A 72,089-nucleotide genomic window follows, 5' to 3' on the forward strand; every position below is an offset into this window, starting at 1 on the left:
GCAAGTGGCCAAAAATTGAAGCCTTGGGGTCATATTTATAGTCCTAGATGCTAGGGTTTTAGTCTAAACCCTAATGGCTAACTTAGCCACCAAGCAGCCCAAGGAATCTTATGGAATAAGGCCCTTGGGCAAAAATATGATGATCCTTCATCATGCTTTCATTCCCCCTTAGTCCATTAGGTTTCCTTAGCCCAAAACTCAACTATCATACATTTGACTGTTTATACCCCTTTATTTAATTAATCTCTTTTAGTCACCAAATTAATTCCTAATTAATTTATGACCAATACTAATTAAATAAACATGATTTCTCTTTTAATATATTAATCTTATGATATATTAATAAACCATAATATCCTCTCTCTTTCCTTAAATTACCTTGTCAAGTTGCTTCGGTGAAGTCAACCCAAAAGGACCATGCACAACCGGGTCAAGTACATACCAAATATAGTTACGGACTTAAACACTAATCCAACAGTCTCCCACTTGGATAAGTCTAGTAAGTATATCTCATATATGACTTCAGGATCCGATTAGCAATCGTAGCTCTTATACACTTCTGTCAACTCTGATCAAAAATAGCCCTTCAGATAAGGGATCGTACAATCCTCTGTTCTAGATATCATGCTGTCAATACTAGTTGTCCAACATTTGTTTCTCGATCTCTGATTTGTTTGGCATAGAATTTTAGTTGAACACATCAACCTTATTCTGACCGGGCCCGACACATAAGTCAAACCAATTCATCGAGTGGCCAGATATCGCTCTTATCCTCTTAGGATAAAAGGAACAGAAAAACTTCGACTTATATGCTTTTATCATTCACTAGCTAAGCCACACACAATAATGTGTTTTATAACATCAAGTTACTGATGCGTTTTCACATTATCAATGTACGATCAACTAGCAAACAATAACCATATCTCTAGGTTCAAAGATCGTATGATATTATCATCTTATGATCACTCATCAAAAATAGTGATACCAGCAAGCGCGGGTTTATACCAATGCTCAAATCATATTCATAAGCACTCATGAACTTTGCAGCAAACCTTTGTTATGCCCAAAACCTTTTAGACAGTCTACAAACAATTCATGACAGTCTTCATTCACATCTACTTCCAAAATATGAGCGATTGTGGACTGTTCGAGCAATCTTATTATTCAGGAAGTCAAAACATGCAAAATTAAAACAACATATAAATAACCAACACAATATAGTAGCTTTACTCATAAATAACACAACTTTATTTATTCATCAAATGTCAAGTACAAAATATCTATTACACGTTTCTTATCTATCTAATCCAAACTTATATCATCCTTTAGCCCAATGCTCCTAGCGTGCTGCAAGTGTTTGACCCTACTAAGTCCCTTCGTAAGGGGATCTGCTGGGTTTCCTTTTGACGATACCCTCTTCACAACGAGGAGTCCCTCTTCTACCTGATGTCTGATAAAATGGTATTTCCTGTCGATATGTCGAGATCTGCCATGATCTCTTGGTTCCTTGGTTAAGGCAACCACTCCTTCATTATCATAGAAAATTTCCATTGGCTCCTTTATGGATGGCATAACTCCAAGTTCTCCAATGAACTTCTTCAACCATATAGCCTCCTTTGATGCTTCGCTCGCCGCAATGTACTCTGATTCGCACGTTGAATCAGCTACGGTCTCCTGCTTGGAACTTTTCCAAGTTACTGCTCCTCCATTTAGGGTAAAGACCCAGCCCGACTGCGATCGTTAACTATCCCGATCCGTCTGAAAACTAGCATCACTATACCCTCGTACCCTTAAGTTATAACTCCCACCAAGGAATAGAAACCATTCCTTGGTCCTTCGTAGGTACTTAAGAATATTCTTAACTGAAATCCAATGACCTCTACCAGGATTCCCTTGATATCTATTGACCATGATCAAAGCGAAGGCAACATCAGGGCGAGTACAAGTCATAGCGTACATGATAGAGCTGATGGGTTTTGAGCATTCTAACACTTCCTAAGTGTACATGCAACCCTAATAACCTTGGATCTATGTTTGTCTAATTATCATGCAAAGTTGAATTCCAAGGTTATATTCCTATCTAGCATACATGGGGAACAATTTTAACTTAAAGTATAGATAGAATAACTTACCTTGTTGTTGTTTGTGTTCCTTGAAACCTTGTGAGCCTAGCACCCCAAGTGTGATGCCTCAAATGCTTCACACAACACCAAATGCTCTTGGAAGAACTTATGAGAGAACACACACTTCTCAAAATCGGCCAAGCCCTCTTGTTTCTTAGTGTAGGGCCGATTTTAGGTGGAGAACATGTTTCTTATATAGTGTTGACACATCTAGGGTTAAACCCTAATGTGTCATGACTCTTCATTTCCATGACCCATGGGTTTGTAACTCCCATGGAGCATCCTATGGGTGGAACCCAACTTGATAGTCCATGGAGCCTTTTAGCCCACTATACAAGATATGGATGATTTACATAATCAACCCATATATTTAATTAGTTATCTTTTGATCACATAATTAATTCTAAATTAATTCTTGACCAAACTAATCAAATAATATTATTAATATATTAGAACTTATAATATATTAATAATCTCCAAGTGTTATTTCTCTCATTTAGTCTATCCAATTGCATGGTGCCATGCAACCCAAATGGACCATGCCGGGTCGGGTCAAGTACATACCAGAAATAGTTATGGACTTAGACACCTTATCCAACAAGAGCCTACTGTGGAAGCGTAAGGTACTCGGCTTATATCAGCTATCTCTTCCTCTGTACACGGGCTTTGAGTCTTACTCAGCTTGGTATTGCTTTGGATTGGAAACTCCCCTTTCTTGGAATTTTCCATACTAAAATGCTTTAGTACCTTATCCAAGTATGTATCCTGACTGTGTCCTATCAGTCTCTTTTCCCTATTTCTCACTATCCTTATTCCCATAATATAAGCAGCCTCTTTGAGGTCCTTCATAACGAAACATTTCCCAAGCCAGGACTTGACCTCCTGCAAGGTTGGGACATCGTTTCCTATGAGTAGTATGTCATCAACATACAATACGAGGAAGCTTACTATACTCCCACTGGCTTTGACATATACACAAGATTCATCTTCGCTTCGCATAATGCCCAACTCTTTAACTTTCTCGTTAAACAAAGATTCCATCTACGAGACTCTTGTTTCAATCCATAAATGGATTTCTCAAGCTTGCACACTCTATTTGGATGTTTCGCATCGACAAAACCCTTTGGCTGATTCATGTAAACATCCTCAGCCAACTTTCAATTAAGGAAAGCGGTTTTCACATCCATCTGCCATATTTCATAATCATGAAACACAGCTATTGCGAGCATTACCCTAATAGACTTTATCTTCCCAACTGGTGAGAAGGTCTCATCATAGTCAACTCCGGGAGTTTATGTAACGCCCTTCGCAACCAATCGCACTTTATAAGTGTGCACTTTCTCATCCATTTCCATCTTCTTCTTGAAGATCCACTTGCACCCGACTGTCTTACGACCCGGTACATTATCAACCAAATTCCAAACTTGGTTGTCGTACATGGACTGAATCTCGCTGTCCATCGCCTCTTTACATTTAGCAGACTCCGGGCCTATCATGGCTTCCTTGTAGTTGCTAGGTTCATCCAAATTCATTAGTGTTTCATCACTAATAAACGCATCCCCTTCAGTAATAATATGAAAACCATAAAACTGGGTTTGAACGCTAACCGTACTAGAACGTCTAAGAGGTAAGGATTTGTCAACAGGCTCAACAGGAGTTTCCTCCTCGGGTTGAGTGCCAGTGTTAGAGGTTCCTTCATCGCTTTGCTCTTAAATCTCTTCAATATCAATTTGCCTCCCACTGTCCTCTTGGCTTATCAATTCCCTTTCTCAGAAAACTCCTCTTCTAGCAATGAAGACAACATTGTCACTCGGTCTATAAAAAAGATAGCCAAAAGACTTATGTGGGTAGCCGATGAAATAACACTTCTCACTACAAGGTTCATGCCTGTCATGAGTTTCTCGTCTTATGAAAGCCTTGCAACCCCAAACCTTAATATGTTCCAATGAGGGAGCTTTCCCTGTCCACATCTCGTGAGGAGTCTTGGAAACCTTCTTGGTGGAAACTAAGTTAAGGATATGGGCGGCAGTTTCTAAGGCATACCCCTAGAAAGCTATTGGTAATGAAGCCCGACTCATCATAGAACGAACCATGTCTAATAAGGTCCGATTACGTCTCTCAGATTCAATTGTGGCATTCTCGGAGGCGTCAATTACGAAACAATTCCGCATTCTTTTAGATAGTCGTGAAACTCAAGACTTAGGTACTCTCCTCCTCAGTCTGACCGAAGCATCTTGATTTTCATGTCCAGTTGATTCTCCACTTCATTCTTAAACTCTTTAAACTTTTCAAAGGTGTCTGACTTTTGCTTGATTAAGTAGATATATCCATATCTGCTATAAGCATCCGTAAAAGTCACGTAGAAGCGGCAAGCATCCCTTGCGGTGGATCTAAAGGGCCGACACACATCGGTGTGTATGAGATCCAATAGACCTTCACCCCTTTCACAAATGCCAGTAAAGGGTGACTTGGTCATCTTCCTAAGTAAACAAGATTCACACATGTCATCGTCCCTAAGGTTGAATGACTCTAACACTCTATCCTTTTGGAGTTGGGCTATGCGTTTCTTGTTGACATGGCCAAGGCGGCAATTCCACAAGAATGCATTGTCTAGGCTAGTAGACGAATCAATATTCAATACATAATTCCTAAATTGTCAACAACCATCACAGATTCATAAATCCCATTACAAGGTAATACATTGAAATAAAAGAGATCATTCAAATAAACATTAATAGAACCATTACTATTATCAAAAGAATATCTGAAACCTTGTCTAAAGAATCCATGAAATGAAATAATGTTTCTTGCCATATCTGGCGAATAACAGCAATTATCTAAATCTAATCCTAACCCATTACTCAGCACTAAAGAATAAATTCCGACTCTGGTCACAGGAGACGATCTTCTGTTTCCCATAATCAAGTTTATCTTCCCATGTTCCATCTCCCTACTTATTCTTAGGCCCTACAAATCAGAACAAATGTCGTAACCACACCCTGTATCAAGAACCCATGAAGTAGCAAATGATGACTTGTTAGATTTAAGAGAATACATACCTGCGAAGGTGGGCTTAAACTTCCCATCCTTTATGTCTTGCAGATACTTAGGGCAGCTTTGTTTCCAGTGGCCCTTCTAGTGGCACTGTGGCAGTAATAACACTCTAATTCTTTGGGGTCAGAAGAGGGTTTGACCGAACCAGCTTTGGTTCCACCAGAAGAGGAACCATCTTGGGGCTTACCCTTATGATGGATCTTACATGAAGCCTTCCTCTTCTTATCGTTTACTTGGATAATTGCCAATACAGGAGCAGCCACAGTATGGGATGGTGCAACAGATTTAACTTTGAGGTTTCTCTTAGCAGTCATTGGAGCTTGCTCAAGGAGACCTCTTCCTTATTCATGTGGTAGGTCATTCTGAACTGGTTATAGCATGAAGGCAAGGAGTGGAGGATTATGTCGATAGCCAAATCCTCATCAAACTTAACATTAAGTGTAACATCCATAAATTTTACACCAAATTTAAACTTTTTCGATCATAAATAAAATAAAATAGCATTGTTTACAAAAATGTTTTCAAATCAATATCCATCAGAGTGTTCCAAAATCATAACATAAGGATGAGGAGCGGTATGGTCATGCCTTCGCCTTGTCATCATCTCCTGAAGTACCTGAAACTGTAAGCCCGAGGGCTTAGTGAGCTACCCCTAAAATATCAATACCACACTGACAATGCCATATCAGTAACAATCAATCAATCAACATGGATACTGGCAATCGGCCTGAATGGATCGCCCTACTAGGCCTACAGTCTATCTAAATCTGTCCCGAGCCTTCGACATGACATGTCCGCCTTGTAGGCCTGCAGTCTCCCCTGACCGCTCATAGGGTATGTTGGCCTTCAGCACAAAGCAGGACCGCCTCAACCCAACCAACAAGCAAATGACCATGTACGCATAACTATCATATACTGACATATACAAACATCAAACATATCTATCACACTGATCATCAATCATAGAATTCTCTCGTAACTAGAGTACCGACGTAGCAGGGCACTAATATACCAATCCTTACGGATCATAAGAGCATAACATAGTGTCTACCCTGATTCCGATCTAACAGATCATAACAACATGTAGCACACCGTAACATTAACAACTAAAGGGTCAGCCTTAGTGTCGTAGACCCTATCGATATAGTGAGGATAACTCACCTTGCAAATGTTGACTCGGAAGATAAACTCCAACTCTCGGATCACTTGACATAGGCTCCACCACCTATGATCATAGTACAATATACTCATAAGTCCTTAACCTTATAAGGTACTCCATAATATACTCATAAGTCCTTCACCTTATAAGGTACTCCATAACCCACCAGTCAACCCCTGGTCAAAGTCAACATCCTCAGTCAAGGTCAACAGTCCATGTTGACCCCAACGCGCCGAGTACCCTCGGCTACTCGTCGAGTTCCTTGAAGTACAATCCAACTCGCCGAGTCATCGGGGTGACTCATTGAGTTCCTTCGATTCTCGTTCAAACTTTAAGACCACCCGTCGAGTTCCCTCCTTGCAACTCAACGGATACACACACATACATATTCTAGGGAAAACTCATCCGACTTGCCGAGTTGTTCTTCAATTCCTCGAGTCTTATGGTAATCTTCATCGGACTCGCCGAGTTGTTCATCCAACTCGTCATGTTCACGACCATCTTCATGTGACTCGCCGAGTCCATTTAGTCCTCTCTCCATACAGACTTGTTTTGAGCCATGCAGCGGCTCCAAATCACAGATCCAAGCTTCTAGGGCATGCTTATCACGTAAATTTGCAAACTTTACGTGCATGCATGGCTATAAAAGTTGTAAATGCCTATTTTAAGTTCTTAATGGAACTTCATGCTCAAGAGGGACCTTAATCATGACCAAAACTGAAGCTTTATGCTTCTAGAATCCAAGGTGGGTCCAGATATGAAGTTACTGTTGGGTTATGAGCATTCTAACACTCCTAAGTGTACATGCAACCCTAAATACCTTGGATCTATGTTTTCTCTATTATACATGCAAATATGAACATCCAAGGTATTATCCTAATCTAGCATACAATATATCAATATAACAAGATAGAATACATACCTTGTTGTTGCTTGTGTTCCTTGAAACCTTGTGAGCCTAGCACCTCAAGTGGTGATGCCTCAAATGGTTCACACAACACCAAATACACTTGGAATAACTTGAGAGAAACTAGAACACTTCATGAAATCGGTTAGCCCTCTCTAGAATAATCTAGTCATCATCATAGTCACGATTTCTTGAGCCATGGGTTTCTTTTATATGGTGGCTATTAGGGTTACACCATGTAACTCATGACTTTACCCATTCCTTATGCTCCATGGATTTTAACCTCCATGGAGTATCCATGGGTCACCCCATGGACTTAGTCCAACATAAGGAATCTTGGATCACAAGCCCACATATATAAGAATGAATGATTTACACAATCAACCCATATATTTAATTAGTCTTCTTTTGATCACTTAATTAATACTAGATTAATTCTTCATCAATACTAATTAAATAATCTCATTATTCTTATTATTAATATACTAGAACTTATAATATATTAATAACCGTAAGTGTCTTATTTCTCTCATTATAGTCTATCCAAGTGCATGATGCCATGCAACCCAAATGGACCATGCCGGGTCGGGTCAAGTCTTACCAATTATAGTTATGGACTTAGACATTAATCCAACAGTCTCCCACTTGGATAAGTCTAAAACTATTATTGCGTATGACTTCAGGAACCAACTAGCAATCGTAGCTCTCAAAAGCTTCTGTCGAACTCTGACCTTGTAGATGAACTCTGATCTTTGTCAACGACTTGTCCATTAGATAAGGGATCATATATTCCTCCATTCTAGATATCATATGGACTGAGACATGGATTATAATCATTCTCTCTGTCCATTTCTTGTTTCCCGATTTCCGATTTATGATGACTGACTAATTGAACAAATCAAATCAGTCCTGGCCCGGCCGAGCACTTCCATTTATCATCATCAAATCATCGAGGGGCCCACAGATATCGCTTTCATCCCGAAGGTAAAAGGAATGGATAAACTTCGACTCATATGGCTTGTTCTACTACTTGTTGAATCATACATAAAGACACGTTTTATAACATCGAGTTACCAATGCATTTTCGTGCAATCAATGTACTATCAACTCATAGTAACAACTCATATCTCTAGGTTTGAAGAATATAAGATATTATCGTCTCATGATCACTCGTGATAAAATCCATGAAGTGATTCCAATGAGCGCGGGTTGAATCCAATACTCAGAACTTATGAGCACTCATGAGTGTTGTAGCCCTTTGTCCAACAACTTAGACCTCTACAAGCCAACCCATGACAGTCTTAATTCATATCTACTTCCAACATATGACCGACTGTGGATGGTTTGAATAACTTAGTCATTCCGGAAGAATAACCTAGTTTATTCGGGAAGTCAAAACATGCAAAGTGAAACACAATAATAATTGAATCCAATATGGTCTCAGAACTTATGAATATAAATAAAACTCCTTTTATTTATCACCATATGATTACACATTATTCATTGTATATTGTTTCAGCTATCAACATTATTCTTGAATTTAAAACAATAGTTGTCCCATGCTCCAAGCATGCACACTATGTTTTTCTAAACAATAGTCATGCCATACACCAAGTATGCATAATATGTTTGTCTATGATCTTTATTTTGTGAACTAGATCAAATGAACATAACTTCAATGATTCTCTTTTCACACTCCCAAATCCTTACTGCAAATGCAAGAATTCCAAATTCATGTCATTTACTGAAATCTGTTAGATTCTAAACTTATATGCATCGATCCTCTTGTAATGATTATGCACAAAGTCAGAAAGACTTTGCAACAATCATTACAGAGTATTCCAAAGGAGATCAAGTCCTTGGAACCATCCTTCTTGCATTAAGTTTCCTTAATCTTACACAGATTGAAAATTCTAACTTTGAAACATTTCCAGATTCCATTTCGACTATCACTTTTGAACAAGAGTTGCCTCCTTACAGATTATGTCAATATGGTCCTTCCAGAATTATCACTATACTTCCAACTATCCTTGAGCAACCAATCTTTGGTAAACCTTAGATTGTCCTCGACAATTGTTTAATCCTTTTTAGTCATATCCAGTTCTAAACCTTTTCCCTTCTTAATGCCCTAGGCATTTGGAAATTTTTAGAAAGGATGAATATAGCACATGTAATCGATCCTATATCCGAAGCATATGGGACACGATTCATGATGTCTCACATAAAGACTAAACCAGTCTTTTGCTATAACATTTCCATTTCAATTCGCCAAGTTCTCATAATTCAGATTATGAAAAGGGATGTCGTAATCATAATCGAATTTAAGAACGCAAATAATGGACCCATATACAGAATTTCCTTATGTTGAGCCATTCCAACATGAAATTCATATATATCCTTGACTAAATGATTAAAACCTCACGATCTAAGCTTATAGATTTGAGATGAAGTATAATTTCCTCTCCCTTAATTATAGCAAAACAACTTTTTCCCAATTGAAACCTTTTGTTTTCTATAATTAACATTGCTAGCTTGCAATACTTATTGTAATTATCATGCTCCCACTAACATGATGCTTATTAGCATAACACTTATGCTCCCACTAGCTTTGACATATACTCAGAAAGCTCAACTTCTAGAAATCAATACTTTATTGACTTTCTTACCAAAGTTCAGATTTCTGATACTAGATTGTTTTGATAAGACTTTATCAAAAAAAAACATACACCTTCCCTTAGATAGCTCATGGGTGTGTCAAAACAATTTTAAGAACTATGAAAAGGGATGCCGTAATCATAGTCTTGATCGTTTTGACCTTTGCCATTTCTCACAAGTCCAAGTTAGTGTGCCGGTAAACCACACATGCTCCACTAACGACTTTGAGAATGCAAATATCCCAATTGCTATCTAGGTAAAATCTACTTAGTGGAAGTGTTTCCTCACCATCATTTTCATGAATCGGAGAGAAACCTTATGACACTTAGATTTATTGGTGTATGAGTTCCTATCCATGTGAATTTGTCATAACCATAGTCACAAGACAAGGATAATGACAAATCCAAACTCATATGGACTGAACTCAATCTTAATTTCTTGCCACCTGGCAGCTCAAGGGCCTACCATTGCTTCCAAGTTGTTGTGCAACACATTGAGAACTCTAAGAACTCATATGCAAAGCCAACTTTAACTAGAATGGGCACAGAATATGTCAACACGATAGGTTATAAACCTCAAGTCGTGTGCTAGTGAAGAACTTCAGGTTTTATTCTTGATTAGTTCTTGAGACTTTCAAGACCTTTAAGACTCCCACTGTCCTCTTGACCTATAGACTTCCTTGTCAAACATCCAAGAGATAGTGTGGATTCTAATCAAGACAAACACTTCACACAATTGGCCTAAGTTGGTCTTTGTTTTATCCAAAACATCACAACTTACCAATTTCAAATGTACAAGAGTAGAAAACTTTTACTCTTACATTTGATAAGTGTTTTAAACCTTCTTTAAGACATGTCACTCAAATTACAATCTTGGAGTATGACTCTAAGACTTGTATTGGAACGAAGTATGACTCATCTTCTTGATTTAACCATTTCAACAATTCAAGATCCCTTCTTCTTAGTCATAAGAATGCACTAAGACTTCCTTAGAGAACTAACTTTGATATGGTTTCTTAATCATTGAGATGATCACAAACTTGATACTAAAGTACTCTCCCATCTTTTCAGATTTGAGAGACTTTTATCCTTCTGCCTAATTTGATTCTTCTTATCCGCTCTGTTATGCATTGAAACCTTTTCCAATGTATCAGAGTTACACTTAAGCTTGTAAGTATAATCATATTTACTGAGCTTTAGTAAACTATGACGAATAGCCTTATATCTTTTGTGGTGGACTTAATCAGTGCACATGACTATGTGCTCGATCCCTTAGTCCATTACTTGACTCACACATCCATGTGAACAAGTAATTAGTCTTAATTTTCCAATACTTGAAAGTTCTCATTCATCATGTTATACAACTTGCATGATTCCAAGTTCCGGTCCAACTGAAACTTGGGTGATGAGAATCTTTCCTTTATTTGATAAATTTAGACATTACCACAAATGAAAGAATCAATTTCATATTTCCACTCTTGCTATTAATGGAATCATATAAGCAACAATTTTTCCTCAAATGCCATTGTAAGGATATTTTTAAAATAAATAAAATCAAAATTTTCCTTTTATTTTAAAACTATGCGGAAAAACTTATCCTTACAACCCATATGAAAAACTTGTTGTTATCTATTCCTTAGCAATATCTCATAACTCCTAAGAATTAGCTCAAGAATCCGATTTTTCAAACTTCGCGATAGAAATCCATCTATGCGATCAGATTCAGCATATTCTTTCTTTAAGTTCCTTTACTTTTCTTTGATTCTTAAAACATTACCATGTGACCCAGTCACATCGTGTATTAGGAATCTCAGAATAGAAACTTAACAGAGTTAGATAGTGGACTTTACCTGAAGTAGAGTCAAACTAATTGACTTTAACATCCTTAGGTAAATTTGGCAGCTTAGCAACTAATGACCCTTACTTTGGCAATATAAACATATGGACCCTTTGATAATGGTACACGAGACTATCACAGACTTAGACTTTTCTCTTTACCATTTGGTCAACCGAGTTGACTATGGCCGATCCCTTTCCATTGGGAAGAGAATGTTTTTTTTCTGTATTTCCAGTGTCACCATTGTCAATGTCCATAAAGTTTCAGGAAGTTGATCTTAACAATAGATAAGATCATTAAGGGTCTTGTCATAGTCTATTTCATAGGTGTCCCAAAGGAACTCACTATGTGACTTAGAAAGTGATTGAACCACCAACTTTCTCAAGACATTGACACCCAACTCTCCCGGCTTGTCAATATGTGACTACATCTCCAAGATGTGATCACACCTAGACCTTGCCTTGCCATTAGGGCTTGAGTGATCTTAAACTTTTAAAGGACTTGTGGGTTAGGGAGAATAATTGGAGGAGGAGAGAGAAGTATGATATCCATGGGACATCATCTTCATTTAGGAAAGCTTGTTTCAAGAGATTTGGGAAGATCATAAATGTCTAATCCAGACATGTTATGGGAGATATTCAAGATAGTTGATCTTTGAGTCCTTAATATGACACCCAATATGAAAATATTAAGGCTAGGACCCAACAAACTATTTTATAACTTAGAAGAGGTATGCCGTAATCCAAGCTATAAAACAATTTGAAGGTAGGTGAATGACGATTCACCAATTTCCACCAAGATAAACGAAATGTATTATTAGGTTTTAATTGGTTTTGAAACTCCTAGATCTTTTGAGATTCATTGAACTGTTCAATGGCATGTTTCAATCTCGAGTGTGCCCTTCAGGTTTTGTGACTGGGATGCCGAGGATCACAAAACAAGGTGTGAAGTAACCATGCAAATTACTTGGTACCCTTAAGTGTTTACCCCTCAATCGATGTGCCGGTTAACCACACACGCTCCATCGATACTATGATAAATATTAAGTTACCCTTTGCCTACCTTGTTAAATACGAGTTAGTGTGCCGGTTAACCACACACGCTCCACTAACCGATTTAAACAAAGTGCAAAGTGTAATTTCATGGATTAGCACCTTCTTCACATTTTCCTAAGTAACTAAGATTGGGAATTATTAAGAGTTTAGTTACTTAGTATTTATCATTAATACTTTTAATGAAGGGAGAATTATAGTCATGTCAAACCCGTTCGGCTAACGACCCTCCACCAGTCAAGCAAGCGGTGGGTGAGAGTGGACACCCATTAAGTTGCCATTTTATAGGCAACAACCTTATACCCACCTTATAGACCGGCTTCGTGAATGAGGCGTACTAGCGGTAAGACCGACTTTACTCTTATACATATAAATATTATTAACTTATAATATTATAAAGTATAAGGGTTGAATTTTAACTTTTAAAATTCTAAGGGCTAACTTGGAATTAAAGTATTCATAAGAGAAAACTTTACAAATTCCAAAACTTGAGGGCAAGTTTTGAAACTATTCAAAACTAATTAATTCCATAACTTATGTATTTAAAGTAGTTTTAATCCAAAAACTCTTCATGTTCCATAACTTGTGGACAAATTATGGAAGACTTTAAACTAATAAAGAATTAATCTTTTCTTTATTTTATAACTTATGGAATTAATTAAGGTTACATATTTTATTTATTTATTTATTAATGAAGTGACTCTTGAACCTCCATAACTTAAGGACAAGACTCTTCATCTTTTTTGTAACCTTTGCCAACTTTATGAGTTTTATGAGTCTTTAATGTGACTCTTCATGTAACTTAAGGATAAGTTACACAAACACATTTTATACTCAACTCTTAGATTAAAATGGATTGAAAACATATTATCACATAATTTTCTATTAATCTAAATCAACTCATAAGATCAAAATAATTCAAAAAAAAACTTTTGGATCCCATAACTTATGGAGTTTAATGTTTGTTTAATGATGAAACTTTTCATGTTCCATAACTTAAGAACAAATTATGGAATTCTTTAAAACATTAACACCAATTTTGTAACTCCATAAAAAAACTTTGAATCAATTTTTTTTTTAAACCTTTTGATATCCATAACTTATGGAGGTTTCAAAAAACTCTTTAGATCAAACTTTTAAAACTAATAAAATAATCATATCATTTTATCTTTTACTAAATTTGAACTAATTTAACTCATATAGAAAATGATTCAAATTTTACAAATAATTAGTTTTTCACAAAAACAAGTAATTATCTAAAAATTTGACAAACGTCAATTTTTTTTTCATTTTTCTTTTTTTCTTTAACTTGGAAAAAAAAACATTTGCATCAAATATAATAGAAAACAACCTGTCTCTGATACCACTGTTGGGTTATGAGCATTCTAACACTCCTAAGTGTACATGCAACCCTAAATACCTTGGATCTATGTTTTCTCTATTATACATGCAAATATGAACATCCAAGGTATTATCCTAATCTAGCATACAATATATCAATATAACAAGATAGAATACATACCTTGTTGTTGCTTGTGTTCCTTGAAACCTTGTGAGCCTAGCACCTCAAGTGGTGATGCCTCAAATGGTTCACACAACACCAAATACACTTGGAATAACTTGAGAGAAACTAGAACACTTCATGAAATCGGTTAGCCCTCTCTAGAATAATCTAGTCATCATCATAGTCACGATTTCTTGAGCCATGGGTTTCTTTTATATGGTGGCTATTAGGGTTACACCATGTAACTCATGACTTTACCCATTCCTTATTCTCCATGGATTTTAACCTCCATGGAGTATCCATGGGTCACCCCATGGACTTAGTCCAACATAAGGAATCTTGGATCACAAGCCCACATATATAAGAATGAATGATTTACACAATCAACCCATATATTTAATTAGTCTTCTTTTGATCACTTAATTAATACTAGATTAATTCTTGATCAATACTAATTAAATAATCTCATTATTCTTATTATTAATATACTAGAACTTATAATATATTAATAACCGTAAGTGTCTTATTTCTCTCATTATAGTCTATCCAAGTGCATGATGCCATGCAACCCAAATGGACCATGCCGGGTCGGGTCAAGTCTTACCAATTATAGTTATGGACTTAGACATTAATCCAACAGTTACAACCTCATATCTAGCCCATAGCTCATCTTTCCAACTTATTATCTCACAAAAACCCTAAAACTCAACCAATATAAGAGATTTACAAGGAAAAAGGCAATGTGGTTACCTCTAGAAGATGATAACTAAGATAAGAGTTGATTCCCACACTCTACTTGCTCCAATCTCTTTCTCCTCCAAGCCTTCTCCCTCAAAAGATCCTCTTTTCAAGCTTCAAACACATAATGGGCGCACACACACACACGCATATTAGGGTTTTAATGGGCTCTCAAAGTGTAACATCCCAAAAATTAAGACCAAAAATTTCGTTTTTAAATATGTTAATATAAAACCATATGTAATAAAACCGTCAATAATAATGTCTCATGTCAAAACCAAAGTGTCAATTATAAAACATAATATCATAAAACCATATCAGAGTGTAACCCCAAGGATCTTATGTGCGGAAATCATAGTGTGATGCGCTGCGATCAAGCCAGCTCCTTTCCTTTAAAAAAAAGCACCTGAAACTACAACTGTAAACCGTAAGCACGAATCTTAGTGAGTTCCCCAATCACACCATAAACCACATAATACCATCAGTATCTTTCAACCGGTATCTGAGGACTATTTCACCCCTACCACTATCACATAATAATATATCATAAACATACTGATCACATACTAACATATCATAAACAGATAGATAAGCGTTGCATGGGTTCTGTATACCCCTTCGGTATCTTTCAACCGATAACTGCCATCGGTATCTTTCAACCGGTAACTGTCATCAGTATCTTTCAACCGGTATCCACCATCGGTATCTTTCAACCGGTAACTGGGGAATATTTCACCCCTACCACTATCATACAATGACAGGATATAATCATACTTAGCCATATCTGGGGTACGGACCTACCCTTCTGTTGGATTAATGTCTAAGTCCATAACTATAATTGGTAAGACTTGACCCGACCCTGCATGGTCCATATGGGTTGCATACCATCATGCACTTGGATAGACTAAATGAGAGAAATAAAACACTTATGGTTATTAATATATTATAAGTTCTAGTATATTAATAATAAGAATAATGAGATTATTTAATTAGTATTGATCAAGAATTAATCTAGGATTATTTGAGTGATCAAAAGAAGACTAATTAAATATATGGGTTGATTGTGTAAATCATCCATACTTGTATAGTGGGCTAATGCTCCATGGATTATCTAGTTGGGCCAAAACCCATATGATGCTCCATGGATGCTCCATGGTGTATTTGAACCCATGGATCCAAGGAAATGGAAAGACATGACAATTAGGGTTTACCCTAATTGTATAACTATATAAGCATCTTATTCTTGAGGAAAATCGGCCACTAGTGAGAGTAAGAAAGGGCTAGCTGATTTCATGAAGTGTAGAATTCTCTCTAAGTTATTCTAAGTGTTTTGATGATTGTGAACCATTTGAGGTGTCACACTTAGGGCACTAGGCACTCAAGCTTCATGAATACATTCTACATCAAAGAGGTATGTATTCTATCTTGTTATATTGATAGTTTTGTATGCTAGATTAGGATAATACCTTGGATATTCATATTTGCATGTATAATAGAGAAAACATAGATCCAAGGTATTTAGGGTTGCATGTACACTTAGGAGTGTTAGAATGCTCATAACCCATCACCTTCGGTCCTAACAACCGAGTCAGGGGAAAACTATTCCCTGCTACTACCACTAATGCACATATCATATCACATAGGCATATCACATAAGCATATCTCATAAGCATATCACATAAGCATATCTCATGAGCATATCACATAAGAATATCTCATAAGCATATCACATAAGCACATCTCATGAGCATATCACATAAACATACCAAGATAATTATCACAAAGACAATTATCCACTAACTACCCCTATTGGTGGGCCGGCATTGTGGCCTTAGACCCACTCCTACTGGAAGATAACTCACCTCACACTGCTGAAGTCCCTTAGACACAATCCCACACTATTGTAGTCCCGTAGACTCAACCCCAACTGCTAGATGACAGGTTCCCGAACTGTCAATACCACAATAACACCCAATTAATAATTGAATCCCAACACATAACCATAATATATACTTGGATAATTACTACATTACCCCAAGCTTGGCTTATTAAAGCCCAAGGCCCAAACCATAGGCCCAAAGTCCAACTAGGAATCAAGGCCCAACATATGGCCCGATTTTCCAAGTTGGGCCCAAAACCCTTACATGGGCCTTACCCCAAAGCCCATTAATTATTCTAGTCCATTTGATTGATCTTGGATGGCCCATTTAATAACCCAATCATCAGGCCCAATTGAAAGGCCCAATAATAAACCCAAGTGAAATTAGGGTTTCACATAAAATGACGATTAGGGTTAAGTGCTCCTACTTAACCCCTTAAGGATTTAATCCATTAAGTCCAATGTTGACTTAGGTTGATTGCAAATGATTATTAATTAATATTCTAAGTTCATTAATTAATCCCGATGTGATCCCGATAAATCCCAAATTAGGGTTTCATGGCATTAGGGTTTCCAACCCATCTTAGCCCAACAGGCCCATTAGCTAAGTCCTTGGATCCATTAGGGTCCATTAAGCCCATTAGACACATGTTTGGGCTTTTATGTCCATTAAGCCTCATTGGGCCCATTAGGGTTTCAAGGCCCATTAGGGTTTTAGTCCCTTGACCAAACATCCCCGAACTAGCAATCCCAACACAACTAAGCACACCGCCACCCGACACAGCGGCCGGTGGTGGCAGGAGGCGGCATCTACCACCTCACGGTGGTGGTTATCAGTTTTCTTTTTATTATTTCTTTAACAAATACAACATACAACATCAAATTCCAGTTAAACCCACACACACACACTAATTAAACACACACATAGCCACCCTTGTGGTGGTCGGTGGTGGTAGATGGTAGCAGTGGCCTTTTCTCAATTTTTCGAGCAAGCATATCACACAAGACACCCACTAACAGAAATACATTCCTTTGCTCGAGAAAACGGACCCAAATCTTCCACCTGCGGTGGGCAGTGACGGCAGCAACCACCATGGCCGGCTGCCATGGTGGTTCTTCACAACTTCACTCGACAGAGAGCCCATACGCATGCTAATCCACATCGAAATCACTAAGAAGCACGAGTGTCTCCAACGGCTTACGACCTACGCATAATGACCCAATTCCATCTCTGATTCGGCAACTCGCCGGCTGCCCACGACGTCTCTAGCAGCAGCGTTGCATTCGATGGAGGAGTAGCGGCTTGGCTACCTGGTCTGATCGGAAAACGAACGAGGAAAATGGTGGGGCTGGAAGTGAAGGAAGCGATCGATCGTGGTTGGCTTTGGTGGTCGCTGTGGCGTTTGGATGGCAAGGCAGCGACAGCAGGAGGCTAGACTCACCGGATCGGAACACGAATGAAAGGCGTGAGCTGGAGGTTGATGAACGGTGGTAGGAAGGTCCGGAGATGGCGACGCCGGTGAGGGAGGTATAAGGGTGGCAGAGGTGGCGGCTGTAGATAGCTTCCTTAGGGTTAGGGTATGGACGGGGGTGACGGGTTATATACCCCGATCCCCCCACAAACTTATTTCCATAATGCCACAAAGGGCCCCTCCCCTTGACATTTCTTTCAAATAAAGGCCAACATTTACCATTTAAACCCTTAGCATTAAATCCTTTACAACTCAGGTCTGGTTTTTACTAAAACAGCCCCTCCTCTATGAATTCTTTTCAAATGAAGTCCCAATAATTACCAAGTAATCCCTTCCCTCATAATTCTTTACAGAACCCATTCGAAACTTACACTTTTAACCCCCGACTTCTAAATTGAGACAATTAGCTCCTCGAGACCATCCTTTGATATGTAATTATTTATTTTAGGGCTACCATTTGTTCATTAATTTATTTATTTATCTAATAAATAAACAGGGTGTTACACAAAGACTGCAAAGAGGCCAAAGGAGGTTGAGGCTCCTTTAAATAGAGGTGCAAACCTCGGGATTTAGGATTTCATCTGCCAGATCCTACTCGTCGAGTCCCAATATGGACTCATCGAGTAGGTCACTAAACACGCGATCCCGCCCCGCTGCTACTCGAAGAGTAGGTCAACCAACTCGTCGAGTAGAGCTTAACCCAATAAATCTTATTTAAACAATACTTGAGAATCGGGGCGTTACATTAAGTTTGAGAAGATGATCAACACATATCTGCATTTTTTGTAAATGAGGTTAGGGATTCTCCACTCCTCATCTTAGCGGTGATCATGTTAATAATGATCTCATAGCACTCTTGCCTCGTGCTTTAGTGGTACCTGTCCAAAAAATCTTGATGCATTTCATACGGATACATGTCCTCATAGGACTTTTGGAGTTTGAGGTTCATGGTGGCCAACATGATGCAATGAACTTTCATAGCATCACGCTCGTGGGCCTCAAAGGCGGCCAACTCTTCAGGAGTAGCAACATCTGGGATGATCTTTTCAAGCTTTTCATCGAGGACATATTCTTTGTCATCGCTTCCAGTGATCATGCGAATGTACCTCATCCACTCATTGAAATTTGACCCATCAAATGTCACCTTTTGTCATAGGTTCATCAGCAAGAATGACCCAGAAGCGTTGTTGTTGTTGTTGTTAACAGACATCTGAAAAAGAAAGGAACAAAGTTTGATTAGAAATGAGTTTCCTAATTAAACACCCAAATGAGAAATTAGGACTAGGACCCAACAACATTATTTACAACTTATAAAGGGATGTCGTACTCTAAAAAGTAAATAATTTGAAGGTAAGTGAATGACGATTCACTAATTCTCACCATGAAAAACGAAAAAGAGATTTAAGTTTTAAATGTATTTGAAAAATCCTACATCTTTGAGATTCATTGAACTTTTCAATAACATGTTTAAATCTCGATATGCACTTCAAATTTGCGACTGGGATGTTAAAGATCGCAAACAAGTTGTGAATTACCATGAGAATCAACATGGTGCACTCAATGTCTCTATCACCGAATCAATGTGTCGGTTAACCACGCACATTCCATTGATCTATGACAAACATCGAGCCACCCCTTTCCACCAATGTCAATCCCAAATTAGTGTGCCGGTTAACCATGCATGCTCCACTAACGTTTGACAAGGGTACAAAGTGTAATTCCATGGGATAGCATCATTTTCATATTTTTCCCTAAAGTAACTAAGATTGGGAATTTGTAAAACCATGTTAGTTACTTTGAAATATTCATCATACTAATAATTAGGTATTAAGTTCCCTATCCTATCCGTTCAGCTAACGAACCACCACCAATAAAGCAAGCGGTGGGTGTGAGTGTACACCCATTCAGCGCCATTTTATAGGCAACAACCTTATACCCACCTTATAAATCGGTTTCGTGAATGAGGCCTACTAACGATAAGACTAGATTTATTCTTATACATACATATATATATATATATATATACATACATACATACATACACATATATATATATATATATATATGTATATGTCTTGTAATAATATAATAGTATAGGGTTGAATTTTAAACTTGTAAAACTCTAAGGTTTGAAATTTAAATTACTCAAAATTAAACGTTTAATCATAAAATTTAAATTTCAAAATTTCAGGACAAGTTTTGAACTTTTCAAAACGAAAGGGATCAAATAACAAATAATTTAAATTAAACAATTAATTTCATAATTATCTATATTTGACTTAATCTAATTTTAGTTACAAGATAATTACCAAATAATATAAATAATCCATATTTATCATATAAACAAACTATTATTCAAAAGATTTGAAATTATCTATTGTTTTGGCAGGGATAATCATTCAATTACAATAAAATTCGGATTTTATCTTCAAAAAACGATTTAGGCATTAATCCCATGACAAAACAACAACAAAATCCCGAAATATCCTCTGTCTGACAGCTAAACTCGTCGAGTCCACAATGGAACTCGTCGAGTTCATCAAACAGTTAGTAGAAAAAACGATTTTTCAGCAATCAAACAGTTAAAGCATTGCATACAATAGAAACCAATCAAGGCTCGGATACCATTGATGGGTTTTATGCATAAGAACAATCCTATGTGTTCATACAAACCCTAATGCTTGTATCTAGGTTTCTCTATTGTACATGCATTGAATCCAAGACTTGCAAACCCTAATCTAGCATACATAATTCAAAAATTAACTTAATACATTAAATCTAAAAGTTTACCTCTTCAAAAATCGGCTTAGATCCTCTTCTCTTCTTTTCTTGAGCTTAGAGTCACAATTATAACTCCTCTAATGGATCACAAACACCTCAAGGAAGAAGGCAACTTTGAGAGAGGAGGGAGGATGCTAATTTTTGGCCCTAGGGTTTTCCTTGGAAGCAAGTGGCCAAAAATTGAAGCCTTGGGGTCATATTTATAGTCCTAGCTGCTAGGGTTTCAGTCTAAACCCTAATGGATAACTTAGCCACCAAGCAACCCAAGGAACCTTCTGGAATAAGGCCCTTGGATGAAAATATGATGATACTTCATCATAATTTCATTCGCCCTTAGCCCATTAGGTTTCCTTAGCCCAAAACTCAACTATCATACATTAGACACTTTATACCCCTTTATTTAAATAATCTCTTTTAGTCACCAAATTAATTCCTAATTAAATTATGACCAATACTAATTAAATAAACATGATTTATCTTTTAATATATTAATCTTATAATATATTAATAAACCATAATATCCTCTCTCTTTCCTCAAATTACCTTGTCAAGTTGCTTCGGTGAATGCAACCCAAAAGGACCATGCACAACCGGGTCAAGTACATACCAAATATAGTTACAAACTTAGACACTAATCCAACATTTTTAGAGTACACCGGTGAACACATCGTTCAAAACACCTACAGGTTGCGAGCCTGCTAGTGTTCCACTAGACTATATAGAATAGTCTGTGGCTGTCATCCATACTCTGCTAGATGACAGGGCCAACATTTGGGAACAAGGCTTCTCACATCGTCCACCTCTCACCCTTACCTCATGGTCTATATCATTTCTCAACTCATCATCCAACTCATATTTCATCTACCCATGTTTTACCCAACATATTATGTAGATATAAATACATATACAGTTTAAATCATATAAAACTTGTATAAAATCATTTATCCAACATAAATAGCAAGTATACAGATAATATGCACACATAACATGTAATTTATATAAAATACTTCATATTTATGTGTATGATGAAAGGGACCATGCACTCACTTGAAAAGGTGGTGATTCTGAACTTAGACAACGCTTCACTTCTTAAAAATAATTTCCTTCGACGAAACCTAGTATTATTACCACTAGAGTTTAGTCTATTATTCGTCGAGACTAATTAATAGTCTAACTATTATTACTATTATATAAGCGTTAAACAATACTTATATAACCCATAATAATAGCCCAAAAAATTATTATAAGTTCCTAATAACGTTACTATAATTAAATAAAAGTTATATTAAAAATAGCGTAGGCGTAGCTCACTTACAGCGGGTTTTATTGAAAACTTGGCTTTGCTTGGAGTAGCGTTCCCGAGCCGAAAATATATTCTTCTCGGAGCCGTCGAGCACTACAGGGCTTCCGCCTCGTGCTAGGGAGGTTCCCTAGGCTTTTCGGGGGGTTTTGGGGCTATAGAGAGGTTCTAGAGAGAGAGAGAGAGTAAAGAGAACAAAGAATGAGAAGGGTGTGAAGAAAATGAGGGTGGGAGAGGTTCTATTTATAGGGTGAAATATGGATGAATTTGGTGCTACATGTCACCATCTGGTGGAAAGACTTGGGGAGAAAGCAATGGCTAAGATTGTGCCACGTCACCCATTTCGCACAACACGCTTCCGACTTCTAAAATCCGTAACTTTCACATACGAGCTCCGTTTTTGATGTTATTTATATCCAAGCGTAGGTAAAAATAAGATCCACAACTTTCATTTTGACCCCCTCGGCTAATTTTCGATCGATCTTAAATTTAACACTACGAGGAGATTATACTGTTAAATGTCCGCGTAAAATTCATAACTTTTATATACAAACTCTGTTTTCTTCTGTTTTTTTACCGTTGAGTTCTTATTAATGAGATTTTCAATTCTCATTTAGGTTATGTAGGCCAAAAACTGCTCGATCTAAAATTCAAGTTTTGGGTTATGCACTGCTAAGCCAAATCTTAGAAAACTCATAACTGTCTCATACGAAGTCAGATTTGGGCATGTTTTTTATATGTTCTCGTTTAATGTATACTACAACTTTTGTTTAGATTTCTATGGCTAAAATGTCCTCCATCTTAAATTCACTATTTACGTCTCCCGGTGTCGTGTCGGTTTTGCCATAAAACTGCGACGAACCATAACTTCTTCGTTATAACTCGGATTTCGGCGTTCTTTATATGTACGGAACCCTTGAGACATATTCTACAATTTGGTTAAGATTATTTATTCTAAATAATCTTTCTCAAAAAGTTGTTTTCGACCCCTATTATCTCTAAATTGACTAGCCCGGATCTACAAGCGTTACATAGTACAACCTCAACCCAACCTAATATGTTGACATATGTAACAAATAAACATAAACACAGAACCAACTAAACACAGATAATCATACAGATCTGCTAATCAGCCACACACTAGCATAACACTATCCTAAATAGGATAAATAATCTAGTGGGTCGGCATTGGTGCCTTTGACCCACGGGTATAGTTGAGAAAGACTTACCTCACAGTGTGAATGTAGTTTGAATAAATCCCTACTTCGATAACCGACTCAACCCGACTCCTAAATATCAATACATTTCTAATTAAATTAATAATATTTGTCCCAAAATACCCTTGGTCAAAACTGGTCAAAATCAACAAGTCAACTCAAGGATGTACGCGGGGCATACTCCGAATGTACACGGGGCGTACTAGCGGTATAAGACATTGGGGCCAAATCTACATACACGTAGTGTACTATATGGTACACCCAACGTACATAGCAGTCTTCCCTCTTAATCTATTAAGAATTTATTACTTCGACTGAATACGTCTAAATGCAAATCCAAGGCTAAAATACCACTAAGAGTCATAAAGTTTCCAGCTTTATGACTTTGCATGCTTAATAAGTGCTTAATACACAAAATCCCAACTTCTTAATACCTTAATATATTCTAGAGCATGCATGGGAAAAAAAGTAAGCATCAAGACCACATTTTTATGACTCAAGACTCCTCATTAGGTCTGAAAGGACGACTTATTCGATAAAAAGCATGGCATGCTCAAAAATCACCATATTTGGGACCAAAAATGTCCTAAATGAAGAAATGGCTAGATCTACAAGATAAGATGATCAAGCAAGGAGCTTTTTACTTCCTGGAGGTTGCTAGCAAGTAGAGAATCCCATATCCAAGCTTCTCCTAAGTCCTTGTACCAACTTATTCTTCTTCAAGAACACCACCAAAGCACCCAAATGAGCTCAAAATGCACTCTTCTCACTTAGGGTTTTCTAGAGGGACGTTTTCTCAGATTGAGGCTGATAAGGGAATGGGAAATGACGTGATAATGATGCTTATATATGGACCAAACCCTAAAAAATAGGGTTTGAGGTTTCTTCCTGTACGTCTTGCGTATGCGGTGTACGCTTAGCGTACTAAGGTCCGCCCTAGTATGCCCAATATACTAGACCTTTGGCCGAAATCACCAAAACTTTATGGGTTTCTGGTCCCGATTTTGGATATACAGCAAGTGTTTGTTGAAAGGGACCAAGATTAATATATGCTCGCCTAATAGTATCTCGTTGATTAACCGGATAATCAAAAATTTGCTTACGCAAACCAGGATCTCTTTCTAATGTATTAAGATCAATTTCATTAATTTCAAGATGAGATTTTTTGAAACGATTATCAATATTATGAACATCGGGTGTGGGGGCATCTTCATCCAAAACAATCTCCGGCGGGTTTTCGGAATCTTGAGCAGAACTTGAGTGTTTTCTTTTTAAAAACCCATCAATAGTTCGTTGTTTTTTCATGTTGATATCTACCATACAACCAAATTTATTAACAATCAACAAAATATCAATATAAAATACCGATAAACATTTAAAGCTTTTATTTTAAAAATATAATATAAACTACATATGATATAAATTACTTTCATATATACACGACAATTCATCAAAAATTGTATGCAAATTCAACTATTAAGTATAATAAGTATAAAGTAATATATATGTATATATATACTTTTGTATATCTTAATTCATAAGCTATGTACGAATATATGCAAACAAGTCGATAGTTACTTTAGAATTAATAATAAACTAACAAATATAAAGTAGTGTATATAATATATATACTTTTGGAAGAGTGAAGAATTTATTCCAGTTGCTGCACTTCCACACATGACTCATGTTGTCCATATAACATAGATCCAATTCATCGAGGTTGGGAAATATAGAATGTTGGTTATGGTGAGTTGTTACCAATTCTCTACTTGTTGGACTCTCTATCTCAAACACTACCTCCACTCCTTCGTAACTCCACAATCTAAGCCTATGGAGGTTATGAAAAGAGTGCATGAGACAGGGTGGGAATACAACATTAGAAATACTACCAGTGGCTTCTTGTAATGTCTCTTCCTCTAACAGAATATCAGCCTGCAAAGCAAGAAATGTAATTAGCAACCTGTGTACTGAATTGTGTTAATGATATATGATTCCATGTCCATTAACAATTCTCTCTTATAATTTTGGATTTGAAAATTGTTATTTTGATTCTAGGTTTTTTTTTTCAAGAAACAGTTGCAAATGATGGAAAATGCCAACAGATTAAAAATAGTTGGATCTTTCACCTTCAAATAAATTATTAAAAGATGCTAAGGATCCTATGCAACAAGATAATACAAAAATAAAGATGCAACTTATTTTCAAACAAGAGTCCGAATTTAGCTTGAAATTGAGTTAGTAAGAAAAAGGTAACTACTAGAAAACAAAGGGTTTTGCCACAGAAAAATAACTACGGAAAATTTCCGTAGGTAATTACCTACATAATACCAATGGAATTCCTACAGAATGGGATGCCCTAAATTAGTAACGGAATAGTTACAAAATAGCTACGGAATAACAATAGAAACACATTTATAGGTATTTCGTTGGTAATTACCTAAATAATAACTACAGAATAACGACGGAAGTATGCTTGTAGGTATTACGTAGGTAATTAGCTATAGAATAGCTACATAATACCCACATAAGAAAATAGCTACAGAATAACTATGAAATACCAACGACTTTAAATTATTATTATTATTATTATTATTATTATTATTATTATTATTATTATTATTCAATAATCAAGTCTTAAATTTTTTTTTGATCCTTTTGCTTTGAATATTTAAAAAAAAATTAAAAATCAAAATACTAGTAATAATAATAATAATAATAATTATAAACATAATGATAACATATAATATTCATAACGAATGTGTTTAACACACAAACAAATGAACAAACGAAAAAAAAAAACAAATTATACATTCAAAAACAGAAAAAAAAAAAAAATGTAGGTAATCCGTAGGTAGATACCTACAGGTTACCTACGGATAGCCTTTATCCGTAGGTATTTACCTAAGGATTACCTACAGTTTTTTTTTTTTTTTTTTTTTTCTATTTTTCAAGGGTTTAATGTCATTTTTATCGTTACATTTTTTTTCACAACATCATTATACTTTGATTGTTTTGTTTTCACCAACTTATACATAATATAAACTTACATATACGGGTATGGATCGTTAGAACCCACTACTCATTTACAAATTTATTATTCTTTTTTTATATAATATAAATAAAAGTTATTTTCTATACAAAAATGCAAATAAATACACACATTTACATACAAACGATATGTACGTATTATGTTCAATATATCACATATTTGTTTAATGAGGTTAATTGTGACTCAAGAACAAACATAAATTCTAATGATTCACATTTTTTTACATACGTTTATATGATGTATAACTTTGTGAAAACAAAGCAATCAAAGTATAACGATGTTTTGAAAAAAAACGAAACGAAAAAAACGATATTTGACCTTTGAAAATTGAAAAATAAAAAAAAATCCCATAGGTAATCCGTAGGTATTTACCTACAGATTACCTACGCTCTTTTTTTATTTTTCTATTTTTCAAGGATCAAATGTCGTTTTTTTCGTTTTATTTTTTTCACAACTTAATTATACTTTGATTGCTTTGTTTTGACTGAGTTATACATAACATAAACTTACATACAAACGTATGCACCATTAGAAACCATTAATCAGTTAGAAGGTTTTTTTTTTAATCAAAGTTAATATCTAAACATAAATAGAAATAAATACACACATTTACATACACACCATATGTATGTATTATGTTTAATATGTCATGTATTTGTTTAGTAATGTTAATTGTGGCTTAAAGATAAATACAGATAGTTTTTTGTTTATTCTATATATAGTAATGGTTTCTAATGATACATACGTTTGTTTGTAAGTTTATGTTATGTATAAAATGGTTAAAACAAAACAATCAATGTATAATTAAGTTGTGAAAAAAACGAAACGAAAAAAAACGATATTTGACCTTTGAAAATTGAAAAATAAAAAAATACCGTAGGTAATCTGTAGGTAAAATACCTACGGATTACCTTTATCTGTAGGCAATCCGTAGGTATTTACCTACAGATTACCTACGGTCTTTTTTTATTTTTCTATTTTTCAAGGATCAAATGTCGTTTTTTTTGTTTTATTTTTTTCACAACTTAATTATACTTTGATTGCTTTTTTTTGACTGAGTTATACATAACATAAACTTACATAGAAACGTATGCACCATTAGAAACCATTAATCATTTAGAAGGTTTTTTTTTTTTTTTTTTTTTTTTTTTTTTTTAAATCAATGTTATTTTCTAAACATAAATAGAAATAAATACACATCATATGTATGTATTATGTTTAATATATCATGTATTTGTTTAATGATGTTAATTGTGGCTTAAGGACAAATATAGATAGCTTTTTGTTTATTCTATATATAGTAATGGTTTCTAATGATGCATACGTTTGTTTGTAAGTTTATGTTATATATAAATTGGTTAAAACAAAACAATCATAGTATAATTAAGTCATGAAAAAAAAAGAAACGAAAAAAACGATATTTGACATTTGAAAATTGAAAAATAAAAAAGTATCGTAGGTAATCTGTAGGTAAAATACCTACAGATTACCTTTATCTATAGGCAATTTGTAGGAATTTACCTACAGATTATCTACGGTCTTTTTTTATTTTTCTATTTTTCAAGGATCAAATGTCGTTTTTTTCGTTTTATTTTTTTCACAACTTAATTATACTTTGATTGCTTTGTTTTGACTGAGTTACACATAACATAAACTTACATACAAATGTATGCACCATTAGAAACCATTAATCATTTAGAAGTTTTTTTTTTTTTTTTTTTTTTTTTTTTTTTTTTTTTAAATCAAAGTTATTTTCTAAACATAAATAGAAATAAATACACACATTTACATATACACTATATGTATGTATTATGTTTAATATATCATGTATTTGTTTAATGATGTTAATTGTGGCTTAAGGACAAATATAGATAGCTTTTTGTTTATTCTATATATAGTAATGGTTTCTAATGATGCATACGCTTGTTTGTAAGTTTATGTTATGTCTAGATTGGTTAAAACAAAACAATCAAAGTATAATTAAGTTGTGAAAATAAAACGAAACGAAAAAAAAAATATTTGACCTTTGAAAATTGAAAAATAAAAAAATACCGTAGGTAAATACCTACGGATTACCTACATATTACCTTTATCTATAGGCAATCCGTAGGTATTTACCTACAGATTACCTACTTTTTTTTTTCAAGGATCAAATGTCGTTTTTTTTTGTGACAAAAAATCATCCTATTGAACCTGCAAATAACCATACAACCAATCAGATATTATAAAATGTGATTTTTTTAAGGTGTTTTTTTCATCCCGCTCGTACAAAATCAACAAACAATTAGTAGATGATTTTGTTAAATCCAAGAAAAAAAGTAAATACCTAATTAGCTACGGAATAGTTACGGATGTTAACCCGTAGCTATTCCGTAGCTAATTAGCTACAGAATGGCTACGGAATACCTACGGATACAATATTAAACCATTAAATGAGTAAAGGATCTCGAAGGTGCAAACGAATTTCTGAACACTATTAATAACTATAAGTTGTTGAAAATAAAGATAATCATGTATAATACAGGTGGGAAAAAAACGATGTTTAATGCCCAAAAAATCAAAAAATAAGAAAAATCCGTAGCTACTCCGTAGCTAATTAGCTACGGATTAGCTACAAAATTTTTTTATTTTCTAATTTTCGGGCACCAAACGTCGTTTTTTTCGCTTCGTTTTTTTACACCTCTACTATACATGATTATCTATACTTTCACAAACTTATAGATATTAATATCATTCATAAAGTCGTGTGCACCTTCGGGATCAAGTATTCGTTTCACAATTTTAACAATGTAATTACTATATTTTTCACTAACTTGTGATGAATTTATTTTTGTATATGTATATTTACATACATGAAAGAGTTGTGGTATATGTGTACATGTATGTGTGTATGTATACGTGTTTGTGCGTATTTATATGTGAATGTAGATCATAAGCATGTTAAACCATTAAACGAGTCATGGATCCCGTATGTGTACACGACTTTATGAATGATATTAATAGCTATAAGTTGGTAAAAATATTGATAATCTTGTATAATAGAGGTGTGAAAAAACAAAGCGGAAAAAACGACGTTTGGTACCCGAAAAATCGAAAATAAAAAATATCCGTAGCTAATCCGTAACTAATTAGCTACGAACTAGCTACGGAATTCTAACGAAAAGCATATTCCGTAGCTAATTACCTACGGATTAGCTACGGAATATGCTTTCCGTTAGAATTCCGTAGCTAATCCGTAGCTAACTAACTACGGATTATCTACGGATTTTTCTTATTTTCTTATTTTCGGGCATCAAACATGTTTTTTTTTAGCTTCGTTTTTTTACACCTCTACTATACATGATTATCTATACTTTCACCAACTTATAACTTTTAATATTATTCATAAAATCGTGTGCACCTCCATGATCAAGTATTCGTTTCATAGTTTAACAATGTAATCACTATGCTTTTTCACCAACTTGTGATGAATTTATTTTTGTATATGTATATTTACGTACATTAAAATTACATAAGATACTCGTGTTCGAATCCGGTACACCACACTACAAATACAATTACATTTAGTGGCATAAAGTTTTAGTGGCATTTTGTTTTTGTGCCACTATAGCCTACTTTTGGTGACACTTTTGTTTTATCCCACTAAATTTTAAAAGATATTGTGGCACTTTATATCTTATGACACTAATAACCTAAATTTGTGGCATTAATCATTTTATGACATTTTTTCATAACTATTAGTGGCATAAAAATGTCTACAAGTTTTTTAATAAATAGTAATATGTTATATTTAATTTTAATTATAATTAAACATGAAACAAAAATTCAATCTAAGAATTTGAAAAAGAAAAACGTGAACTTAAATAACAAATGGGAAAATGATTATGTTTGAGAGAATCATCTCCAAAATTTTAAAAACAGCTCGTCTTTTCTTTCCAGCGGGAACATGTTTTCCCCAAAAATTACAAAACCCCGTTGTACTTGGTTTCCCTCCTATCCTATCGAAAATTCCCACCCGTGACCTAAGTCCCTAATCTCCATGGCCGACGTCGCTATTAATACTGACTATAGCCTCCAAATCGTCGTCGTTCAGCCACAGCAACTCGCCACCGCTGCCTACGTCCATTGCTTCTCGTCGTGTTCTACCCAGTCATCATCGATTTAGGTACAAAATGAAGCTTTATCTATGACTGAATGGAAGTTGTCCTCTTTCTACTTTCCCTAATCATGCTCAAATCACTCTTCTGCACGAATCATAATCAGATTCGATTTCAGTTAATCCATTTCTATCCCTATACAATCGATCATAGGTTTGCCCCGTCAAGAATGTTTTTCAATATTTATATAATACTTTGCCAGTTTAGAGATGCACAACTAGTGCTCGACGAAATGCCTGAATATAATATGTCTGCAACTCTGCCCTTTACCCCACCCCCGCTCCCTGTATTGCCGAAAAAAGTAATACACATTACGAAGTATAGTTTTTTTTTTTATCTATTTTTCTGATTTTTCATCTAATTTCTTGTTCTCAGGTTTTTGATTTTAGTTCTAATACTCTGTTTCTTCTCTAATTATCAGATTTTAGGTGTAAAACCACTTTCTAGAACTCGTTCTTTTTTCCAGGTCAAACCCCTGGTAAAAAATAAGGACTTTTGATTTATAGTACCAGGTTGCTGCTTGCGTTGGTTTCTTCTTTGCACTTCCACATTCCACAATTTTTTGAGGTAAATTTTGATTTTTTTTAGTTAATACTATTGTTATACTGAATTTGATCTCCTTTTTTTTTTTTAAACTCTATGCAATAGTGAACAGAGAATAAGGATACTTATTTTACCAAGCAAGATCCCAACAAATATCATCCTTGTATGCATGAATCCACATGGTTATGTTCACTTAATCGAATTTTTTGGATTCGGGTAATTTCTTGACCAAAATTTTGGTCCCTTGATCATCTGTGAAGTTATCAAGAACGATGGATTGAAGATGTAGGTGGTTTTGTTCCGGTTCTCGGTTGTTTATGTTGCTAGTAGCTGAGCATGTGATGGTACAGAACATATGCAAACAGGAAGGTGGGCAATGGTGGTGTTTGGTGGTTGGAGTAAAAATGAATGGAGCAGATAGTGGTATTTGGCTGTTTATGTATTTAGCAAACATACAGATTGGATTGGATTACAAGTTAGTTCTTCATCCCTCAATTATTAGTTTTATGTGTGTATGTGTATGTAGCAAGAACATAGATTGGTTTTGCATATGTCTGAAATTGAATTTATTTTTTCATTTTTTCAGCTCTATTGATCTCTCAAGCACCACAACAGATTTATGCAGTGAGTTCTGTAAAAGGCTTAAAGGGTTTCTTGCAACATGGCCTCCTTCAAGTCCCCAACCTCATATCAATGAACTTCTCAGATCAAAGGGATTTTTTAATCATAGTTTCATGTTATAATGTTATATTTATTAAGTTTTGTAATATATATATATATATATATATATATATATATATATATATATATATATATATATTATAATGTTATACAATCTACTTATCAAAATCATCTTATGTTTAAGAAGTTCAGGTTTCTTTTACCGGACAAGGTGACACAGTCCATGAAGCAGTTATCAGGAGGCCAAAAAACTGTAGTAGCTGACTTGTGTAATAGTTACCAGTTGGTTGCCCTTCATGAAGCTTTCTGGTGTTGTAAATAGGAACATATTTTTTAGTTTGACCAAATTTTTTATTTTGTTGTATAGATGATGTTTATTCTAATATTTATTTTTGGAAAATGTTGTGTTTGTAATGTGTTAGGCACTTAGTAATGTATTTTACATTTTGTAGTTTAATGTAATGAATTTTTGTTTCATTTTGAAAAAATTCATTGTTATTTTATTTAAAAAAATATTATTTAAAAAAAAAATGTAATTAGCTACAGATTACCTATAGAAAATCCGTAGCTATTTACTTCCATAGCTATTATTCCGTTCCGTAGCTATTCAATTTCGTAGCTATTCTGTAGGAAAATCATTTCGTAGGTATTCCGTAGGAAAATATTCCGTATGTATTTTGTAGGAGTTTCGTAGCTAAATAACTCGTACGTAATCTGTAGGTATTCCGTAGTTAAATTTGTAACAGAATATTTCGTAGGAAATGGGTAGGAAGGTTTGTAGCTAATTTGTAGGAAAAAATTACCCACGAGGGTTTTTCCTACAATCTGTTTTTTGTAGGAAATCTGTAGGTAACGCCTTGTTCTTACGGATTTACTACCAATTCTGCTGTAGGTAACTACTTAGTTTTCTAGTAGGTTAATTGAAGGGTTAAGTTTACTAAATTTATCTACCATCCAAGTCACGGTCTCACGGAACTATTTCCATACAACCTAAATGGGAAAATAACTTGCTAAGGTAATTAATTTTTCAGTATGTTCACATCGTGATAACTATCGTTTTTTTGTACACACCTAGGTAACAAACTTGTTGGAAGTGTTTACATATGACCATTATGATCGGTTGTAGTAGGTCACATCCTAGATGTGAATACTTTCAACAAATTCGTTACCTAGATGTGTAAAAAAAAATAGTTACCCAAATATGAACAAAACGAAAAGTAAGAATAAATTACACGAATGGTCCCTATGGTTGGGGGAATTTATGTTTCTGGTCCCTAATTATTTTTTTAAATCGGATGGTCCCTACTGTTTATTTTTGTTGCGCGTTTGGTCCTTGTCTTACCTAAAAAGATTATTGTGCCCTTATTAATTTATTTTTAATTTAATTTTCTCATTTATGTATTTATTTTTTATATATTTAAAAAAATTCGTAGACCTCACATATCTGTAACAAATATGAGCAAAATATCAACAATAATAATAATAATAAATAAATAAAATGAAGATGCGTTTGTGTCTTTGAAATCTACTCTCCCTTCCATCTTCATCTACCAGACCCAAGACCCACCTAGACCATTTTTTTTTCAAGCTAGTCTCTCTATAATGTAGATTTTTATCAATTTTGAAGAAGAAAATCATTCCACTTGCTATCAAGATCAAGAAAAAAGATGAAAGGAATTTATATAGGCACTTTAGCTTCAACTCTCATCTATCTAATTATGCTGGTCAAGTTTTAAGCTGAATCGATTCCAAACTTGAGTTACTGGTGATATTTGGTCCAAATCATGTTTAGAAAAAAATTGTTCGTATTAAATGTCAAATCCTTTTATTTTAAATTATTTCGGGTTGTGGGATTTTTTTAGTTGATACCTTTTGTTGATAATTTATTAAATTTGTTATTTTTACTGAAAAGTAATTAGTGACATTTATAAAGATTTATCAACTAAAGTTAGGTGATGAAAAATTAGTCACATTTATACATGATCTCTAATGAAAAAACATATTTTGTAGTCATTTTATAAATAAAAAAGAGTTGGTCACTCTTATACATGACTTGTATTGCTACATTAAGTCAAGAAATGGTTTGTCCCGTTTTTATTCAAAAAGCAGTAGCTTAATCATTAATTAAATAAGAAAGTAAAATTGAAATCCTTACCTGCTCTTGCTCATGGCTACTCTCTTCCGATTCGTCATTTCCCCTATTTTCTCCGCAGTCATCTATTGAAATCTCCAAAAGTGCCCCAGATCAAAATTTGTGGTGGTAGGTGTGAATACATTTCTAAACCTCTTACATTTTCTAACCCTTATGCTTTCAATAGCTTGAAATCCATGAACAAGGGGACGAGAGTTATCTCCACCTTTTATCCTCCACACCTCTCTTAGCTTCCCTAAATTCTCCACTTCGATGTTTCTTAAGCTGCTGCTGTTGTCTTCTTGCCCAATTGCACCAGCACAATCCAAGTCAATGTTGAATAACGATTCAATGGAACCACAATTCTCGACTTCAAGCTCTTCAAGATGATGCAACATAGACATGGGATTGTCCGGAAATAGATTCACAAGCTTATCACAACTGATCACTTTAAGAACTCTTTGTAACACCCAAAGTTTTGAAGGCCAAGAAAGGAAAGAAAACCCTAAGTTTAGGGGTCGACTCGGCGAGTCCAAGGAGGACAAGGTTAGACTCGCTTCCTGTCTTCTGAAGGATAAAGAGAGGGATTGGTGGGAAGAGGTTGGTCATGCTTTGGGTAACGGTGTTGCGTTGGACGCGATGACTTGGAGCGATTTCTCAGCCAGGTTCAGGGCGGAGTTTTCACCGTTGATTGAGGTGCAGCAACTGGCACGAGAGTTTCAGGATTTGACGCAGACTACTGAGACTGTGGCGGAGATCACCGCCAAGTTCAGGGAGAGGGCTCTTCTTGTACCGCAGTATGTCGCGGATGAGGAGATGAAGAAGGCCCGATATCATGAGATGTTGAGGGATGACATCAGGGAGTTCGTGAGCAGATCCAGCTGTAAGACGCTGGAAGATATGATTTCTCGGGCTAGAGAAAGGGAGATTAATTTGGAGCAAATCCGGAAGAGGAAGCCGGATGAGGTTCAGGTAGTTGTGGGTTCGGGCAAAAGGCCCAAGGGATCGGATTCAAGATCGAGGGAACATCAGGACCGCAGTCGGTGCGGAAAGTGTGGCAGGGCGCATGGGGGCGTGTGTAGGAGTGGTAGCAGTGGTGAGTCTGGCTGCTTCAAGTGCGGTCAGACTGGTCATTTCGGCAGGGATTGTACTGTTACCACCGCACAGGGATCAGACTTGATATGTTTTCATTTCAACCAGCAGGGCCACAAGAAGGCCCAGTGCCCCAGTTTGTTTTCAGCAGGATGGGTGATGGCACCTGCTCCTGCAACTTTGAGGATCACGGATGGCCGTCAGGGCCGGGTAGAGGCACCTGCGGTAGGGAGCAGGGCTTTTCAGATGACGACCTTGGAGACGCGAGCAACGCCGGACGTTGCAGGTATGCAATTTCCATTCTCAGTTCTTTTATTTGTGCATGATTATATTGTTATGGTTCTGCATCGTTATCGGTATAAGTATTTTATTTTGAGTGGTTGATTGTGATCGAGTTATATGCCATCTGCATACCTCGGATATTTGTATGTTAGTTAGGGGGATGTGCTCTATTGAAGAAGGTTTCGAAGGATGCAGTAACTGTAGCATGCTTGGGAGGGATTTGGTACGTCTCGCTAGTTCGGAGTGGATAAGTGATTGAGATGGATTGGTTAGATCCCTGGCTATGGTAAGCTTGGGATCCTCAGCAGATTGATTATGGGATGGTGGCAAGGATTGGGTTCCTTTTTAAGTTTTGAACAGCAAGGGGTAAGCAGGGTAGAAGTGGGGGAGAATCCTCCGGGTATGCCCGGAGAGGAGCATGCAGACCCAGAATGAGTACGTGACCTCGGAGAAGGAAGAGAAGTAGTTCAGCGTTTGATGGGTTGAGGATTTCAGGGTTGGGAGTTTGAGAAACTCCCCATCAGCTAGTGCGTGTGATGGTAATGGTTAGATATGGTTGAGAATTCAGGTTGTGGATCGCCCGTAGGGCTCGAGGGAGTCGGAATGAGGATCTTGAGAGCTAATGGCACATGGGTGCCTTCGTTCTAGCAATCAACATTGGGTGGTGATGTAAGACTACGGGTAAGCCGTAGCATTCCATAGTAGTTTTGTTAGCGGAGTTGGGGCGAGGCCCTTATCTCCTAGTGATCAGATAGGGATCAGGAATGGGTAGTGGACGAGAATGATATGGAGTTGCCTGCATAGCCCTATAGAGGTGAGACCTTGGGAGAGGCCGCTCCAGGATATAGTTGGGTGAGACCCGTGGGCGAGGCCCGTACGAGATTAGCAGTGTAGATGAGACCTGGGAGTAGGGTTGCTCAGTAGTATGGTCGGGTGAGACCCGTGGGCGAGGCCCGAGCGAGAGTGATTAGACTAGTGGGAATAGAAGGATAGAGGCGGGTGGGACCCGTGGGCGAGGCCCGTGAGTTGTAGCAGCACAGGTGGGACCTGGCAGGGACCTTAGTGTCAAGTTAGGGGATCGAGAATCCCAGGTTTGTAGTGCCTGATTGGCAGAGTAGATTGAGCAGTTATAGGTGATCGAAGTTCTTTGGAGGTCGCTGGGGGCGACTAGTGGTGGTGTTGGGACTAGCTACCGGTGGGAGCCGGTAATCCAGTCATTGATAGGTTGGTAGGGACCAGGGTGGTCTCAATTCATCAGGAAGTCAGACGAGGAATAGCATAATTGCCAGTCAGTGGCAGTGTGAGTATGCAACGTATGGTGGAATTCAGTTAGCTGATCGTGTGGTGCTCGACACCAAACTGTAGTAGAAAGAAATGCCCAGTGGATACTGGCGATAATGACCCGTACTGGAAGTAGCGGGAGTAATAGAATCGGTGAAGATAGGGTCTTCGCAGTGGCAGAGGGAATAGTTGGTTATGGAGCATTTCCTTGGGGAGGCAAGGAAATCGCACAAGGAAGGAAGTGGAGAACCCCTATGGGTTCAGTGCAGTACTCGGTGAGTACCAGAAGGATTGTCGATTGAGTATGCTCTGTTTCTAAGTTGTTCAGGGTCAGGTTTGACCCGAGGTTTACCCGTGAGGTTTATGTTAGTCAGAATGACCAGGTGAAAGACCAGCGCAGGTAGGCGGCTAGTGTTGGGATAATTGGTAGGTATTGGAGGCGGATCGCAGGCGGTCGGCTATGGCAAACTTCGAGGACGAAGTTTAATTTAAGTGGGGGAGAGTTGTAACACCCAAAGTTTTGAAGGCCAAGAAAGGAAAGAAAACCCTAAGTTTAGGGGTCGACTCGGCGAGTCCAAGGAGGGACTCGGCGACTCCGAGCGGGATCTGAGTCAAGGAGTAAGTGACCGACTCGGCGAGTCGGCCAAGATGACTCGGCGAGTCTGGTCTGTGCGAGGAAAACCCTAAATCCGAGGCTTGGAGCCTATTTAATCACCTCATTCTTCTTCCTAGGGCTCCTTTACAACCTCTCCAACCCAGGATACGAACCTTTAGCCGCCATTGTTGCTTATTCAAGCTCTTTGCCATTTTGTGGGTGATTTGAAGGAAGAAGGAGGGAAGGAATCTTTGAGGCTTCAAGGAACTGCAGCAAATCTGAAGTTGAAGGACATTTCAGAGCACTTAAAGGTAATAAGTCACTTCCTTCATCCAGATCTACCTTGGTTATGAGTTTTGGGGCTTTTAAGCCATGTGTAAGATCAATCTCGAGCTTGAGGTCCGGATCTGAGGTTGCTACCTCAGATCCATGCTTGTTTTGGTTTTCAATCCCGTAAAGTATCAGCCATTGAGTGGAGCATGGAGCCTTTTGGTCTTAAACCCTAGTTTACGGTGTGTTTTGCTTAGATCTCGCTCTCCACACGTAAAGTTTGCAACTTTACGTGAGGAGTAGGCTTGGGAAGGGTAGATCTACGGTTTGGAGTCCCTGCATGACTCGAAAGTCCTCTGCATGTATGTGGAACCGAATAGACTCGGCGAGTAGCTTGAAGATGGGGAGGAACTCGACGAGTGGGATGAACAGCTCGTCGAGTCGGATGAAGATGGGCGTAAACTCGGCGAGTTGGATGAACAACTCGGCGAGTTGGTTGAAGATTGCCTTGTACTCTGCGAGTCTGTTCTTAGACTCGATGAGTTAGGTCGCGTGGTCCCAAACCCTTCGAGTTAAGACTCGAGTCAGCGAGTCGAGCCAGGACTCAGTGAGTTGATCAGGTCAGGATTCGGGAATCAGTAGACTCGACGAGTCAGGGGCTGAATCGGCGAGTCAAGTCGCGAGTAGAAGGACTTTGAACATCAGAACTCGGCGAGTCAGTAGGTGGACTCGGCGAGTAGGGTTGACCTGGAAGGTTGACTTTGACTAGGACTTTGAATTGGACTAGAGTTGACTTGGTTGATAGTCATGGGTCAGTTAAGCTAAGTGTTGCATTGATATTGTTAGCGCGGAAAGCTAGAAGAGCCGGAGTTCAGTGAGTGGTCAGGCAGCAGATAGTGGAATCATCAGCAAGTTCAGCCAGTGCAGGTGAGTTTCCCTCTGTGTGAATGGGTCTAAGGCCACAATGCCGACCCATGTAGTTATGAGTAGAAGACCCGGGGGTTAGCCCTAGGCACAGTATGCTAGTATAATATTCGGACGAGGTCCAATAACAGAGGGCGGGTGCCCAAGAATTAGTTTATGTGATAGTTATACTTGTTGTCTGTTTGATACCTGTATGTGCCTGGTAGGGAGGCGAGTGTGGGCGAGGTCCCGTATCTCACCAATAGCAGAGTGTGGATGGTGTTCCACATCTCAGTAGTAGCCGTCCAGGGGCGAGGCCCAAGATAGGAAAGGAGTGAGGGTGGGTTGGGCCCGTATCTCACTATCAGCAGAAGTAGGGACGGGGTTCCATGACTCATCAGTAGCAGGACACGGGCGGGGCCCAGAGATAGGCGAGGCCTTAGAGCAAGAGCTGTTAGTATATGTTTAGCTTATGTGTTGTTATGTGATATGTGTATGTGCTATTATATGTTAGTGGGCGGGGCCCTGTGACAGGCGGGGCCTAAGTAAAACAGATCTGTATCCGAGCGGGGCTCGAAGCCAGGCGGGGCCTGGAGCGGCGGGGCCGTTGTAGCGGGCGGGGCCCAATATTTGCGGTATGTGTTAAATGCAGCTAGATAGAGGGCGTGGCCCAGTATGTGCAGTGTACAGTTATGTGCATGGTATGTGGTAGGGTGGGGAACTCACTAAGCTTCGTGCTTACGGTTTTCAGTTTTGTTTTCAGGTACTTCTGGTAGCTGATGATGGAGCTCGGGGTGATCGCATGGCACACACCATAGGATTGTCAACCTGGGAATGTTTTACTCTGATAATGGACATGTGTTTGAAAACTATTACGTTAATTATGCTTTGAATCAATGATTTTACTTTAAGTAATGTTTTATCAAAAGAAATTTTTAGTCTTAAATTTTGGGTCGTTACACTCTTACACCACTGTTGTTGTATTCATCTCCAGTTGCACCAACACAATCCAAATGGATGTTGAATAACGATTCAATGGAACCACAATTCTTGACTTGAAGCTCTTCAAGATGATGCAACAGAGATATGGGCTTGTGCGGAAACAGATTCACAAGCTTATCACAGTTACTCACTTCGATCTCTCTGAACTTAACTTCCTCACTCGTCTTAAATTCGCAAGGCCATATCTCCTTCAGTTTCCACATACTACTAACATGCAGTTTCTCTAACTTAGGAATCAGAACCTACAAGATAATCATTTATTAATAGTCACATCCAACAATTATACCCCATACAATCAAATTACAATATATTTTGAAAGATTTAACTGAAAAGATCCTTTGTAATGTATTAGCATTAAAAATCTATATTTACCTCTTCCTTCAACAAACTAGATGTTTCATACTTTTTCATGGGATATATGCTTGTGAAACCTGGAATGTTGTCAAGTTCCAACTCCATGAGTTGTGGTAGCTCAATTATTTTGACATTATTGCACAAACCCGATAGCTTTCGTAGCCCACACAAAGATAAAAACTTCAGCTTGGGGAATGTAATCGTCTCTTCTTCACTATCCACGGTATGTATGAGTTCTTCCATATTATCACATTTGTAAACTTCAAGATGCTCAAGCTTTTTTAAAGTGTTTGTAACACCAGGTGTGAAGAGGTGTTTTAACTCTGCACACTTTGAAACGACAAGGACTCTTAAATGGTAAAACGAAGAGGATTGAAAAGGTTGTGAGGATGACTTAACCTCAATATCTTCAAGATCATTCATATCTCCCACACTTAAACATAACACCTCTGTTTTCTTAAACAACTCGTTCATTCGAGATTCCAATAATTCACCTTTTTGAACAACCAACTTCAATGTGTTTTCATACGAGTGCCTACTCTTTATGGAATCTCCATAAAATAGCGCCCCACTGAGATCTGGAATCGCTGTAGCTTCTCAAATGACATATTCTTTGGTTGAACGCTATTTTTACAGACCTCAAGTTCTAGTGCAGAAGGATCTTTCGAACGCTCTGCCATCTCATTGCAGTTATCCTCAGTGAGGTTGACCGCCTTTCTATGTTGACGAACCACTCTCATATAGAGCTCTTCAAGTTTGACCAATTTTTTAAAGACACCATTAGCTATACAGAGACCATGACAATTTGTCAAATCCAATAGCCTTATCTTCTTCAAATTTCCGATTGTAGAAGGTAACCATTCAATGCCAGAATCAGCAAAGCTAAGCATTTCTAGATTTAACAGATTTCCAATACAAGAGCAATCAAACATCCTTAATGAACATTCATGGAGATGAAGCACTCGAAGATTGGTGGAGCATTGAAATGACGAGGGAAGCAATGGATACTTCATTTTATTGTATGATATAACTTGGAGCTTTCCCATTCCTTCATAAAAGTCTTGAGGAAACCTCAAGAACTTATCTCCATGTATAAGTTTCAAAATCATTAGGTTTGGAAATTTGAGGTCTCTAGGAAATTCGGACATACTCTTGCATGTTAATGAAAGTCTTTTATAAGAGTCATCTGTATCATCCACATGCCACTCTAATGTATTACCATGGTTGACAATTGAAGCATGCTCCACTTTAGAATACATACCCAAAACAAAAGCACGAACCAAATCGTGCATCTTGACCCATCTAACATCAACACTTTCAAGCAACAAATTTGTATGGATGAGCCGCTCAATGCAGGTGTTGAGCCTAGTTCTTGCTTCTCTTATGGTATACACTTTTTTAAATAATTTCAATCCCCATCCATACCTCACCAACTCTTCGGTAGGAATATTGAAATCTTCTGGAAACAATCCACAAAGCAAAAAAGTGGATTTAGTCTCATCATCTTGGAGATTTTCATAACTCGTTTTAAAAACTTTAGACGCAACATTTTCAATGTCATGGTGCTCTAAACGAAACAATGCATCCTTCCATGTATCCTTGCTTTTATCTCTAAGAGTACATGCCATGGTTTTGATGGAAATGGGTAGACCGCAACACTTCTTTACAATATCTTCTCCTTGTTGGATTAATGTCTAAGTCCATAACTATAATTGGTAAGACTTGACCCGACCCGGCATGGTCCATTTGGGTTGCATGGCATCATGCACTTGGATAGACTATAATGAGAGAAATAAGACACTTACGGTTATTAATATATTATAAGTTCTAGTATATTAATAATAAGAATAATGAGATTATTTAATTAGTATTGATCAAGAATTAATCTAGTATTAATTAAGTGATCAAAAGAAGACTAATTAAATATATGGGTTGATTGTGTAAATCATTCATTCTTATATATGTGGGCTTGTGATCCAAGATTCCTTATGTTGGACTAAGTCCATGGGATGACCCATGGATACTCCATGGAGGTTAAAATCCATGGAGCATAAGGAATGGGTAAAGTCATGAGTTACATGGTGTAACCCTAATAGCCACCATATAAAAGAAACCCATGGCTCAAGAAATCGTGACTATGATGATGACTAGATTATTCTAGAGAGGGCTAACCGATTTCATGAAGTGTTCTAGTTTCTCTCAAGTTATTCCAAGTGTATTTGGTGTTGTGTGAACCATTTGAGGCATCACCACTTGAGGTGCTAAGCTCACAAGGTTTCAAGGAACACAAGCAACAACAAGGTATGTATTCTATCTTGTTATATTGATATATTGTATGCTAGATTAGGATAATACCTTGGATGTTCATATTTGCATGTATAATAGAGAAAACATAGATCCAAGGTATTTAGGGTTGCATGTACACTTAGGAGTGTTAGAATGCTCATAACCCAACAGTGGTATCAGAGCCATGAGTTGTTTTCTATTATATTTGATGCAAATGTTTTTTTTCCAAGTTAAAGAAAAAAAAGAAAAATGAAAAAAAAATTGACGTTTGTCAAATTTTTAGATAATTACTTGTTTTTGTGAAAAACTAATTATTTGTAAAATTTGAATCATTTTCTATATGAGTTAAATTAGTTCAAATTTAGTAAAAGATAAAATGATATGATTATTTTATTAGTTTTAAAAGTTTGATCTAAAGAGTTTTTTGAAACCTCCATAAGTTATGGATATCAAAAGGTTTAAAAAAAAAATTGATTCAAAGTTTTTTATGGAGTTACAAAATTGGTGTTAATGTTTTAAAGAATTCCATAATTTGTTCTTAAGTTATGGAACATGAAAAGTTTCATCATTAAACAAACATTAAACTCCATAAGTTATGGGATCCAAAAGTTTTTTTTTGAATTATTTTGATCTTATGAGTTGATTTAGATTAATAGAAAATTATGTGATAATATGTTTTCAATCCATTTTAATCTAAGAGTTGAGTATAAAATGTGTTTGTGTAACTTATCCTTAAGTTACATGAAGAGTCACATTAAAGACTCATAAAACTCATAAAGTTGGCAAAGGTTACAAAAAAGATGAAGAGTCTTGTCCTTAAGTTATGGAGGTTCAAGAGTCACTTCATTAATAAATAAATAAATAAAATATGTAACCTTAATTAATTCCATAAGTTATAAAATAAAGAAAAGATTAATTCTTTATTAGTTTAAAGTCTTCCATAATTTGTCCACAAGTTATGGAACATGAAGAGTTTTTGGATTAAAACTACTTTAAATACATAAGTTATGGAATTAATTAGTTTTGAATAGTTTCAAAACTTGCCCTCAAGTTTTGGAATTTGTAAAGTTTTCTCTTATGAATACTTTAATTCCAAGTTAGCCCTTAGAATTTTAAAAGTTAAAATTCAACCCTTATACTTTATAATATTATAAGTTAATAATATTTATATGTATAAGAGTAAAGTCGGTCTTACCGCTAGTACGCCTCATTCACGAAGCCGGTCTATAAGGTGGGTATAAGGTTGTTGCCTATAAAATGGCAACTTAATGGGTGTCCACTCTCACCCACCGCTTGCTTGACTGGTGGAGGGTCGTTAGCCGAACGGGTTTGACATGACTATAATTCTCCCTTCATTAAAAGTATTAATGATAAATACTAAGTAACTAAACTCTTAATAATTCCCAATCTTAGTTACTTAGGAAAATGTGAAGAAGGTGCTAATCCATGAAATTACACTTTGCACTTTGTTTAAGTCGGTTAGTGGAGCGTGTGTGGTTAACCGGCACACTAACTCGTATTTAACAAGGTAGGCAAAGGGTAACTTAATATTTATCATAGTATCGATGGAGCGTGTGTGGTTAACCGGCACATCGATTGAGGGGTAAACACTTAAGGGTACCAAGTAATTTGCATGGTTACTTCACACCTTGTTTTGTGATCCTCGGCATCCCAGTCACAAAACCTGAAGGGCACACTCGAGATTGAAACATGCCATTGAACAGTTCAATGAATCTCAAAAGATCTAGGAGTTTCAAAACCAATTAAAACCTAATAATACATTTCGTTTATCTTGGTGGAAATTGGTGAATCGTCATTCACCTACCTTCAAATTGTTTTATAGCTTGGATTACGGCATACCTCTTCTAAGTTATAAAATAGTTTGTTGGGTCCTAGCCTTAATATTTTCATATTGGGTGTCATATTAAGGACTCAAAGATCAACTATCTTGAATATCTCCCATAACATGTCTGGATTAGACAGTTATGATCTTCCCAAATCTCTTGAAACAAGCTTTCCTAAATGAAGATGATGTCCCATGGATATCATACTTCTTTCTCCTCCTACAATTATTCTCCCTACCCCACAAGTTCTTGAAAAGTTTAAGGTCACTCAAGCCCTATTGGCAAGGCAAGGTCTAGGTGTGGCCACATCTTGGAGATGTAGTCACATATTGACAAGCCGGGAGAGTTGGGTGTCAATGTCTTGAGAAAGTTGGTGGTTCAATCACTTTCTAAGTTACATAGTGAGTTCCTTTGGGACACCTATGAAATAGACTATGACAAGACCCTTAATGATCTTATCTATTGTTAAGATCAACTTCCTGAAACTTTATGGACATTGACAATAGTGACACAGGAAATCCAGGAAAGCATTCTCTTCCCAATGGAAAGGGATCGGCCATAGTCAACTCGGTTGAATAAATGGTAAAGAGAAAAAGCTAAGTCTGTAATAGTCCCGTGTACCATTATCAAAGGGTCCATATGTTTAATTTGCCAAAGAAAGGGTCATTAGTTGCGAAGCTGCCAAATTTACCTAAGGATGTTAAAGTCAATTAGTTTGACTCTACTTCAAGTAAAGTCCACTATCTAACTCTGTTAAGTTTCTATTCTGAGATTCCTAATACACGATGTGACTGGGTCACATGGTAATGTTTTAAGAATCAAAGAAAAGTAAAGGAACTTAAAGAAAGAATATGCTGAATCTGATCGCATAGATGGATTTCTATCGCGAAGTTTGAAAAATCGGATTCTTGAGCTAATTCTTAGGAGTTATGAGATATTGCTAAGGAATAGATAACAACAAGTTTTTCATATGGGTTGTAAGGATAAGTTTTTCCGCATAGTTTTAAAATAAAAGGAAAATTTTGATTTTATTTATTTTAAAAAATATCCTTACAATGGCATTTGAGGAAAAATTGTTGCTTATATGATTCCATTAATAGCAAGAGTGGAAATATGAAATTGATTCTTTCATTTGTGGTAATGTCTAAATTTATCAAATAAAGGAAAGATTCTCATCACCCAAGTTTCAGTTGGACCGGAACTTGGAATCATGCAAGTTGTATAACATGATGAATGAGAACTTTCAAGTATTGGAAAATTAAGACTAATTACTTGTTCACATGGATGTGTGAGTCAAGTAATGGACTAAGGGATCGAGCACATAGTCATGTGCACTGATTAAGTCCACCACAAAAGATATAAGGCTATTCGTCATAGTTTACTAAAGCTCAGTAAATATGATTATACTTACAAGCTTAAGTGTAACTCTGATACATTGGAAAAGGTTTCAATGCATAACAGAGCGGATAAGAAGAATCAAATTAGGCAGAAGGATAAAAGTCTCTCAAATCTGAAAAAATGGGAGAGTACTTTAGTATCAGCTTTGTGATCATCTCAATGATTAAGAAACCATATCAAAGTTAGTTCTCTAAGGAAGTCTTAGTGCATTCTTATGACTAAGAAGAAGGGATCTCGAATTGTTGAAATGGTTAAATCAAGAAGATGAGTCATACTTCGTTCCAATACAAGTCTTAGAGTCATACTCCAAGATTGTAATTTGAGTGACATGTCTTAAAGAAGGTTTAAAACACTTATCAAATGTAAGAGTAAAAGTTTTCTACTCTTGTACATTTGAAATTGGTAAGTTGTGATGTTTTGGATAAAACAAAGACCAACTTAGGCCAATTGTGTGAAGTGTTTGTCTTGATTAGAATCCACACTATCTCTTGGATGTTTGACAAGGAAGTCTTATAGGTCAAGAGGACAGTGGGAGTCTTAAAGGTCTTGAAATTCTCAAGAACTATTCAAGAATGAAACTTGAAGTTCTTCACTAGCCACGACTTGAGGTTTATAACCTATCGTGTTGACATATTCTGTGCCCATTCTAGTTAAAGTTGGCTTTGCATATGAGTTCTTAGAGTTCTCAATGTGTTGCACAACAACTTGGAAGCAATGGTAGGCCCTTGAGCTGCCAGGTGGCAAGAAGTTAAGATTGAGTTCAGTCCATATGAGTTTGGATTTGTCATTATCCTTGTCTTGTGACTATGGTTTTGACAATTCACATGGATAAGAACACATACACCATTAAATCTAAGTGTCATAAGGTTTCTCTCTGATTCATGAAAATGATGGTGAGGAAACACTTTCACTAAGTAGATTTTAGTTAGATAGCAATTGTGATATTTGCATTCTCAAAGTCGTTAGTGGAGCGTGTGTGGTTTACCGGCACACTAACTTGGACTTGTGAGAAATGTCAAAGGTCAAAACGATCAAGACTATGATTACGGCATCCCTTTTCATAGTTCTTAAAATTGTTTTGACACACCCATGAGCTATCTAAGGGAAGGTGTATGTTTTTGATAAAGTCTTATCAAAACAATCTAGTATCAGAAATCTGAACTTTGGTAAGAAAGTCAATAAAGTATTGATTTCTAGAAGTCGAGCTTTCTGAGTATATGTCAAAGCTAGTGGGAGCATAAGTGTTAGCATGATAATTACGATAAGTATTGCAAGCTAGCAATGTTAATTATAGAAAACAAAAGGTTTCAATTGGGAAAAAGTTGTTTTGCTATAATTAAGGGAGAGGAAATTATACTTCATCTCAAATCTATAAGCTTAGATCGTGAGGTTTTAATCATTTAGTCAAGGATATATATGAATTTCATGTTGGAATGGCTCAACATAAGGAAATTCTGTATATGGGTCCATTATTTGTGTTCTTAAATTCGATTATGATTACGGCATCCCTTTTCATAATCTGAATTATGAGAACTTGGCAAATAGAAATGGAAATGTTATAGCAAAAGACTGGTTTAGTCTTTATGTGAGACATCATGAATCGTGTCCCATATGCTTCGGATATAGGATCGATTACATGTGCTATATATTCATCCGTTCTAAAATTTTCAAAATGCCTAGGGCATTAAGAAGGGAAAAGGTTTAGAACTGGATATGACTAAAAGGATTAAACAATTGTCGAGGACAATCTAAGGTTTACCAAAGATTGGTTGCTCAAGGATAGTTGGAAGTATAGTGATAATTCTGGAAGGACCATATTGACATAATCTGTAAGGAGGCAACTCTTGTTCAGAAGTGATAGTCGAAATGGAATCTGGAAATGTTTCAAAGTTAGAATTTTCAATCTGTGTAAGATTAAGGAAACTTAATGCAAGAAGGATGGTTCCAAGAACTTGATCTCCTTTGGAATACTCTGTAATGATTGTTGCAAAGTCTTTCTGACTTTGTGCATAATCATTACAAGAGGATCGATGCATATAAGTTTAGAATCTAACAGATTTCAGTAAATGACATGAATTTGGAATTCTTGCATTTGCAGTAAGGATTTGGGAGTGTGAAAAGAGAATCATTGAAGTTATGTTCATTTGATCTAGTTCACAAAATAAAGATCATAGACAAACATATTATGCATACTTGGTGTATGGCATGACTATTGTTTAGAAAAACATAGTGTGCATGCTTGGAGCATGGGACAACTATTGTTTTAAATTCAAGAATAATGTTGATAGCTGAAACAATATACAATGAATAATGTGTAATCATATGGTGATAAATAAAAGGAGTTTTATTTATATTCATAAGTTCTGAGACCATATTGGATTCAATTATTATTGTGTTTCACTTTGCATGTTTTGACTTCCCGAATAAACTAGGTTATTCTTCCGGAATGACTAAGTTATTCAAACCATCCACAGTCGGTCATATGTTGGAAGTAGATATGAATTAAGACTGTCATGGGTTGGCTTGTAGAGGTCTAAGTTGTTGGACAAAGGGCTACAACACTCATGAGTGCTCATAAGTTCTGAGTATTGGATTCAACCCGCGCTCATTGGAATCACTTCATGGATTTTATCACGAGTGATCATGAGACGATAATATCTTATATTCTTCAAACCTAGAGATATGAGTTGTTACTATGAGTTGATAGTACATTGATTGCACGAAAATGCATTGGTAACTCGATGTTATAAAACGTGTCTTTATGTATGATTCAACAAGTAGTAGAACAAGCCATATGAGTCGAAGTTTATCCATTCCTTTTACCTTCGGGATGAAAGCGATATCTGTGGGCCCCTCGATGATTTGATGATGACAAATGGAAGTGCTCGGCCGGGCAGGACTGATTTGATTTGTTCAATTAGTCAGTCGTCATAAATCGGAAATCGGGAAACAACTAATGGACAGAGAGAATGATTATAATCCATGTCTCAGTCCATATGAAATCTAGAATGGAGGAATATATGATCCCTTATCTAATGGACAAGTCGTTGACAAAGATCAGAGTTCATCTACAAGGTCAGAGTTCGACAGAAGCTTTTGAGAGCTACGATTGCTAGTTGGTTCCTGAAGTCATACGCAATAATAGTTTTAGACTTATCCAAGTGGGAGACTGTTGGATTAATGTCTAAGTCCATAACTATAATTGGTAAGACTTGACCCGACCCGGCATGGTCCATTTGGGTTGCATGGCATCATGCACTTGGATAGACTATAATGAGAGAAATAAGACACTTACGGTTATTAATATATTATAAGTTCTAGTATATTAATAATAAGAATAATGAGATTATTTAATTAGTATTGATCAAGAATTAATCTAGTATTAATTAAGTGATCAAAAGAAGACTAATTAAATATATGGGTTGATTGTGTAAATCATTCATTCTTATATATGTGGGCTTGTGATCCAAGATTCCTTATGTTGGACTAAGTCCATGGGGTGACCCATGGATACTCCATGGAGGTTAAAATCCATGGAGCATAAGGAATGGGTAAAGTCATGAGTTACATGGTGTAACCCTAATAGCCACCATATAAAAGAAACCCATGGCTCAAGAAATCGTGACTATGATGATGACTAGATTATTCTAGAGAGGGCTAACCGATTTCATGAAGTGTTCTAGTTTCTCTCAAGTTATTCCAAGTGTATTTGGTGTTGTGTGAACCATTTGAGGCATCACCACTTGAGGTGCTAAGCTCACAAGGTTTCAAGGAACACAAGCAACAACAAGGTATGTATTCTATCTTGTTATATTGATATATTGTATGCTAGATTAGGATAATACCTTGGATGTTCATATTTGCATGTATAATAGAGAAAACATAGATCCAAGGTATTTAGGGTTGCATGTACACTTAGGAGTGTTAGAATGCTCATAACCCAACACTCCTATCTTATGGAGCTCATGATCTGATGTTTCTACAAACTGCAAGAATAATCTATGTTCTTCTGAATCTATTAGAAGCCCCACATGGAGAATCGAATTACCTTCAACCCCCATCATAGTGCATACATTTCTGTCTCGTGATGTTAATAAGACCTTGAAGTCGACACATTGATTTGGAAAAGGACTTAAACCAATATCTTCAAGGTCAACACTCTGCCACACATCATCCAATACTATGAGGAACTTATTCTTACCTCCATCTGATTTGGCCTTGAACCCTCGACGAAGCTTATTAGCTCTTACCGACTTATTTTTTTCGCCGAGCTCTACACTAAGGTAATATGATATAGCTTCCTGAATAGAAATAGGGCCTGTCTTTTCCCCTATCACCACTTCAACAATAAACTTAAACATTTTCTTTTCTTCGGCAATTTTCTTCAGCCTTTGCATCATTGTTGTCTTCCCTATTCCCCCCATCCCACATAAGGCTATCATGTGGGATTTGTGGTTCGGGTCGAGTGCTTTGAGTGCTTTTGTAAAAGTCACCTCTCTTGATTGGAAGTCATTTTGTTCAGCTGATGGTGTTGATGTGGATGGCTTCATGGAATCAACCCTTCCTGGAGGAATTGGATGATCTGCCCGGTTGATCTCTTTGTATCGTCTCATGACACTGTCGATCTCCTCATTTATCTCAAAGGCATTCCTCCCTGCCCTGTATCTAATCTTTATATTAAAACAGCTGCCAGTGTCACGAGAAACATTTTCGACTTTTGCATTGATCTTTTCTACATCACCCAACCAACCCCCGACTTGGACAGGAACCTCAAGATTGTTACTAATGTTTTGCCTCATTTTCTCCTCAACACCGTCTTTTACGACATTTAATTCTGTCATTTTGATAACCATCTCCCTCATATATATTGTGCATAAAATGAGGTAGCGTAGGTATCTATTAATGGGAACCATGAGGATCGGAACAACCTGTCTCTTGATTTCATTAGCAGCTTCCATTTTTGGATATTCTTTTGATAGCACCTGCATAGTAGCCAACAATTGATCAGACACATTTCAATGGAAATTAGTAATGGATGAGCAATTGAATGTACCCTAGATTCATTAATTGCATTGAGTAAGGACCAATGATCAAAAAGTTCTATCTCATAATCCAAAATGAACTTAAAGATAAAGTTTTAAGAATTTTAATGACCATGATAGTAATAGAAATCAACAAAAATCTTGCTAGAAGTTAATGATATTTCTTATTCAAAAAAAAAAAAAAAAGAAAAGAAATCAACAAAATGGTTTTTGATTGATTAATTATAAGAATATCAAAATATGATGATTTTAAAGATGGTGATATAGCAATTACATGCATCATTGATTCATTTCATTGAGTAAGGTTGGAACGGACGGATGATGTAATGTGTAGAAAACTACATTTAGTAAATCAAAATATGAATTTTAGTGTAACTTAACTTTGTGCCAACATTAAAGAAATTTTATATCATTATTCTTAATGTTGTGGAACATCAGGAAGGCAAAAAAAATAAATAATTAGGAAGAATTTTAAAGGATTGAACAACAACCAAAAATTAGTTTTCTTCATGTACCATTAATGAGAGTTCAGAGAGATTGAAAACAAAAACTGGAACCCAAAACCTTACTGTATGTCACCTAGAAAATTTTAATCTTTGCACTATTGGCAAATTTGGTCTCCTAACTTATTATTTAATGTCATATTCTTCAATTTTACACTTATAATTAAGTCTTGATAATTCTATTATTATAAATCCTCGTGATTTGCAACCACATCTTAGTGTTTGTGAATAGATCTAACCTTTTGCCAAGAAACATGTAATTAAAAAGAATTAATCAAGATGAAATTGAGAAAAAATTGGAATAATTTTTTTATGACTTTCCTCTATAAATTTGTTAATGTTTTCCTCACTCGTTTTTTACAACCCATCTTTACTTCAAAAAAAGAGTTAATATAAATGATATAATTTTTAATTTGGTTATTAAAGTTTAATAATCATTAAAAATGACATTACTTAAACGGTCATATAAGGTAATATACTAATAATATTAGACATAATTGGTCATCACCTTTTCATTAAATTAGAACAAAAAATAACAAACTTTTTTCATATTACTTTAAAATAAAGTTTTTTTTTATTTTGTATTATCCAACTCTTCTTTTAATAATTATAAAATCACGGATAAAATTAAAAACTTTGAAGAAGTTGATTGATATTATTTGTATTTAAGATCTATCTCCTCATTTGGGGAAATAAGTTTTATTACACACACTACTTATTTAAAATACTATGAATTGTAAATACAAAAAAAAAAAAAAAAAAAAAAAAGAGTGATAGTCTGGATGGGATTATCATTGTTTTTAATTGGAATACTGTAGTAAGGTTAGCATAAATAGTTTACTAATGTGATTTGTATAAAGATTTCATATCATAATGTAACGTAAATCTAAGGGTAAATAATGATATTAAAAAAAGAATAAAATTTTCTTTTGTTGCGTCTTTGGTCACTACCTGACGTAAAAAGACTATTTTATCCTTAGTAATTTTTTTTTTGATTTTGTATTATTTATTTATCATTTTTATTTTTTTTGGTTTTGGTTTTGAGGTTTATCAAGGTATGGGTTTAGTTTTGATGCTAAAGCTTGTACTGGTTTTGATCTTGAGTTTATGAATGTATGATTTCAAAATGATACCTACACTGTAGGATTTCAATTTTCGGGTTGTGCATAGGTTTCTAACGTCGGTCTCCAGTGGAACCCTAAACCTCTACATATGAAAATTAGAGTGACAGTGGAGCAAAGGTGTTACGTCATATTTTGTTGGTTTGGGCTAGACATTCATCTGTATAGGTCTTGATAATGTTTATTCATGTATGTATGGGTGTTTAAGGTTAGGGTGGTGTTTGCAGCAGTGAACTCATTTACCGTTGGTGGTTCCCTATAAATAGTATCAATCTTGTCAGACATGGTGCGGTGTATGTGTGTGTATCTAGTGTACCTGACGTTTGCGGCTAAATAGAAACATGTGCATTTTGGATCATTTTTGCTTCTACTCCTTGTTCTCATTGATTATAGCTTATTTTTGTGTTTGATCACTAGTTGGTTCCATATTTGGGGACTTACAAAAGGTTTCCGGCGTCGATCTCCGGTGGAACCTTAAACAACTACAGACGGAAACGATGGGTGCATTTTGTCGTCACCAAAAGGTTAGGTTTTTTTGTTGTGCTTAGAGAAGAGAGAGGGAGGGGGAGATGGAGAGTTTAGAAGGTGTCGGGTTGATTGAACTGTAATGAAGGTAAATGGTATAGGGTGGGAAGCATTATTATTTGTAAATTTTATAAATAATTAATAATAATAAATAAATTAAAAAGGAAATGAATAAGGGCATAATAGTCATTTTAGGTTAGGGACTAAACGCGTAATAAAAACATGTAACAGGGACCATTTGTGTAATTTACTAAAAAACAAGCAGATTATGGTGTATAAATTGACATTAAACCTTCTTTTGGAAGATTTTTGTACAGAAAGGAATGTTTGTGCAGAATGGAGAAACAGATTTCATACAATAATCTGGCCATAAATAAAGAACTCAAAAGCTAGGATACTTTAGAAATGACTGCTTTAAATTTATCTGTTGATTTTCGGGTACAGATATGTCCATCCACAATTTCTTTAGTCAAGTCAAATTGTATAAGCTTTGGCTCTTAGACTATGATGTAATTGGTAAAAATAGTCGGTCTCATAATCTAAAGTGAAATTGAAGATAAACTTGTGCCAATTTTAAACATGATGATAGGAATAGAAGTGAAGGGTACCTGCAAAGAATAATATTCAATTTTGTCTTAATTTAGTTTGGCAGTAAAAGCTTGAAAATCTTTTAAAAAAAAACTATTGAGTTTGTTAGTCTTTATAACTAATTAGCATGACCAGTTTGTTATTAGCTTGAATTTTTCAACTTAACAGATCAATTGATTCCAAATTAAAACAATTTTGTAGTAATTTTAACATTCTCTCTCATCATCCACTACTACAAAAATGGGTATTTTTCCGTCGGTAACAAAGACGGAATACCGACAGATTTCCGACCGATTAAGAAAATCTAAGTATCATGATTTTAGTGACGGTTTTGCGACGGTTTAGCAACATGATACTTTCCGTCGGCATTCCGTTACAATGTACCAACTGCTTAGCAACGAAAATCAACAAATTTGTATGCCCGTCGGTAATCTGTTGGTAAAATTATGATTTTTTTTTTCAATATTTGGGGCAATCTGGTAAATACATAAAGGGTGAGCCTTAATTAGTCAAACGTGGTGAGGCGGAACTAAAAGATCACTCTAAGCTCCCTTTCTCTATGTGAACGACGACCGACAGGCAAGAACCATCGGCATCACCGCCTGCTGCTACTCCGGTTCTCTTGACACAGCCGCCGCCCTCAAAGGTGTCGTAAGGCGTCGCCGCTGCTCGACCTCACCTTGGAGCGGATTTGAGCTTACTTATCCGTCTTTTTGTAAGAAACCCTAATTTAGTTTTTGGAAAAATTTCGAAACGCAAACCACTTCCGATGTTTGCTCTTTATTGAATAACCTTTCTACAATTGGCGATCGTCCTTTTTTCTTCTCTTCTCGTCATATCAGGTATCATCTCTATCTTCAATTACCATAGCACATATATGCGTCTAGTTGTTGATCGATTTTCGAGTTTTGATTATTGCTTAATTTCAGTTACTTGCTTCAATTTTGGGGAATTTCAATCTTCTGCGTATGATGAATTGAAATACTCAGTTTAGTACGAGATTATTTTGTGTAGTTAGGTTCATTGTTCCATAAGTATCTTTTCCTATCTTAAGTAGCAACATGATGAAAAGTTTGTTTGTTTTAGTCACTCCTTTTCACAAACTTATTTGATTGATTGAGCTTTGTTGCATACCTTTCCTGGATTGTATGTTAAGTAAAGCCACAGATCCCTTTTGCTATCCTATATTCCATGTGTTTTCTTGAAAGGAGTTTTTCCAACGATATCTGCAAGTCATAGCCTGAATTGTCATTTTTGGGACTAGAAAGGGCAGTAGATGACCAAATTCAAGGGTATTCAATAAACTCTTGTGAAGCATTCTCTTGTTTTCTGAAGCAGGCTCCATTTTGTGTGGTGTGTCCAACTATTATAAACCTGGATGCTTGTATTTATCCAAGTTATCCAACCCATGAATTTGCTCTCAAAATGCCTTTAAAAAATCAACATGGTTAACTGAGTCTATTCTCCTTCATCTATTAAAGGAAAAAAAAAATGAAATTACACTGTTTTTTATATATTCATCATTCTTACAGTCCATCAAATGTATAAAGATTTTGCTTAGTGCCCATATATTAAAGGTAAAAAGGTTGATGAGTTATCACTGCCATATGATACCAATCCACTGGCATAAGCTTTAGGGTGCCTTTTGCCCTTCATGATGGCCTTATTTTGCTTAGTGCCCATAAACTAATTTATCAACCATGATTCATCATCAGAGGCAGGTCTCAGGTCTCCCCTAGATTCAGCTTGAACCTGTCAAGAAGTGTTGCATTAGTCTCATATATCAACAAGAACAGTAATATGAAAGAGAAATCAAGAGAACCTCAATGTTAAACATAGTCAACTGTTGTCCTGCACCAATACTTGCAGTATCCCTAAACCCTGATTGACTCAAAGGAGTCAGGTTTTTCCCTTCTGGACCTGATATCTATCTTGTTGTGATTGTGAAGTATTTTTCCCATGATCCAAATTGGTTTTGTTGTCATTACACATGTCAGCAGAAAACTCTTGTGAATCCATTAAAAAGACTTTATCCTTTGGTGATGAAGATTCTTCTGTTTATGCATTTGTAGTCTCACTAACAACATCTAACATGAAAGAGACAAAATAAGTACATTTAGATTGATCTACAAATCTTCATCTTCATCATCCATACAAACTTGTTCTTCATCATGATTTACTTGTTTTTGTTTATATTTTGTATGCAGTGGAAGTCGATTTACAAGCAGGAGCAAATCACAGATACGAGGTAAATGTTAATGCTAGGAAGTAGGAACACCAATTGCTATAGTATAGAGAAACGCCCTTCAGTTTGATCATTGAATGCTTTTATGTTTTCAGCTACTTTGGGTGATTTTAATTGGGTTAATCTTTGCACTTGTGATTCAATCTCTTGCTGCAACTTTAGGAGTATGCACAGGTAAGTCTAATAATTCATTCTATGAATTTATTTGCTTATTGAGATATTATTTGTCAAGAAATTACTGAGATTTTTTCTTTAGGGAAGCATCCATCAGAAGTATGCAAGGCTGAATACCCAATATTTGTGAAGTATTGCCTATGGTTGCTTGCTGAGATTGCAGTCATTGCAGCGGATATTCCCGAAGGTAAAATTTTAACTTATCTATGATGAGGTCAACCACATTGAAAGAAGTATAAAACAGGGGAAAGTAAAACATTGAAAGAAGTATAAAACAGCGGATATTCCCTTTATTTCTTACTAATACATGAAAGTAAGTTGGCATCTCGAGAGTTGACTGGGAGCCAACCTCAGCACTGGGTCAATGAGAAGTCTTGGACCGTATTTGTAAGTTATCTATATTCTTTTTAGATTTAAGATTTGATGTATTTAATTATTTTTTAATTGTTTAGAGTAGTAACAATTTTTATGTTTTGGTAAATTGTAGAAAAATATGAGAAGGCAATGTGTGAGAAATCGTTGGGTGATGTTGAAATATGGGAGCATTGTGTTGGCGGGAGAAAGAAGGGGCGAGTTTACGGGGACACCTTACGAGTGTGGCTCATCATCCCATGATTATGCCTTATCTCAAAAGAAGGTATGTGTCTATATTATGATAAAAATAGTAAAGTATGTTGCTATTTCCTTCTCTTTTTTATACTAATTATATATTTGTTGGACAATATTTTAGATAAATGAATTAGAGCATGTTGGAACGAGAAGTGAAGAATCGGGAGGAAATAGAAGCCAATTTTGATAATCATGTGAAGTTATGAGAGGACATGGAAAGTCGTCTTCTTGGAAAAATGAATGATCTTTTGAAGCAATTCACCGGATAATAAAAGGTAATATTTGAGGGCATTTATGGTATTTGGAAATATATAAATATCTCTCTAGCTAACAACTCTTATTTTTAGTTAGGTGTGGAATCAACAAGCTAATCAAGAAAGAATTCTCTATTGGTTGTTGATAATATTTGACAATATGGATTGAGATTTATGATATTTGACAATATGGATTGAAACTTATAGATTTAATATATGTCAAATGATTGAAATTTATGGATTTAATTTTATATTTGTTGGTTTTAAAATATAAATTTAATGTATGTTTAAAAAATTTGTGTTGAATATGTAATTGTTTTTAGTTTTTAATTTCTTCATTAATTTGTAAATTTTTTTATAATGCCAAAATCCGTTGCTAATCTGTTACAAAAAAAATTTGTAGTCATTTCGGGATTCCGTCGATAATCTGTTAGTAAGTTATTTCAAATTCCGTCGGTAATCCGTTAGTAAGTTATTTCAAATTCCGTTGGTAATCCGTTAGTAAATTTTTCTGTCGGTAATCCGTTGCAAAAAAATTCTGTCGGTAATCCGTTGCAAAATATATTCTGTTGGTAATCCGTTACTATTTCCGACGGAAAAATCCGTTACTAAAAATTAGCCATAGCCGTCGGAAATCCGTTACAAACAATTAGCGACAAGAATATAGCGACGGATTTTGGTGTGTTACAATTCCGTCGGTAAAGAGCATTAGCGACGGATTACCGACGGTTTTGGCCGTCGGTAATGCTCTTTTTTGTAGTAGTGATCATTTACTACCAATATTATATCTGGGTTGGCTTCCTATTCTTACCCAATACCAAAATCATGCAATATCTTATGAATCATCAAGTGCGAAAGTCACAATCCAGGTTCAATTTGAAAAACAAGCATAAAAAACAATGGATTGTATAGAAAATGCTTGTAAATTAATACAGTACCTGGACCTTTTTTTTTTTGTTCTTGCAATCTTCTTCTCTAAAACTCTCTCAAACTTTAAAGTGAGAAAAGCTAAAGCATCAACAGGGAAAAGCAAAAGCATCCAGAATGTTTTGTATTAGACGTTTAGGCATTGTAGGGGGTTTGGTATATATCCTTACTTTTTATTTATATTAGGTCTTTTCATTATAAATTAAAGGTATATCTCTTATATGAATTTTTGTCTGTCTCATAAATATAAAATATCAAAATTTAGTGATTTGAAACTAATAATTAGCCATAAGTAAATGAAAAAGGTTTATTTTGTCATTAATTCAATACCAAGCAAAAAAAAAATACTAGATGTCGCCGTGAAACTATCAATAGAGTAACAAAGAATTCATCATTGATGTAATAAAATATAACTTGATAATTTTAATTATAAATTATAGTAGTAACCTACTTATAATTCTCTTCACATTGTAACAGTTTTAATTTCAACTTACAAAAATAACATGTAACCTTTTTTATTTTTTATTTTTAATGATGACAAGTATGTGACATTCCCAAGCAAAGATAATTTAGCACTGCGTATACCAAATTAGCATCCATACATTACAACATCAAACATATAATAAGCTTTGGAAAAACCAAATCCAAAACCTAAATCATAAATTTTATCAAAACTGATTTTTTAACATGTTGATTATAACTTTGATTTTATGATCTTGATTTATTTGGTCACATGTGTTGACAGTAACACTGTAAACAAACTGAACGTTCGGCGAACTGTTCGTGAACTGTTCGGCGGGAAGTTCGTTTATGTTCGTTTATTTAATAAATGAATGAACATGAACACAAATTCACATTCGTTTAGTTAAACGAACGAACATGAACAATGGTCTCGTTCATTTATTTACATTCGTGGATGTTCGTTTATATTGTTCGTTTATGTTTGTTTGTTTAAGTGTTTTTTTTATGTTCAATTGTTTTTATTACATTACTATATTATAGTTCGTTTATGTTCATATATGTTCAATTGTGTTTGTTTATCTTTATTCGTTTATGTTCGTTTAGCATGTTCACGAACATATATGAACGAACAGATGAACAAAGCAATTTGTTAAACGAACGAACATTAACAAGAAATCTTCGTTCGTTTATCCGTTTGTGTTCGTTTGTTTGTTCGGTTAACTTAAACGAACGAACATGAACAAGCCTTTGTTCATGTTCGTTCGGTTCGTTTACAGTCCTAGTTGACAGCCAAATGGTTTGCTTCTGAGAGTTTGTTGCAGAACTTAAGCTTTTATTTCTGTTAGGAGTTTTGCAATTTGGGGCTCTCTAGTAAATATTTCCTGAAAGGTCACGGTGTTTTACATTTCTATTGTTTCTTTTTCCAAGTATTTTATTTTTGGTTTAAAATGATTACTAAACTTCGATTATTGTTCAAATGCTCCATTCATTATTAATGGCAGGAGTGCCAGAAAAGAAAAAAAGGAAAATTTGTTAGATGATAAGTAGCTTCCCAATGTCTCCTTTTATACTTCCTTTGATGTGTATTAGGCTAGAAATAAGACATCTGTAACAAAATTTTGATCCACCCAAAAAAAAATATCTCATATATACAAATAACATGAACGTGTCCATCTTCAAGGGGGTCAATAGCATCAGTACTAATAAAACTGAAATAACAAAGACATCATGGTGCATTGATACAATTTAGTTTAGAATTTTAATAAGAGGGCTAAATGCAAGTAATAGCAACATACTTTTATTTATTTGTGGATTATAGCATCATACTGAAATGCATTTCAGTATATTAAATCAGTGTAATGTGTAAGAGTTTCGAAAATTTTACCCAACCATAGCAGTGAAACTTGTTGTGTATTTGAATGAAATTGTTACTTCTTCTGTTTTTCTACATATTTTCTGATGATATAAGAGTTACATTACTAACACCTGCATTTCAAAGTCAAGACAATCACCATATGCCTATGAACATTCATTAAGACATACTTTTGAACACTTGGGGTGCACTATTATCAACTATGGTTTCCAAAACCATTAAATAACTAAAAAGCAACAATTTATATGTTTACTTGAGAAGTTAAGTACTATAAAACTCAGAAAACGAAATCTAACACTTTACAGAGAATTTAGGGCTTACCACAATCAGGTTTCTGTTGTTCATATTGGAATAATCTCTATCTCTTTGTCTGATTCAGTTATAAACGTATTAGCATGACACATCCAACTTTAGACGTTGAGAGGATTATTTGACAAATCTTCTAATCATGAGAGCTTTTGTTCTTCGCGATAGTTAATGGTGAGGGGCAGCGAAGTATTTAGGAATGAGAGATTCACCTGATCGGTCCCTCCTATACAATTAGAAAAGAAAATTAAACCATTAATTTGATGACATTTCGATTTATATAAATATCATAGATAAACAGTAACTTTTAAGTAATTTCCCAATGCTACTATGTAAATGACCAAGTCCCATGAAATTAACGGTTGGAATTTGAGGTATTTCCATGTTCTGTTCTTTTGTTTTTGCTCATTTCAAGCTATATTGGGTCGTAGTAATCAATCATGTGAAATGATTAACTGCTGATAATATATGGTCTGTAACATGCTCATATTTTTATCAGATGGAGATTGGAGGGTGTAGTTTGCTGTAGTTATAACGGTTATCATGGTCACCCATAGTTTATGCCCACCCTTTGCTTGATTTACTCTCACTAGTCACTAGGTTTTTTATGTTACGTTTGGGTGAAACACGCACATGATTGTGTAAACAGCCACCTTTGTTCGACGCACATTAAGTGTTTGATGATATGCTTAAGTGAACACAGGTAAGAATATGAGCCTATAAACCATCCTCTCGCACAAACTTGGGTTCAAACATGGTGGGGAAATATTTTATGAATAAACGGATATGGAAAATATGCTTGTTAGAAGCAAAATCATTAACTAAATTTCTGTCAGTTTTGAAGCATCATGATTCAGTGAAAGAGATTAGATTCATTGTTGTAAAGAGGAGTCTAGACAAGAAATGGTAGTAAATGACTAGATGGTTGTGGTCTTGTACCACCACTCATTGCTAGTTGATAGATTCTATTGAAGTGTCACTTATGTAATTTTATTTAATTACTTCTGTACTAAAGAAATAAACTGATGTAATCTGCTAGAAAATAGGGCCTGATAAAATTATTTTAGATTGTTGTAAGATAAATAGATAAATGAAATGTTTCACAATAATGTAACTAGTAATGCAAAATCAAGGATGAATTAGTCACCCTCAATGCAAGGTGCATTGAACTTTAACATTGTTGCTTAATGTGATTTGTATGTTTTGACTGTGTCTGGACCTTGCAGGCATCGGTTAATATGGTTAATATGATCTCTTAATTGTTTAAAGACACTCTTTGAGATCTTTTGAATTTACTTTTTCAAGATTACTGAGATGCTAAAGAATAGGATATCTGCTAAAGTTTAATTAGATTGTTGCTTTCATATAGAAGGAAATTGTAAGTATCTCAAGATGGCAGCAAGTTCTTCTTCCAATTGTTTTCATGTTATGTGCTTTAAGGTTGGCTTGATATAGACAAGCATTAACCAAGCATTCTAATGTTGAACCCTATTATTATATCCCTTTGAATTCTTGAATACAAGACACTAAGGCCCTGATTTATTGTTTTTCCCTAATAAATGATGCTTAAACACATTTGAGAAAACCATTACACTCAAGGGAATGGAAGAAAACAATGAGGTTAAATTTTTGAAAAATTAGAACTTAATGGGGAAACATCTTCTCGATTTTCTCTATTAAGTCATTCTTTCTGCGTTAAGTCATAAAGAAGCATCTACATATAGGTTACTTGACTGAGTATTGTCTTCATTAAGTGAATTAATTCAAAATAAAATAAAAATAAAAATAAAATTAAATAAAAAAAACTACACCTAATAAAAGATTTTATGCATAATGGAACTGTAATGAAACTTTTGAGGGCTTGGTACATGAAGTGATTTTTCCTGACTTGTTTCCATAAGTAATGATCATCCAACATGTTGTTGCCATTCAAGGCTTTTGAAAAATCTCATCTCTCTGATATAAAATATTTACAACAGAAGGTTACATTTTCTATGTATAAATAGATGTGGCCTCAAAGAATTGATAGCACCTGTGGGTTTAGAAACCAAGCCCACATAACAAAACTTCTTTGTATAATTATTGTTATATTAGAAAATTTGTTTGGGTAAAAAAGGTTTCACCAAAGAACTAAGTATTCAGGATACTACTCAACCAATAATGATAACAAATGAATCTTATAATTATGTTTAAGAATAATGATAAACAGTTATGCACTTTTGATTGAATACAATTAGGAAAGGAATTGAGTACTAAAAAACGTGGACATGAATGTCACAGTTTTCAAAGACACAGAATGATTGAAATCGTTGTAACTTATCTCCAACGGTTCTTGATACTGTCTTTGGAAGCAAAAAGGATACACCATTTGTAATCCAACATCAGAATTTACATCATCATGAAGAGCACATCAGAAATGCACGAATCACATACCATAGATGCATAGGAGAAAAAGAGGTTATAGCCAACAATGACCGCTTGGAAATAGAGTTAACCTTTATTATTTACTTGACATTAATATCGGGGTCTTCTGAATTCCTGCATGAATTAAAGTATATAAATATAAAGTTGAATTAATGGAGAAGGATCCATGGTTGTTGACAATAACAAAACAACATACATGGCTAGTTTTGAAATGTACTCTAAGAATTATTAAATCAAGGAACATGTATTTACCTCTTGTTTCATCTTTATAATGGAGTTGATATCCTCCCCTGCAGCATAAAACAGGCCAAAACTTGTTTCTATTTCTCTTAGCTGTGGAGTTGTAGAATTTCCATTGGTGAAGGTTGTTATTGCTGGGCATTTGGAAATGCACAAAGTATCCAATAATGGGAATGAAAAATCCTCCTTCCCGAAGCTAAACCCCTTAAGACATTGAAGACTTCCAAGTACTAAGGACTTTAGATGAGGTAACACAATCTCTTTCATTTTGCCATCAGTTCGTTCCTCCTCTTCTTCTACAACACCACTTGCATCCTTAACAATTACCTCTTCAATATGCTTGCAGTTCTCTATACGTAGCTCTTGGAGTTGCAATAGACTACCAGCCATGAAACTAGTAAATACATGTTCTAACCTATCACATCCCCATATATGGACTCTTGTTAGGTTTGGAAACTCAAATACTGTCCATTGATTGCTCTTCCATATATACCTCAGACCACGTAGATAATTCAACTTCATTTCTCTGAGGTTTCGAAGATTGAAAAGAGTAGTAGTAGTAGTAGTTTGTGACGTATCATCAAAACCACTACCACTACTACAATTACTATTTTTATTTCTCCCTGCTGCTTCCAATGCAGTTTCAAATACCTCCTCTACCTCCCAACATGAGAATACATTTATCTTTTCCAGCTTTTGCAGTTGCAGCAACTCACTAGATGGAATAATCTTCTTAACATAACTGTTTATGTTTACATCTAACTCGATCAAGTTATGAAAAGACCAAGGCATCCCGTATGAGCTGGGGTATGGTGTCTGCAAGTCCAATAAAGAAAATGTAGGCATATGTTAAACAAAAACATTTGAAATATCATATATTGTACTAATTTGAACAATATACAAGAGATTATAATTATTAATCACGATAGTACTTAATTATAAATCCAACTAAAAGTTATCCAATTCATGGAGTACTATATTTGATCTCATAAATTAAGTTAGATATGCAGAATACGTTCTGGAAAATTTTGATTCAAGTGGCAACAAAAGATTAGACCCAAACTGGTATCATTTTGTTTTAATACTTTTACTTGGCCTCATGGTTTCTTAATTTGATGATGCCATATATATATATATATATATATATATATATATATATATATATATATATATATATATATATACACACACACACACGCACACACACACACACAAACACAAACACAAATAATTATACCTGACGATGTGCAGCAGTTGTGACATGAAAGTTAAGACCACATTCTCCAAGAGTATGTTTGCCTAATCCTGTGTGTATATACTTGAGTTGGGGGGCTGTGGACCCACCAGGTGCAAATACCAGCATTTTAGGACAATCAATGATCCCAACCGTATCCAATGAAGGACATAGGAATCCATTCATCCCCAAGAAGAAACCTTCCAGCTCAGGTAGATCCAATAGTACAATGGACTTTAGATGAGGCAAGACCACAACCTCCTTCGATGATGATGATGATGCATTGTCTTCTTCCTTCCTCACAATCACTTTCAAGGCCTTGCAATGTGTTATAGTTAACCCTTCGAGCTGTCTCATGCTTGCAAGTGCAGAGAATGTGAATATGTGTTCCAAACCCCTACAACATGCGATGTGCAATATCTTTAGACTGGGAAGCATAATTATGTTATTTAGCCTTGGAATTCCACCATTTCCTTCATCACAACCACTCTTTTCAAATAATTCCTTCATCCCATCACAAGACCTTACTGTCAGCACTTGAAGCTTTTGCATTTGTCCTGCTGCATAACATGGAATCACACTTGACAATACATCACACTTATGTATCTCTATCTCTCTAGCGTATTGGCATAAACTCCAAGAAGCGACACCTGCTTCTAAAAACTGCAAAACGCGTGGAAATTTGATGTAAAATTAAACTATATACTTACCAGAGCTTAATTGTATGTTACAAAACTACATACATATACACAACTGTGGTATGAGAAAACTAATTCAACATTTTAATTTTAATGCTAAATCAACACCAGTGTTCTCCATATGAAAAATACAGTTTCCGTTTTTTATAAATAATGCCAGGGTTCACTGAAGATCAAATAAATGACACATCACTCTACAAACAATAATTTTAGAATGCAAAATCAATGAAATTGAGAAAGCATATGTTTGTTTAGCACAACAAGCAGCTAAAAATACTCATATCTTCTAGTTGAAATAGCCAACTCAAAGGTTTTCTATCAATTTGGTTGATGATGAAATTCGTTTTGGGTAACATATTTTAAAGGGCTGTTGAATGATGTGCGTAAATTAAAGCAAAATCAGTTTCAAGCATAAATTAAATGATGAGAAGTGAATAATTTTCTGGGTGCTAATGGAGACCGGCTGGAACCTGGCCAACAGAACCAATTAAATGATTCATCAGGAAAACAAACATATAATATTGTGATAGACAATATTCAACCTTGCATAGTTCTCCATTAATACTTGTGTTTGAAACTGATAGTTAATTATGCATGATTTTGTTTGTAGCATGATGGCCCCTAATAGCTAAACTAAGTTACTATGTTGTCTAATACCTAACGCCTTCTTGGTTCTTTCTTGTTCAGATTAGAGAACATAAATGTGTTATCTTGGGTTTGATTTCAGTTCTTAAGCATATATTTTTTTATATTTGGTTTTATAAAGCTCCCTCATCTAATTTGTTATTTTTTACAAACATGACACCTTTAGTATATTTATAAAATGAAAAAGCACCAAAGAATAACATTAAATAATATCAATATATTATAATACGTATAATTAAAAAAAGTAGTACTAAATCATATTTGGCTTTGAAAAAAAAGACGACGAAAATGTATCATATGACCATTACAAATTCAATTGAATATATATTTGATAATATAATTAAACAAATTCATAAGTCAGATAGTAATAAAGCTTTAAAAATTAAATAGAATTAGAGGAGTAAAATGGAACATTCTAAGAGGTTGATTCTTTGGGTTAGTTACACAAAACACAAAACTCAAAAAGCACTTAGTAGAATAAAAATGGTCGACAGTATTTGACCTAAAAAGCTACCTTCTCTAATGGTAAAAAAAAACATTCTAAGAGGTTGATTCTAAAGAATTGATCTCTAAAAAAACCTTCAATTAAAGATACTCTAAATATGAGAACTTAAATATATAAATGGTTGAAATTCTGGCTATAATGGATGCAATAAAAGTTTAAATCTCTTGTAGGTGATTTGGTGATTTTCATAGAATATTGCAAAGAAAAATGGATGTTAACAAAAAAATTAAATAAATACTTGTATATGTACAAAACATACCTCAAATTGATCAAGTGAAGCAGTAGCTGTAGTGGTATTGTTGAAAGATATTTTATTGCTCCTATCCTTGGTACCACCTCCACCAATACACTTCAGATTCTTCATGTATCTTATAATGAGAGAATCAAGCTGAGGGAACAAGATGGTGCTTGTGCGGGTAGATGTATTCATTTCTTCATCCTTGTCATCTTTGTTTGAAACAACTTCTTCAATACCATAACATAGTTCTATCTCGACTTTCTTTAGGTTGGAAAGAAATTTAGCCATGAGAGGTGAAAACAAGTACTTAATGCTTTTGCAATTATAAATACTTATATTTGTGAGGTTGTGGAATGGTGATTCTGATTGCTGTTTTGGAAGAGTGATGAATTTATTCCAGTTGCTGCACTTCCACACATGACTCATGTTGTCCATATAACGTAGATCTAATTCCTGGAGGTTGGGAAGTATAATAGGCTGTTGTTGGTTATGGTGAGTTACCAATTCACTAGTCGTTGGACTCTCTATCTCAAACACCACCTCCACTCCTCCATACTTCTCCAATTTGAGTTTATGGAGGTTATGAAAAGAGTGCATGAGACAGGATGGGAATACATTAGAAATACAGCTAGTAGTAACTTGTAATGTCTCTTCCTCTGACAGAATATCAGTCTGCAAACATATATTTCAACAAAAAATGCAGCTAGTAACATGAGTACCGAATTGTGTTAATACTTTATATTCACACTTAGAATTTTGGATTTGCAAAAGATTGTTTTAATTTTAGGTAATTTTTCAAGAAACATTTCCGAATGATGGAAATTGTCAAACAAGAAACAAAGTTTAGTTTGAAATTGAGTTAATAAGCAACCATAGTCAATTAAAGGGTTAAGTATGCCAAATTTATATGCCCACCAATGAGACACATAATTGTTTCCAAACAACCTAAGTCCCTACGCTTTTAAGTATCACCCTTTTTGATTGGATAATTAGGAATAAGAAGCTGCAACTGATACCCCTAATTAAATTTTAAATTAAAAAAAAAACGAAGATGAATGGGTTCAACCATATTACCATCCCAAACCATCTCCTCTGTAAATCCACACCCCTTCCCATGTTGGAAGTACCGCCCCAGCTCTCCCTTCCATTTGTTGGAACTTTGTTAAATGGAAAATACTCTCTTTGGGATTTGTTCCACATTGGAAGAAAAGGAAACTTATACTCCCTTAAAAAGCTTCCTACTACTTGTTTACTAATTAGATCAAAGGCTTGGACTAAGGGATTGAGTTGGATTTGGTGATTGGGCTAGGCAAATTGGTCTTGAAAGCTTATATTAATATATATATTTAATGGTCAAAAATTGGCCTTGGGCCTTGGGGTCTCATTGAATAGTTACAATATTTTATATATATATATATATATATATATATATATATATATATATATATATATATATTAATTCCGATTTTGACTTTTATTATATATTAAAAATCTGTTAAATTCGTTTTAACTGTTTTGAAGCAGTTTTGGAGGGAAAAAACCTGGCAATCTATATGTATAAATAGATCACCAAAGACCAGATTTCGGGTTAAGAAAAATTGCATACAGATTCCTCTTATAATTTCGTACTCCAAATACAATGAAGGGAACATAGAGAATTTCATCAAAATCAAGAGAAGTTCTTAGTTGATTGTTGTATCCTCTAGACAGATCCCTACCAGGGAAAATTCTGTCTTAGAACACTGCAATTTGCAGGCCTCAATCTACATAATTTCGTTTTTGTGTTTCTGTTGTAAGCATAAACCATCAAATATGTTTTCTGTAAACTGATATATATATATATATATATATATTTCAATTTCGTTTGTTTTATTTCTGTTAATCTTGTTGATTGTATACTTCTGTCATAACACCATTTTCATCAACCAGATCCAGACCCACTTGGACCAGCTGTTTTCAAGATAATCTCTCTACAATGTAGAATTTTATCAATTTGAAGTACAAAATCATTTAACTTGCTATCAAGATCAAGAAAACAGAAGAAAGGAATTTATATTGGCTTGTAGCTTCGGCTCTCATCTATCTTATTATGTTGGTTGAGTTTAAGCTGAATCGATTTCAGCATTTAAGATATCTGGTCTAAATCAAGGTATATAGAACATAAATAGATGATGGTACCTAGAACAAACCATGGCTGTTGTAAAGAGGCTACATAATTTGTAGTGCTTTGTATACATTGTATTCCATTTTTTTTTAATATGAGTTGGGATTGATTTATGGTATGAATTGTGGATTGTTTAATGACTTTAATCTAATTTGGGGTTTATTTGTGTAATGATTAGAGTTTATTTTTGTTATGAATTCATGGGTTTTTTTTTAGGTATTTTTGTTCTTTGCATCTCCGACATGCTTTTTCCATGGCATGTTGATCAAAAGTATTTTTTTTGTCTTTTAATCCAACTAATGATTTGTGTGCTTTAGTTGGGTTTTTTACATTCTGGGTTTTTGAATTCTTGGAATTTTATTATTATTATTGGAGATGGTCTTATGGAAGAAATTTAAGATTAAGACAGAGGTCCTTATTATTAAAATAAAATATTAATATATGTAATAATACTAAAAGAAAAAGAAAAAATTGAAGGGAAAAACAGTCCTTTACATTAAATTTATCAAAAAAAAAAAACTGTAATGGCCTTAGGAGAAAAAAAATGTGATGGATTTGCCAACTATAAAAATATTTATACTACATGGACCAAATTTATATGTCTACATAATAAAGTATGTCAAACTTTACCATTGTGTTCTTTTTTTACTAAAAAATCATAAATGGCATTTATAACAAATAAAGTTACAAAATTTTAGTAAGCATTTGTTATGTTTTAAACTATTTTAAACTTGTTATAATAATCCTCTAATTAAAAATCATATGTTTTAGTCATTTTATAAATAAATGAGTTGGTCACATTTATACATGAATTGTTTCGCAAACATTACTTCAAGTGTTTTGTCGGTTAATGGTTAGTAACCTTATGTTCCAATTTTGATGCCCAATTTAAGTCATCCCATCCTTTTTTTATATAAAAGAAAAGCTTAGTCCTTAATCATGTTAGAAAGTTCAATTGAAAGTCATACCTGCTCTTGCACTTGGTTACTCTCTACTAATTCGCTGTTTTGCTTGTTTTCACCGGAATCCCTTATATTCATTTCCATAAGTTCTCTCAGATCAAAACTGGTGGTGGAAGGTGTGAATACATTTCTAAACCTCTCACATGTTTCAATACTTATGCTTTCAACAGCTTGAAAGCCATAGACGAGGGGACGAGAGTTATATGCACCTTTTATCCTCCACACCAATCTTAGATTCCCTAAGTTCACCACTTTGATGCTTCTTAAGCTGCTAATGTTGTCTTCTTCACCAATTGCACCATTACAATCCAAGTCGATGTTGAATAACGATTCAATGGAGCCACAATTCTTGACTTTAAGTTCTTCAAGATGATGCAGCAGAGACATGGGATTGCACGGAAATAGATTCACAAGGTTATGGCAATTATTCACTTCAATCTCTTTCAATTTAACTTTCTCATCTCTATTAAGTTCCCAAGGCCATATTTCCTTTAAGTTCTCCATGTCATCAATTTGAAGTGTCTCCAACTTAGGAATCACAACCTGCAAAAAAATCACCCCTTAATAGCCACATCCAAAAATAATACATCACACAATCAAATTACAAGTACATTTTCAAACTTTTAGTATAAAAGATTATTTAAATTGTATTTACATAAAGCATGTATATATCTACCTCTCCCTTAAACAAAGTAGATGTTTCCAGTGGAAAAATGCGTGTGAAACCTGGAATGCCCTTAAGTTTCAAATCTATGAGTTGTGGTAACTCAATTTTGTTGAGATTAAGGCACAAACCTAATAGCTTCGGTAGTCCACCCAAAGATAAAAATTTCAGCTTGGGGAATGTAATTGTTTCTTTTCCACTACCCCCAGTCCCATTATGTATGATTTCTTCCATATTATCGCACTCATAAACTTCCATATGCTCAAGATTTGACAAAGTGTTTGCAACACAGAGTTTGAAAAGGTATCTCAACACCGCACAACCAGAAACGACAAGGACTCTTAAATTGCATAATGAAGAGGATTGATAAGAATTTGAAGATATTACCTCAACATCTTCAAGATCAGTCATGTCATCTACACTTAAACAAAGCACCACAGTTTTCACAAACAACTCATTAAGTTTCGAGTCTAGTATGTCACCTTTGCTAGTCACTAACTGCAACGTGTTTTCATATGGGTGACTACTCTCACTGATATATCTATCTAAACGGCATCCCACTGATATCTTGAATCGTTCAAGATTCTTAAATGACACATTCTTCATTTGATCCTTGTTATTAAGGAACTCTAATTCTAATGCGAAAAGGTTGCTTGAACGCTTTGACAACTCATTGTAGTTATCATCTATAAGACCAGATGAATTTCCAATATAAAGTTCTTCAAGTTTGATCAAATTTTTCAAGACACTCTGTTCTATACAAAGACCATGAGAACATCTCAGATCAAGTAGCCTTAATTTCTTTAAGTTTCCAATTGTCAAAGGTATCCGATCAATTCCAGAATGAACAAAGCTGAGCACTTCCAAGTTCAACATATTTCCAATACATGAGAAATCAAACATTCTTAATGAACATGCATGAAGTTGAAGCACTCGAAGGTTTATTGAGAATTGAGGTGACGAAGGAAGTAATGGATACTTCATTTCATGGTAAGATATTATCTGAAGCTTTTCCATTCCTTTATAAAAGTCTTGAGGAAACCTTAGCCACTTATCTCCATGCATAAGTTTCAAAATCGTTAGATTTGGGAAATTAAGGTCTCTTGGAAACTCATATATACTCTCACATGATAATGAAATTGCTGTGCAAGAGTCGGTCATATTATTTTCAATAAAACCATGCATATTACCATGGCTGACAATTGAAGCATGCTCGACTTTACAATACATATCTAAAACAAAATCGCGCACCAAATCGTGAATCTTGATGTACCCAACATAATTACTTTCAATTAACAAATTTGAATCCATGAGTCTCTCAATACAAGAATACAACCTCGTTCTTGCCTTTCTAATGGTATACACTTTTTTTAATAAATTTAATCCCCACCCATATCTCACTAAATCCTCGGTAGGGATATCAAAGTCTTCGGGGAACAAACCGCAAAGCAAAAAAATGGCTTTGGTCTCCTCATCTTGGAGATTGTGGTAGCTCATCTCGAAAACTTCATTTGCAACATTTTCAGTTTCATGGTCCTCTAAACGGGAGAGTGCATCTTTCCATGAATCCTTGCTTTTATATCTAAGAGTTAAGGCCATGGTTTTTATGGCAATGGGTAAACCACAACACTTCTTTACTATATCTACCCGTATCTGATGAAGCTCCCGATCATAAATTTCTACGAATTGGAGGAACAAATTTTGTGCTTCTTCTTCTTCTAAGACTTTGACATTGATAATTGAATTATCTTTAACTCCCATCATTGTGCAAATATCTTTCTTTCGTGATGTCAATAAGACCTTGAAGTTGACACCTTGATTTGGTAAAGAAGTACTTAAACCGATATCTTCTAGATCAACAAATTGCCAAACATCATCAAGTATTATGAGGAACTTATTCTTACCCCCATCAGAGTTGTCATTAAACCATTTACGAAGTTTATCTGCTCTGGCTGATTTAGTGCTTTCACTTAGGTCTATACGAAGGTAGTCTGCTACAGCTTTCTGAATAGCAATAGGGTCTGTCTTTTCGCCTACAACCGCCATAACAATATAATTGAACATTTTCCTCTTTTCCACAACGTCTTTTATCCTTTTCATCATCGTGGTCTTCCCCACACCGCCCATCCCACATAAGGCTACCATGTGACCTTTGTGGTTCGATCCAAGTGCTTTTAGTGCTTCTTTAAAAGTCACCTCTCTTGACTGGAATACATTGTGTTCAATTGATGGGGTGGAGGTGGATGCCTTCATTGAATCGAGTACTTTGCCCAGAGGAATGGGATGATCAGTCCAAGTAATTAGAGAGTGTCGTCTCATCACACTATCAATCTCCTCAATTATATTGAAGGCATTCTTCCCTACCTTGTGCCTAATCTTTAAATTAAAGCAACTAACGACTTCACCAAGAACCTTTTCGGATTTTGCCATGATTTTTCCTACATCTTTCAACCAACCCTCGACATAGGTTGGAACCTCAAGATGATTACTAGTATTTCGCATCATGTGTTCTTCAACGTTGAATCTTGCAGCATTTAACTCCGTCATTTTAATACCCATGTTCCTCACATACTTCATGCAAGAAATAATGTAACGTAGGTAATCGTTAATGGGAACCATCAAAATTGGAATAACTTGTTTCA

General features: G+C 35.3%; 2 protein-coding genes and 2 long non-coding RNA genes across 6 annotated transcripts; 2 read left to right on the forward strand and 2 right to left on the reverse strand.

Annotated features, from left to right (window-relative positions):
* The first annotated feature begins 30,587 nt into the window (after positions 1-30,587).
* Positions 30,588-32,507, forward strand: LOC145090236 (uncharacterized). 2 transcript variants are annotated; one of them, XR_013701454.1, is made up of 4 exons: positions 30,588-31,201; positions 31,305-31,450; positions 31,532-31,901; positions 32,013-32,507. It is a non-coding gene; the product is annotated as an uncharacterized LOC145090236 (long non-coding RNA). The 2 variants fall into 2 exon arrangements; XR_013701453.1 differs by having other exon boundaries at positions 30,590-30,891.
* A 7,743-nt stretch (positions 32,508-40,250) lies between these two features.
* Positions 40,251-50,497, reverse strand: LOC145090237 (disease resistance protein UNI-like). The gene is made up of 2 exons (XM_079028541.1): positions 49,486-50,497; positions 40,251-41,695 (listed from the first exon to the last, which is right to left on the reverse strand). The coding sequence occupies exons 1-2, from the start codon at positions 50,456-50,458 to the stop codon at positions 40,560-40,562; spliced, it is 2,109 nt and encodes a 702-aa protein (XP_078884667.1). The 5' UTR covers positions 50,459-50,497; the 3' UTR covers positions 40,251-40,559.
* A 3,340-nt stretch (positions 50,498-53,837) lies between these two features.
* Positions 53,838-56,881, forward strand: LOC145085977 (uncharacterized). Of its 2 annotated transcripts, none has more exons than XR_013700260.1 (7): positions 53,838-54,166; positions 55,532-55,572; positions 55,665-55,743; positions 55,826-56,130; positions 56,231-56,380; positions 56,474-56,627; positions 56,700-56,881. It is a non-coding gene; the product is annotated as an uncharacterized LOC145085977 (long non-coding RNA). The 2 variants fall into 2 exon arrangements; XR_013700259.1 differs by having other exon boundaries at positions 56,704-56,881.
* A 5,011-nt stretch (positions 56,882-61,892) lies between these two features.
* LOC145089028 (uncharacterized) lies at positions 61,893-72,009 on the reverse strand. Its single transcript, XM_079027528.1, has 6 exons — positions 69,460-72,009; positions 68,790-69,326; positions 65,679-66,329; positions 63,575-64,234; positions 62,350-63,153; positions 61,893-62,211 (listed from the first exon to the last, which is right to left on the reverse strand). Exons 1-6 carry the CDS (start codon positions 72,004-72,006, stop codon positions 62,188-62,190), a joined length of 5,223 nt encoding a protein of 1,740 aa, XP_078883654.1. The 5' UTR covers positions 72,007-72,009; the 3' UTR covers positions 61,893-62,187.
* Positions 72,010-72,089: the final 80 nt, after the last annotated feature.

This window comes from Lactuca serriola, chromosome 2 (assembly GCF_051521515.1).
Source record: "Lactuca serriola cultivar US96UC23 chromosome 2, Lser_US96UC23_V15, whole genome shotgun sequence".
In the NCBI taxonomy this organism is placed as follows: Eukaryota; Viridiplantae; Streptophyta; class Magnoliopsida; order Asterales; family Asteraceae; genus Lactuca; species Lactuca serriola.

Excerpts from the sequence above, each read along its gene's own strand:
- LOC145090237 (XM_079028541.1), bottom strand. The coding sequence starts at position 50,458 with ATGGTTCCCATTAATAGATACCTACGCTACCTCATTTTATGCACAATA. Across the intron at positions 41,696-49,485 it reads CCATAAGATAGGAGTGTTGG|GAGAAGATATTGTAAAGAAG; the intron begins GTTATGAGCATT and ends TAATCCAACAAG.
- LOC145089028 (XM_079027528.1), bottom strand. The coding sequence starts at position 72,006 with ATGGGTATTAAAATGACGGAGTTAAATGCTGCAAGATTCAACGTTGAA. Across the intron at positions 69,327-69,459 it reads CTACTTTGTTTAAGGGAGAG|GTTGTGATTCCTAAGTTGGA; the intron begins GTAGATATATAC and ends ATTTTTTTGCAG. Across the intron at positions 64,235-65,678 it reads CTTCACTTGATCAATTTGAG|TTTTTAGAAGCAGGTGTCGC; the intron begins GTATGTTTTGTA and ends CGCGTTTTGCAG.